Source organism: Crinia signifera, chromosome 3 (assembly GCF_055691185.1).
Source record: "Crinia signifera chromosome 3, ASM5569118v1, whole genome shotgun sequence".
In the NCBI taxonomy this organism is placed as follows: Eukaryota; Metazoa; Chordata; class Amphibia; order Anura; family Myobatrachidae; genus Crinia; species Crinia signifera.
Genome location: NC_139219.1, coordinates 27,345,687 through 27,417,775, shown reverse-complemented (window position 1 = coordinate 27,417,775; position 72,089 = coordinate 27,345,687). Strand labels below are relative to the sequence as shown.

Genomic DNA, 72,089 nt, shown 5'->3' with positions numbered 1-72,089 from the left:
AGAGAGGATCATATACGTCCATTAGAATTGGACTCAGATTCCGATTATGACCCATTTCATGATGAAACTCCCTTCCCGGGAGGTTCTATCCCTCCCGACCATGTTTTTCTCCAGGAAGGTGTTCCAGTAAAATCAGTTTTTGTCAATGATGGATGGTCCACCTGTTCCGAAGATGAAAACCATGTGTTGCCTCAGGAAAAAATTAAATTGAATTCTACAGGTTGCTATCCAAAAGCCCCTGGCTATCTTCATACTTGCCTACCCTCCCGCATTTAGCGGGAGTCTCCCGTTTTTCCAATCATTCTCCCGCCCCCCGCAAATCCCTGGGGTTCTCCCGCTTTTTTGTCCCCTTTCCAATAAAAACGTAATGCGCATGCGCGAACGCGTCATTGTGGGGGCGGGGCCTAAATGCGCGACGCCGTGACGTAATTAGGAAGGCCACCGCGGGGCTGTGTGGGTAGCGCTGGCCTGAGCGTGCAGGAGCGGCACTGGCAGCGGCAGTGGACTGAGGCATTGGCAGACAGTGAGTCGGGCAGCGGGAGCCGGGAGCACACAAGAGTGTCAGACTCGTCTCAGCTGTGTAAGGAGCAGCAGCCGCAGCAGCCAGTAAGTAAAAGCTTAAAGTTAACTGACTGTTTCTGACTGTAAGCTGCATTCCTCTCCCCCACTCACTAAGCCTGCTTCTTATCGATCACCTCTCCCCCCACCACTGGTCCCCGACTGGCTTCCGTCCCAAGACATGCTCCACTACTCCTGTCGTCATGCCCCATTAATTTTCTAGCTGCCTGCCTTCCTACAAGGGGCACTTAAAAGATATATATATATATATATATATGTATAAGTGTGTATATATATATATGTATAAGTGTGTGTATATATATATATATATATGTATACGTGTGTATGTATATGTGTGTGTGTATATATATATATATATATATATATATGCGGTGTAAGTGTATGTAGGTTGCAGTGTGTGCCACTGACAAGCTTTCATACAGCTTGTCACCTGTTTGTCATGTTCCCATGACTACTGTTATGTGAAATAATAATGAACATGGGATAGCTTACTATAGTCATTCTGTCATTTCTGCTTTTTGGGCGGGCACGGTCTAAGCCACTATATCGCTAAACTTCTCAAATCAGTAGGGCAGCTGTTGGCAAGAACATGTGGTTGACTACCGGAGCCGTCTATTTTGGTATGTTTAATAAGCATCACGGTGTGTGGCATGTGTATAATGGGCATCACGGTGTGTGGCATATGTATAATGGGCATCACGGTGTGTGGCATATGTATAATGGGCATCACGGTGTGCGGCATATGTAAAATGGGCATCAGGGTGTGTGACATATGTATAATGGGCATCACGGTGTGTGGCATATGTATAATGGGCAGCAGGGTGTGTGACATATGTATAATGGGCTTCACGGTCTGTGGCATATGTATAATGGGCATCACGGTGTGTGGCATATGTATAATGAGCATCACGGTGTGCGGCATATTTATAATGGGCATCACGGTGTGTGGCATATGTATAATGAGCATCACGGTGTGCGGCATATTTAGAATGGGCATCACGGTGTGCGGCATATATGCATAACGGCCATCACGGTGTGTGGCATATATATATAATGGGCATCATGGTGTGGCATATGTATAATGGGTATCACGGTGTGTGGCATATGTATAATGGGTATCACGGTGTGTGGCATATGTAAAATAGAGCATCACGGTGTGTGGCATATGTATAATGGGCATCAAGGTGTGTGGCATATGTATAATGGGCATCACGGTCTGTGGCATATATATATATAATGGGCATCACGGTGTTCTGCATATGTATAATGGGCATCATGGTGTGCGGCATACGTGTAATGGGCATCACAGTGTTTGGCATATGAATAATGGCCATCACGTTGTGGGACATATGTGTAATGGGCATCACGGTGTGTGGCATATGTATAATGGAGCATCACGGTGTGTGGCATATTTATAATGGGCATCACAGTGTTTGGCATATGTATAATGGCCATCACGGTGTGTGGCATATGTATAATGGGCATTGGTGTGTGACATATATATAATGGGCATCAGGGTGTGTGACATATGTATAATGGGCATCACGGTGTGTGACATATGTATAATGGGCATCAGGGTGTGTGACATATGTATAATGGGCATCACGGTGTGTGGCATATGTATAATGGGCATCACGGTGTGTGGCATATGTATAATGGCCATCACGGTGTGTGGCATATGTATAATGGGCATCAGGGTGTGTGACATATGTATAATGGGATTCACGGTCTGTGGCATATGTATAATGGGAATCCCTGTGTGTGGCATATGTATAATGGGAATCTCTGTGTGTGGCATATGTATAATGGGCATCACGGTGTGGGGCATATGTATAATGGCCATCACTGTGTGTGGCATATGTATAATGGCCATCACGGTGTGTGGTATATGTATATTGGGCATCACAGTATGCGGCATATGTATAATGAGCATCACGGTGTGCGGCATATTTATAATGGGCATCACGGTGTGTGGCGTATGTATAATGGGCATCACGGTGTGTGGCATATGTATAATGGGCATCAGGGTGTGTGGCATATGTATAATGGGCATCAGGGTGTGTGACATATGTATAATGGGATTCACGGTCTGTGGCATATGTATAATGAGCATCACGGTGTGTGGCATATTTATAATGGGCATCACGGTGTGCGGCATATGTATAATGAGCATCATGGTGTGCGGCATATTTATAATGGGCATTGGTGTGTGGCATATGTATAATGGCCATCACGGTGTGTGGCATATATGTATAATGGAGCATCACGGTGTGTGGCATATGTATAATGAGCATATGCCACATACCATGATGCCCAATATACAGTACATATGTGGCTGTCTGTGTCCCTGCTGTCACTCTCTCTGTGTTCCCACTGTCTCTCTGATGTCACTCTCCCTGTCCCTTTGTCCTTGAATTTTGTCTCATACTGTGTGGTACAATGTGTAAGGGCACTAGTACTAGATAGTATAAGGAGTCCGACTAGTGTGGTGTATAAGTGGTATGTGGTGTGGTACACTTCACATAAAGACACGCCCCTTTTCCCGTGGCCACACCCCCTTTTGCAGAGCGCGCGCGCCTTCGGCGCGCGCAGAACTAAGTCCTCTGGTTTGTTCCATACTCCAACTTTATAATTTCCTCTCTCTCTCTCTATATATATCTATATCTATATATGTATGTATGTATGTATGTATGTATATATGTAGATTGCTGTAGAAAGCGTCACTTCAGAGCTTGTGATCAAGGGGAAATTTATTGTGTCAATGCAGTTTCGGGCCTCAGCCCGTCATCAGGAGGCCCGAAACGGCGTTGACCCAATAAATGTTAACTTGATCACAAGCCCTGGAGTGACGCTTTCTACAGCAATCTACATTGGCGCACCTGAACACATGTACACTGAAGCAGGCACCCAGGCAAGCATATTGACCCCGACAGCAGAAACAGAGTGCCGGTCCACTGATCTCTATATATGTATGTATATAATGATGCGCGACGCTGCTCTCAGTGCATTTTGCGATCATCTAAAATCTCCCTCATTTTGCTTTTCAAAAGTAGGCAAGTATGCTATCTTACTAGATGCAACTTAAGCTATAGTGGAGTCCTAGCCTCAAGGGCCCGATCCTCCCGTCCCTGCCAAGTTCATCGGGTTGTTCGGAGTCCTCCCCTAAAGGGGTGGGGGTACTGTCATGAACCTGACTTGGTTCACATTTTTTCTGATGTTTCCATGCCTGTCTGTTTCTTAGCTGCTGCTGTTGCAGCTGCTCTGCATTCTCAGTGATTAAAACTCCTGTGAAGCTCCCTGAGTTCAGCACCAGTCACATGATCCAGGTAACTCAAGGCATACTTCCTGGTTCTGTCTGCTGCTGCAGACAATCAAGCAATCACCTGGAGGAAAATAAGCCAGCTTCCCAGAGTCCTCCTTGCCTTGAACAAATGTTCATTCTGCTTCCTGTGTGGTTACCCCAGAGAGTTCCAAGGCTCCTGGCTATCCAGTCTCCAGCGATACCATCTCCAAGTGTCCTGCTGCTACTTACCTGGTTCCTTTCATCTCCAGAGACTCCTGCTAATACCATCCCTGCGGTCAAGTATCAGGTGTCTCGCTGAGCACCTCTCTGGCTCTTAAGTCAGTTACCAATATCAGTGACTTTCACCATCTTGTCCTGATCCTGTCGACAGTCCCCGTCAACACCTGGGTTGGCTCACTGTTATTGTGCTCCATAGAGACTATTACATCTCAGTCGACATCCCTGACGTCCACCAGTTGCTGCATTCAAGTATTGTCGCATATACACCTGTTGCCGACATCCCGTGTTGACTATATACTAAAGTACCTCCAGAGACTCTGTTACACTTTCCTGGTTATCTACATCGTGTACTGACGACTCCCAGGTCATCACCTCCAGCTTCCAGGTAGTCCTGCAGCTCCCAGGCAGCCAACCGTCATCACCGGCTTCCAGGCTGTCTCGCAGCTTCCAGGTTGCCAACTATCACCTCCGGCTTCCAGGCCGTCCCACAGCTCCCAGGCTGTCTACTATGATCCTCGGCTCTCAGGCCATCTCCAAAGACATTCTCTCATATCTTCTGTGTCCTCACTCCCAGCCTGCGTCCAGAGGACCAGGGCAGGGGGCCGCGACCTGCTTGTCAGACGCAGCCAAGTCCATAGTTCCTTGCGGGACTCCATGGTGAATACCGCTGGCAAGTTAGACTCCGCGCCCCTGCTTCTGGTCTCCGCCAACCCTCTGGTTCGCTGTGCCCGGGTCCCCAGTGCATGTCCCATATCAAGCCTCCTATATTCTGCTACCCAGCGCCCTCCACTGGTCCACCACGGTCACATACGGGAACACAAGAAACCCGGTGATGACACACTACTGCTGTCGACATTATGTGTATAAACAGCAATACAACTGTGTTCATTATGTGTAAGAGGTACTACTACTGTTCGAATTGTGTACAAGGGACAATATTGTGTGGCGTAACAGTTATAAGGGGTACTTCTGCTTCGTATAACATGAATAAGGGACACTACCGAGTTATGTAATGTGAATAAGGGGCGCTACTATGTGTCAGAACATCAATAAGGGGCAGTAGTATGTGGTGTTATATGAATCAGGGGCACTACATGTGGTGTAATGTGAATAAGAATGTGTTTCTCTGTGGCGTCATTTGAATTGGGGTTACTATTGTGTGACTAAACCCCTTTCCATGTGAGGCCACTGTCCTTTCTATATAGTCTACATAAAAATAATAATAAAATTACACTACTAGACACTAACAGAAAGACAATGAGATCGCAAGGCCCTGCTCGCAAGCTTACAATTCAATAGGATAATAGGAATGACATGTAAGCACCACCTATAAAGGGGCGTAGACAAAACTTTATAGGCCCTATAGTAGCATCTTGTTCAGTTATGTAACATTGTAGGGCTACCAGTACACATTATGTCACACAGTACCTCTGTTGTGATTTACAGTGTCCCCAGTTCATATCATGCCACGATACAGTGCCCCAATTCATATCATGCCACGATACAGTGCCCCCATTCATATTGTGCCTCATTACAGTACCCCTGTTTTTAATATGTAACATTACAATGGCCTCCAGTTCTTTCTATACCTGTATACAATGAGCAGGTAATGTAACCAGATAATTGTAAACCCTAATTCTGTGAGAGCCCCTATGTACCACCAATGGTTAAAATATGTGTATAAATGTGACAGGGAAGGTGGCCCCTCTCAGCTCTGGGCCCATAGCAGCTGCACTCCCTGCACCTATGGTAGTTACACCCCTGTATATACCACATGTACCTGTGACAGGGAAGGTGGCCCCTCTCAGCTCCGGGCCCCATAGCAGCTGCACTCCCTGCACCTATGGTAGCTACACCCCTGTATATAACACATATAACTGTGACAGGGAAGGTGGCCCCTCTCAGCTCTGGGCCCCATAGCAGCTGCACTCCCTGCACCTATGGTAGCTATACCCCTGTATATAACACATGTAACTGTGACAGGGAAGGTGGCCCCTCTCAGCTCTGGGCCCCATAGTAGCTGCACCCCCTGCACCTATGGTAGCTACACCCCTGTATATAACACATGTAACTGTGACAGGGAAGGTGGCCCCTCTCAGCTCTGGGCCCCATAGCAGATGCACCCCCTGCACCTATGGTAGCTACACCCCTGTATATAACACATGTAACTGTGACAGGGAAGGTGGAACCTCTCAGCTCTGGGCCCCATAGTAGCTGCACCCCCTGCACCTATGGTAGCTACACTCTGTATATAACACATGTAACTGTGACAGGGAAGGTGGCCCCTCTCAGCTCTGGGCCCCATAGCAGCTGCACCCCCTGTACCTATGGCAGCTACACCCTTTATATAACCCATGTAACTGTGACAGGGAAGGTGGCCCCTCTCAGCTCTGGGCCCCATAGCAGCTGCACTCCCTGCACTTATGGTAGCTACACCCCTGTATATAACACATGTAACTGTGACAGGGTAGGTGGCCCCTCTCAGCTCTGGGCCCCATAGCAGCTGCAGCCCCTGCACCTATGTTACTGAGCTCGCCATAGGATTTAATCTCCCTCTATGGGGGTTGTGGACACCCACAAGGGAGAATAGCCACTGTCAGTCAGGATCCTGACTGCTGACCCATCATCTGGCACCCGCTAGCTACACCCCTTTATATAACACATGTGAGGCCACACCTCTTGTTACAAGGCCACACCCACTTTCCCTCGAACGCGTTTTCTGGTCAAGCCACATTGCGGTGTAAGATTACAGTGTTTATAAAATGCAGTCACACAGCAATGGTCTTAGGGGGGTTTGATGATTGAGTACATGAAGGGAATGCATGTCAGATCTGTAACTGTGCGAGACAGATTCTAACATAAAAGAACAATTTAGAGATATGATAGTGGATAAGGATTATGATTGGCTGTCTATAGTGGTGACTGCAGGAAATGCTGGAGGCCAGGGTAATGTATGAGAAAGAGAGAAGAGAGTGGGTTCAGGCTGTTTACAATCATGTTCCTGGGAAATGGGGGCAGTCGATGTGTGGATGATATGTGCTGCTGTTGGAGCAGTTCTGCAAACAGTTTTGGATATAAGTAGAAGTATAATATATAGACTATATTATATATTACACTAGCTATGTAATTTCAAGTATTTCTCTGCGTGTAACCACAGTAATTTTGAAGGCCTTCTTGGTAAACCACATTTTAGTCTTTCCTTCAGGCTAAAGGTCTATACACACTGCTCGATTTTGCCCATTGTGTATACTGACAGATGATGGGGAATATCGCTGGGCTGATATATGCTCAGTGCACACACTCACTGAGCGGTTTTCACCCGCTTTAGCCATTTTCCCCGGAGTGGATGGCTTTCCTTGGCGCCACCAAGTCTGCCTATCAAATAATGAAGGATGTCTATAAGGATCCTTATGGTACTTAATGCAGGTGGCTGCTGCGGAACTTCTAAGACCTTGAGGCATACTTCCCTACTTTGCTGCTCCCTCATTGCACTCTGTTGTGGGTAGCAAAGGTAGGCCTCCAGGGAAAGCAGGGAACCTGCCCACGTTCCCGGGGTGCTAGGAGGACCAACCGATTTTTGGGAGTTCCGGAATGTTAGGCAAGTATGCCTTAAGGGGTTGGAAATTGGGTATTGGTGGCAGTATGGGTGTGTGTGTGGGGGGGTAGGTTCAAGTTTTGCCTAGGCTGCTGAAAAGCCTTACACCGGCCCTGTCTCTGCCTGCTTACACCCTGCTATCAAGCCACCTCCCACTTGCTTACATCTCATGTAATCTGTCTGTCTCCCCTTCCTACTAGATTGTAAGCTCCTCAGAGCATGGCTGACCTGAGACCACTGGTGGAGTACAGATGCATGACTGACCTGAGACCACCAGTGGAGTACAGAGGCATGGCTGACCTGAGACCACCAGTGGAGTACAGAGGCATGGCTGACCTGAGACCACCAGTGGAGTACAGAGGCATGGCTGACCTGAGACAACCTGTGAAGTACAGAGGCATGGCTGACCTGAGACCACCAGTGAAGTACAGAGGCATGGGTGACCTGAGACCACCAGTGGAGTACAGAGGCATGGGTGACCTGAGACCACCAGTGGAGTACAGAGGCATGGCTGACCTGAGACCACCAGTGGAGTACAGAGGTATGGCTGACCTGAGACCACCAGTGGAGTACAGAGGTATGGCTGACCTGAGACCACCAGTGGAGTACAGAGGTATGGCTGACCTGAGACCACCAGTGGAGTACAGAGGCATGGCTGACCTGAGACCACCAGTGGAGTACAGTGGAGGTATGTGTGTCCTGAAACCACCATTGGATTCTGGAGCTAACAGTGGAGGTTAAAGGTGTAGGTGGCCTGAGACTACTAGTGGAGTCTATAGGTGTGAGCGGCCTGAGACCATGTGTGTGTGGCCTGAGACTGATGGTGGAGTCTGAAGTTGTGGGTGGCCTGGGACCACTGGTGGGGTACAGAGGTGTGGCTGATCTAAGACCACTAGTGGAGTCTGTAACCACAGCTGACCTGAGACCACCAGTGGAGTACAGAGGCATGGGGGTGACCTGAGACCACTGGTGGATTCTGGAAGCGTGTGTCACCTAAAATTACCGGTGGATTCTGGAGACATGGGTGGCCTGAGACCAACAGTGGAGGTTAAAGGTGTAGATATCCTGAGACTACCAGTGGAGTACAGAGATGTGTGTGACCTGAGACCACTGGTGGAGTACAGAGATGTGTGTGGCCTGAGACCGCTGGTGGAGTACAGAGGTGTGTGTGGCCTGAGACCACTGGTGGAGTACAGAGAGGTGTGTGGCCTGAGACCACTGGTGGAGTACAGAGAGGTGTGTGGCTGAGACCACTGGTGGAGTACAGAGAGGTGTGTGGCCTGAGACCACTGGTGGAGTACAGAGGTGTGTGTGGCCTTAGACCACTGGTGGAGTACAGAAGTATGTGTGGCCTGAGACCGCTGGTGGAGTACAGAGGTGTGGGTGACCTGAGACCGCTGGTGGAGTACAGAGGTGTGTGTGGCCTGAGACCACTGGTGGAGTACAGAGGTGTGTGTGGCCTGAGACCACTGGTGGAGTACAGAGGTGTGTGTGGCCTGAGACCACTGGTGGAGTACAGAGGTGTGTGTGGCCTGAGACCACTGGTGGAGTACAGAGGTGTGTGTGGCCTGAGACCACTGGTGGAGTACAGAGGTGTGTGTGTGTGTGACCTGAGACCACTGGTGGAGTACAGAGGTGTGTGTGTGACCTGAGACCACTGGTGGAGTACAGAGGTGTGTGTGACCTGAGACCTCTGGTGGAGTACAGAGGTGTGTGTGGCCTGAGACCACTGGTGGAGTACAGAGGTGTGTGTGACCTGAGACCACTGGTGGAGTACAGAGGTGTGTGTGGCCTGAGACCACCGGTGGAGTACAGAGGTGTGTGTGGCCTGAAACCACTGGTGGAGTACAGAGGTGTGTGTGGCCTGAGACCACTGGTGGAGTACAGAGGTGTGTGTGGCCTGAGACCACTGGTGGAGTACAGAGGTGTGTGTGTGGCCTGAGACCACTGGTGGAGTACAGAGGTGTGTGTGTGGCCTGAGACCACTGGTGGAGTACAGAGGTGTGTGTGTGGCCTGAGACCACTGGCGGAGTACAGAGGTGTGTGTGTGGCCTGAGACCACTGGTGGAGTACAGAGGTGTGTGTGTGGCCTGACACCACTGGTGGAGTACAGAGGTATGTGTTGCCTGAGACCACCGGTGGAGTACAGAGGTGTGGGTGACCTGAGACCACTGGTGGAGTACAGAGGTTTGTGTGACCTGAGACCACTTGTGGAGTACAGAGGTGTGTGTGGCCTGAGACCACTTGTGGAGTACAGAGGTGTGTGTGGCCTGAGACCACTGGTGGAGTACAGAGGTGTGGGTGACCTGAGACCACTGGTGGAGTACAGAGGTGTGGGTGACCTGAGACCACTGGTGGAGTACAGAGGTTTGTGTGACCTGAGACCACTGGTGGAGTACAGAGGTGTGGGTGACCTGAGACCACTGGTGGAGTACAGAGGTGTGTGTCGCCTGAGACCACTGGTGGAGTAGTCTGGATGCATAGGTAACCTGAGACAGTTTGGAGATGTGGATGGCTTGTATCGGTAGAGTTTGGAGGCGCGAGTGATCTGAGACCACTGCATGATGGCATTACAGATCAGGCAATGTCTGATTGTCCGACTCATTATGGCCGTAAGGTAATGGACAGAGCCACTTGTTACAGACAGTCCGTGCAATACCATAACAAGACATGCTGGTCACTTTCCCTCAGCACGCATTAGTAAAGCACAAGGCTGGTACATTGCAAGCTGCTGAGTCTGTAAATCTTGTCTCTCACACAAGTCGTGTCATGAACCAGGAGAGAATCTTACCATGCAAAGGAGGCGGAGTCATGTGCATCTCACTAACAGCATGTATCAAGGAGAAATATTCAGAGACAAATTAATTAAGCGACCTAAGGGGCGGGGCCCGGGGTGATTACATCACAATCCCTGGCTTCCCTTAAATAGCTAGTCACACAGGTTATTCAGTAATAAAGTAACTTACGGATACGCAAGGATCTACCTGCTCACAGCACGGACTCTACCTGGTTCACCTGACAGGTTTGTCTCTGTTTGTAAATCAGATCTCTCAGCTCCGCAACCCTACAAAGGGGAATATTATTATTGTATAATGTGTTTCATATAATGTGCTTTTATTCTGCAGTGTAGCACAGAGGACGGTACGTTCATGTAGTACTTAGTAGGTGTTTCGCTGTGGTGTAGGTGTAGTGTGATGGTATTTGCTGTTATGTCCATCAGGGGGACTGCAATGGAATGATGCTTTATGGTGACTCTATATAGGAGGGATATAAGTCTACTGTAAGCTGTTGTATAAGAGGCCTATCTCTGGGAGGCATTGGACTCATCTGCTGCTGGGCTCCTGTTCCCAATGGGGCACCTTTCCTACCTTGCGAGCTGCAATCAGTTCCACTTCTGTGGCTGACTCCCCCTCCTAACAACATTTGTGCAAGTGTCACCCTGTATTAGAAGCCAGGACCTGTCTTACTAGAGACAGACACCTTACTGATTGAGCTATTTTGGGGCAACTGGGAGGAACTTACGCCACTGTGTATACGAATAATTTATGTTAATGGACATAGTAAGTGCGGCTCTTGTTTTATTACTGCTGACGTCTGAATGGATAAAAGCTTTTAGTTTCAGAACCAGTAGAATACGCACCCATCAATGCTGGGGTGATAGACAGCTGTCACCTGCAGTAACTACTTTTATACAATGTGATCATAGACTTATTGCAGTGACGTCTCATGCACCATGCAAGCGATACTTGTAGCAGGAAAAATTACAGTATATTTCTGTAGATTTATGTTTGTAACTATATATAATAACACCTGGGTTTTATGTGTAATAATATAGGAGCCTCAAGCCAATGTGACATATACAGTAGGTTGTTTTGATCACAATATTTAAAACAGATTTATTACAGTGATTGGAGTAGTAACTGATTAAGTCAATGGTCAGGGAACTTTTTTACCTTTTACCCCAAAATATATTTAGATACACGATCATATAATTATAACACTGTGCCCCCCAGAAATTGATGATCTATTCTCCTAGTATGGTACACAGTCTGGCAGCAATTGTACCACACACAGCCATACATGGTAATCATCATCAATGGCTGCCAGGCTGTGTGTGGTATAGCCATTGATAATGTGATGTCCAGGTAACTATTAGTGTCAGTATTACAAGATGATATAGTGACAGTCTGTGCAATGTTTCCCCTAGACTAGAGATGGGTATTACTGTGACAGGAGCCTATAACCAGGCAAAGAAACTCATGGCCGCAGCGGCAGTACAGACTGCGCGCTGCCGAGATGGCGCAGCAACTAGTCAATTCAACTGAAGAAGCAGGCGGACTTGGAGGAAGGAAATCATGCAGGGAAGCGTGTTATACACAAGGGCACTGCACTGCGTCAGGTCCTTCTACACTACAGTACTGTAACACACACAGCCCACACTGCACTGCGTCAGGTCCTTGTACACTACCGTACTGTAACACACACAGCCTGCACTGCATTGCGTCAGGTCCTTGTACACTACCGTACTGTAACACACACAGCCTGCACTGCACTGTGTCAGGTCCTTGTACACTACAGTACTGTAACACACACAGCCGGGCATGAATATAGATATATGAAATTCCTGGGGGTAATGGATGGCTGAGACACAGGGGGTTATTTTGGTTTAATGCAGGGGGGCAGATGTAAAATGTGCAGAGAAAATTAGATTTGGGTGAGTTATTTTGTTGTATGTGCAGGGAAAATACTGACTGCTTTCTTTTTACTCTGCAATATTTCTCACTTTGGGCCTTATTTTGGTTCACTCTTTCTGACAAAATACTTCTTAGATGGACAAAACCATGTGCACTGCAGGGGGGCAGATGTAACATTTGCAGAGAGAATTAGATTTGGGTGAGTAATTTTGTTTCTGTGCAGGGAAAATACTGGCTGCTTTATTTTTTACACTTCAATATAGATCTCACTTTGAAGTAAAACCCCACCCAAATCTAACTCTCTCTGCACATTTTGCATATGCTCCCCTGCAGTGCACATGGTTTTGTCCATCTAAGAAGGATTTTGTCAGAAAGAGTGAACCAAAATAAGGCCCTTTGAGGTAAAACCCCACCCAAATCTAACTCTCTCTGCACAATTAACATCTACCCCACCTGCAGTGCACATGGTTTTGTCCATCTAAAGCCGTGTAATATGGTCGCTGGCAACCATATTGCCAGTGATGGGAGTGTGCCCTGGCGATAAATCGCCGGGTGCGCGCTCCAGTTTTTAGCCCCGTTCTAATCGCTGGTTGCAGGAGCTTGCTCCTGCGACCATCTGATTACCTCTGCGGCACCGTCGGCAGAGGTTTCTTTTCATCAGCGACTATCTCTGGTCGCCAATGAAAAGGTGTCATTGAGCGATATATCGCTCGGTGATATATCGCCTGGCAATATATCACCGGGTGATATATCGCCCCGTGTGTACGCACCTTTAGAAGGAATTTGCCAGAAGGAGTGAACCAAAATAACCCCCACAGCCGGGCATGCATACAGATTAATATGCAATCCCAACAGTGTCCTAACAGCGCAACTGTCCATTACCCACAATAATTTCATTTTTGACAAATTTGGGGGTGATTTACCCCTGTTACCTGACCACTGGATTAAGTGACTGGTTTGGGACCACTTTCCTCCAACATGAATAATCTTGGTCCATGAGCCTACCTGGTGGTAGCTTGGAGTTGGAGACCATAGGGCTGGCAGGGGTAAAGGAGCAAAAAGATTGGGATAGAAAAGGGCATTATTAAAATAGTCTCTTTAAGAATGAAGCGTATCTACAGTATCCCTCTTTTAGTTACCTGGGTGATGGGTAATGCAGGGTTGCCTACCTGACCCTCTCCTTCAGGGAGAAAATGCTCTGTTCCTCGGCTTCCCTGGTAATGTAGGATTGCCATCACCTGTGGGGAGCTAGGTAATGGATAAGAAAGGTGTCACCACAGGTGATGGCAATCATACATTACCAGGGAAGTCCAGGAACCGAGCATTTTCTCCCTGAAGGAGAGGGGCAGGTAGGCAACCATGGTAATGTAGCACGCTGAATCAATGATAACTCTCGAAATACATAGGGGAGTATTCAATGTGTTTTTTCTCCATGTGCAGCGAATCCTGTTTAGGATTCGCTGCACATTTGCAGGGTTCCGGAGGGCTGCAGCATACGCTGCCAGCCCTCCCTGTCACCCTATTCAACGCTGCAGGGGCTCGCTGCCCCTGACGGCGACTTTTAACCCGCCGCGGGGATCGGCGGCAGGCAGGGGGATGTACGCCTCCCTGCCTGCCCCAGAATTTGTGGGGGACAAGGAGGGCTCCCAAGGACACAGGCAGCAGAAACTTTCCCCCCGGGAGAGCTGGCAGGGGACAGGGGTAGGGAGCCCCTTCACTGGTCCCGCTCTTAATAAGCCGGGACTAGTGTGAAGTGAATATATGAATATTTAATAAGCAGGCTCCTGGCCCCCTGCTGGCGAATGTGAAAAAAAACCTGTAAAAAAATAAAAAAATAAAATTAAATATATATTAATGTGCTTCAAGCACATAAATAAAAATAGCATGCCTCTTCACAGCAAAAAAAATCTGATTTTTTGACACCAAAAAAAAAAAAACCCTTTATTTTAAAAGATTACCTTCCCTTTCACCTAAAAAAGATGTCGGATGCAAAACAGTGAATCAAGTCAAAAATCAGGGAGAAAGCAATTCGCCATCCTAGCATTGAATACACTCTCGGCCAATCCCAGTGAAAACCCCATTGAAATACACCAGCGAATTGCAACGAGCATGAAACGGAGAACTGGCCGGCATTCACTGTTAGCTTTCGGCGAACAGTGAACATTAATAGGGTGAATCACATTTTCAGTGAAAAAGATTCACTGCAAGGAGTGAAAACAGCCCGATTCGCCGAAAAAAATGGGGAATCGGGAGCATTGAATACTGGCCATAATATAACAGCTGCTATAATGTATCTCACAGGCCACTATACCACTTGTACATAATAAGAAAGTCAGTGTTCTGCAGCGCCATCTGCTGGCCACACTTGATACTTCGGAAGCTGATTTTTGTTCCTCATCTGATAAGGGCTCCTTTATTATCACAAATAATAATTGATAAATAGGGCCCTAAGCTTTTGTACGCCAAAACAGCTGGGGAGCTTGGCAGGGCATGCTGGGACTATTAGTTTTACAACAGACGGAGCCACAGGTTGTCTTGCTCATGCTTAGGCTAGGATAATTTACTGGCGTGAAGATGTGCAACTACAATTATGGGCGAGGACGCGGGCCTTGCCTGCTGTGTTATATTTTTAAACATCTTCACCAGGCAGCGGGCCAAGCACGGCGCACGCGATCCTATGTTGGTCATCAGAGGAGTGGAATTTAGATTAAATACAGCAGGGCAGCTTAAATAAGGTCTACTCCACCAGTTTGCATTAGCAAACGAGAGAGAGAGATTATAGGGTCAGATTCATGTTTATACATAAAGCAAAATGCTGCACTGCAGGTGGGGGAGATGTAACAGGGACTCCTGCAGACACAGGTGTGTTGATGCCTACACATCCCCCCCCCCCCCCCCATTCTAATGAGTCAATTTGCCCGAAGAGGGAGGGCACGTGTTCGGCTTGTGTTCGCTAGGATGGGAACATATGCAGCCTAGCGAACAGGCCTGAATCAGGCCCAAGGTTTGTTCCAAAGTTTTTGCCACTTTGGGGGCATGGCCAGTGGCTCTGTAAGCTGCTGGCCATGCCCCCAGCCGCTTCTGTCTCCGGGAATAGATGCTGTGCGCATGCCCAAGTGTGGACACTGACAACAACAAAAATTTGAAGAAATCATGTCAACGTTTTTATGTGCCATCCTTTTCCGCGTTGACCTTTTGCTTGTGTCGACGCTTTTCAAGTGTCTATCTTGTGCATGTCGCTGGTCATCCTTTTTTTTTGACTGATTGGCCTGTCGGCCAATCAAAACATGAGGGCGGGGCTTCTTGGGTGTCAGGGGCGGAGCTACAGTGTCCTGGCCACTTGGGGAAAAAAGAAAAAAAAATACTATTTGTTTATGCTTAGAGGGAAACCATCTGGTACTCCACCATCGGTGGCAAAACGATTCTACATCGACCATAATCCATCAATGATTTCGAATCATCGATGGTCGATGGCCATCTCTAGGTGTAACACGCTGCTTGTGACTTCTCCTGTAGGATACTAATACATTTGAGTTTTTGACAAATGTGTCAGAAGAGGCAGCTCATGACAGTGGCTTAACTACTGTAAGGCAGCCCCAGCAGCCGCTTGGGGGAGCAAGTGGCAGCAGGGTCTGTGTGGGCGCCGGCACCCGCTTGACGCACTGACATGCTGCTGCACCGGAGCCGAGTCAGCCATGACTGAGACGACAAATCCCCCCCCACTGATTCAATTGACTGTACACAGAGCCGGCTATTGGCTACTGTGTACAGGATGGGAGTGATGGGGCGGCTTGGGACGCCACAAACTTTTTGGCAGGGGGGAGCAAAATTTATAGTTACGCCACTGGCTCATGAAGACAGGAACAGTGAGGTCACGAGGAGAGACAGCTGGGGTAGTGCACTATTTGGGAAATCCAGCAGCCGGGGTGCAATCAGAAAGTTTGAGGAGAATGTCAGAGAGATGAGAGTGGAGGAAGTAACAGACGGGGACAGGGCGACACGTGAGAACCTTCCATATACAGCAATTTGGGACTTTTTACTAGTTATATATATACTTGGCAGTCATTTCTAGAGCGCACACACTGCATTCATTCACATCAGGCTAGATGGCTCTTGGCTGGGCAACTACTAACCGCAGCAGCATGCTGCATCGTTATGTATTCAAAATCTAGAAAGCAGCAAGTTATAGGCACTTGTTTGGTCTTGCTGGGACTTGTAGTACGACAGCAGTCAGTGAGCCAGGCTTATGTTGTGGGGATCAGCCACTGTTCCGTCCATTCCGTGGCGCTTTGTTCTATGTGTTGAAAGAGCAGTTTTTGCGCTGGGCCAAACAGAGCAGTTTTCAGTCTATGATATTCTCATATATATTATCCAGTGGGAGGCTGCAGATCAAAGGGTCATTCTGAATAAAGGAGGAGTCTGCTCAGTAAATATGCAGTGGCGGATCCAGAGGTGGGGCCACAGCGCAGTCCAAAATTCAAATTGGGAAGCAATATCAACTGCACCTCCCAAGTGACTCTTTGGTTGGTGGGGCTCCTCTTTTTTGAATTTTGGACTGCGCTGCATAGGGATGGGTCATGCAGACCCTCTCCGGTCGCTGTATTAGTACATGACACATTATAAAGCACACCCTAGTCAGGGCCATCTTAACATTAGCCCAGGCCCCTGTGCAAAATAGTTCACTGGGTCCCCCTCTCCCCATCCATGCAGGCAGCGGCAGCTGGGAGCTTGTAGTGGTATTTGCCGGGCAGCGGGCGGTAAGCTCTGCTGAATTTGAAAAGACTGGCCAGATGCTGATTGGGTGAATTCTCTCAGCCAATCAGCATCCGGCCAGTCTTTTCAAATTCAGCAGCGCTTCCTTCCCGCCGCCCGGCAAATAGCGCAGCACTACAAGCTTCCAGCCACCGCTGCCCGCAGTCGCAGCTTCTGCAGCTCCCCGGGGCAGTGCTGTCTTCCCCATTGTGGCAGGCGGCGGGCCGTAGAATCCTTGGGCCCCTGGGCAACTGCCCATTTACCACAATGGGAAAGACAGCACTGGTCCTAGTAATCTGATTGTCTGTTATTCCCCATGTGATATAAAGGGCAAATCACCACTAGTGTATTATCGGTATCTTTTTCAGCGATTTTCAGGTATTTTTTATACAATGAAACCAGAAAATACTTAGCACCAACGTACCTGCCTCATTGTACAGGTGTGCGCCTGCGTTTTCCATAGAATAATAATAAGGGGAACAAGGACCTTGCCACAGTGTGTCACAGATCAGACTCAGAGATTACAGATGAGCGGTTGGTTACATTGAAGATAGAACTTATGCAGACTTTGGGGATCCGAGGGGACTGACTAGTCCTGAGTCGGGTCTTCCTTCGAGTTTGGAAGTCAGGGGCAGATTTATTAAGCTTGGTGAAGTGCTAAAGTCTGGGTTTTTATCACCGGGCAATCACCTCCTAACTGTGAAGTTACAGGCTTGGTGAGTTGGTTTGAAAAATGAGAGGTAGGAGCTGATTGGTCTGTGATAAAAACCAGACACTTTATCACTTCACCGAGCTTACATCTGTCCCATGGTGAGGTGGGTAAATGTGACTGTAAATGATTGATATTGATGCTCATAATACTACAGGGACAGAGATAGGCCGCCCACGTTATGATTTTCTATTGATTTACTAAAGAAAACCAGAACCAAACCCAAAACACGACAATGATTTAGAAGCTACCCCAAAGCCAGCGATTGCTGGTATCATCCTGTACTGAGGAGGCTGTGCATCATTCCCGGCGGCACACGTGTGACAGGCAGCCGCCTCCTGCACGTGACCAGCCCTGATTTTTGGGAATACGTGGAAGAGTGAGTAAGGTGTTTACATTCTGCTGGAAGGTGTCTGAGAGATGACTCAGTGAGTACGACTCCTGTCCTCAGAATTCCTGACAGGACAAACTCGTTAGGAGAGTCATTCTCGTTCTGCACAGTACTACTTCTACTGTGCTTTATACACTTATGGATTATGTACAGCTCCACCATGTCCATGATTTATATATATAGCTGCGCAGTACCACTGATTTATACACAGCTGCACCATGTCATCGCTTTATATATAGCTGCGCAATACCACTTACTTATACAGCTGCAAAATACTGTACAGTTGCTTTATGTACAGTTGCACTGTATGAACTACTTTATGTAATGTTGCACAGTACCACTGCTTATATACAGCTGCACAGTAACACTGCTTATATACAGCTGCACAGCACCACTGTTTATATACAGTTGCACAGTACCACTGCTTATATACAGCTGCACAGTAGCACTGCTTATATACAGCTGCACAGCACCACTGTTTATATACAGTTGCACAGTACCACTGATTATATACAGCTGCACAGTACCACTGCTTATATACAGCTGCACAGTACCACTGCTTATATACAGCTGCACAGTACCACTGCTTATATACAGCTGCACAGTACCACTGCTTATATACAGCTGCACAGTACCACTGATTAAATACAGCTGCACAGTACCACTGTTTATATACAGATGCACAGTACCACTGCTTATATACAGCTGCACAGTACCACTGCTTATATACAGCTGCACAGTACCACTGCTTATATACAGCTGCACAGTACCACTGATTAAATACAGCTGCACAGTACCACAGTTTATATACAGATGCACAGTACCACTGCTTATATACAGCTGCACAGTACCACTGATTAAATACAGCTGCACAGTACCACTGTTTATATACAGATGCACAGTACTATTGTTTATACACAGATGCACAGTACCACTGCTTATACACAGATGCACAGTACCACTGTTTATATACAGATGCACAGTATCACTGCTTATATACAGATGCACAGTACCACTGTTTATATACAGATGCACAGTATCACTGATGAAATACAGCCGCACAGTACCATTGCTTATATACAGCCGCACAGTACCACTGCTTATATACAGCTGCACAGTACCACTGATTAAATACAGCTGCACAGTACCACTGATTATATACAGCTGCACAGTACCACTGCTTATATACAGTTGCACAGTATCACTGCTTATATACAGCTGCACAGTACCGCTGCTTATATACAGCTGCACAGTACCGCTGCTTATATACAGCTGCACAGTACCACTGATTAAATACAGCTGCACAGTACCACTGATTATATACAGCTGCACAGTACCACTGCTTATATACAGATGCACAGTACCACTGCTTATATACAGTTGCACAGTATCACTGCTTATATACAGATGCACAGTACCACTGTTTATATACAGCTGCACAGTACCACTGCTTATATACAGATGCACAGTATCACTGCTTATATACAGATGCACAGTACCACTGTTTATATACAGATGCACAGTATCACTGATTAAATACAGCCGCACAGTACCATTGCTTATATACAGCCGCACAGTACCACTGCTTATATACAGCTGCACAGTACCACTGCTTATATACAGCTGCACAGTACCACTGCTTATATACAGCTGCACAGTACCACTGATTATATACAGATGCACAGTACCACTGCTTATATACAGATGCACAGTACCACTGTTTATATACAGATGCACAGTATCACTGATGAAATACAGCCGCACAGTACCATTGCTTATATACAGCCGCACAGTACCACTGCTTATATATAGATGCACAGTGCCACTGCTTATATACAGAATTACAGATATACAGTATTGCTGCTTTTTATTTTGGTGCAATGTATCACTGCTCGATGTTCATATGCACAGTCCCTGTGCACTACTCCTTAGTAGCACCACTACTTCATGTACAGATGCACAGTATCACGTCTCCTGTCTCATCCCATGAGTGTAGCCCTTCAGCATCTGCATGTTAATATGCACAGTACCACTGCTGTGCTCATTACAGAGTATTCAATCCCATTCCATTTGCAGTGCGCTCTGTGCATGATATTAGTCAATATGTATCAGTCATCCAGGGATGGCTCTACAATTAGGCACCTGCCTAGGGGCTCAAATCTGGGGGGGTCCCCGCGCTATGCTGTGAGCTGATGTGTACGCAAAGTGTAATGTGCATTCATTCCATTTGTACTTGCAGGAGAGACCTGAGAATATACAAAAGCAAGCAGCCATATTGGAGGAATCTGCTCGGAGTCTCGGGGAAAAGATCGGCCGGAATACCTGTCAAGCAGTTGGAATCTTGCGCTGATTGGCGCCGCCGGGTGAAGCTACCCGTTTAGCGGCTCACACTTTGCCTCCTGTGAACACGCCTCACCCTCCAACCCAAAATGCCTCGACTTTCCTTAATCTCCAGGACGAGGAAGCCATCGCAGATCCTGCGTACAGGGACGTTCAGGAAGCCTCGGCGCCTGGGAAGTCAGGATTATCAGACCTTGCTGGACAGGTCCCTGAAGAACAAGCAGCTGTTTGTGGATAGCGCCTTCCCAGCCGAACTCAGCTCCATCGGATGCGGAAACCTCCTGCGGAAATTACCGCCTTGCGTGGAGTGGAAGAGGCCGCAGGTAAATCCACGAGTAACATTCTATTTGACATATCGTACCTTAGATTTGCTCATATCAAATACATAATGAGCTCCTAACTGTCATTTTTCAAACAGAGGGATCTATGTACTAAGCTTTGGGGGAGAGATAAAGTGGGAAAAGATAAAATACCAACCAATCAGCCCCTGGCATTATTCAGTTTGTAATGTGGCAGTTAGGAGCTGATTGGCTGGTACTTTTGCCCTGCCCACTTTATCTCCCTCCCAAAGGTTAGTACATAGACCTCACTGTCTGAAAAATTTTAGGTTCTCATTGGTCGGTACTTTATCTCTCCCTACTTTATCTCTCTCCAAGCTTTGATACCCCCCATAAGCCACAATGAACCACCTGTTCTGTACTGTACTATACTAAGATCATAGATGGGGATGCCGGTGTTGATAATACAGACGCCGGCATCCCGGTTGTTGTCTGGAGACCAGCAAAGGAATCCTGACATCAATGAGGATACCGGAACCTGAATCCCGTCTGCCAGAATGTGGAACGTAAGTATGCCAGGGCAGGATAGGGTCAGGCTGGGGAAGGGAGGGTGTTAGGTTTAGGCACTAGGAGGGGTTAGGTGTAGGCTGGGGGAGATGTTAAGGTTAGGCACTTAGAAAAAGGTTTAGAATGCAGGGCAGGGGAATCGGTACATCTGTCAGACCAGACTTAGGTCTACAGTCATTAGGTCGACCCCGGAAGGTCGACTGGCCCCAAGGTCGACAGGGTTAAAGGTCGACATGGGCCAAGGTCGACGTGGGTTTAGGTCGACAGTCATTGGGTCGACATGAGTTTTTCACTGTTTTTTTACCCGAATGTCGACACAGTCGACATGGACACAGTTGGAGTTAAACCGCAGCCCCTCGCATCGCTCGCGAAGCTTCGGGCACGCTATTTTATTCTCCCACCGCGCCCTAGTGGATGGTAGGGCATGAAATACCGCCTGTCGGCACATGTCGACTCAAAAAACAGTGAAAAACTCATGTCGACCTAATGACTGTCGACCTAAACCCATGTCGACCTTGGCCCATGTCGACCTTAAGTCATGTCAACCTTGACCCATGTCGACCTTTAGCCCTGTCGACCTTGGGGCCAGTCGACCTTTCCGGGGTCGACCTAATGACTGTCGACCTAAGTGTGGTCTGACAGATGACCGTTTCCCGATTCGGGTACTTACAGGGTAAATTTGCTAAGATGGGAGTTATTAAAGATTGGATGTTGCCCATAGTAACCAATCAGAAAGGGGGGGGGGTTAGGGTTAAGTTGAAGGGCGGGGAATTTACATCAAGGCAGTGGGGTACGCGGGTTCCTGACATATCAGGCCGAGAAATTCTCCCAAATCGGATGCCTTTAATGTCCCACCCGACTTGGACCCCCCTCCTGGCGGCAGGGACCAGGAGTCGCCTGCGATACATCACATGTCAAAGCACCGCATGCGCAGTAGTGTATGGACACCTTTAGGGTCAGGCTGTGTGATTGGAGAGTTAGGGGGGGGGGGGGGGGGGGGGAGCGCAGGGTAAAGGCCCCCATACACTACGCGATTTGGGCCCAATTTCACCCGATTCTGGAGGATCGGGCTGAGAAATCGGGTGAAATTGACCAAATCGCGTAGGGTATGACATCCAATCTGATCCGATGCGCGGTTCCGTGCGCATCGGATCAGATCTGGATGTCGGACGGTCTGCACATAAGATAACTCTTATGTGTAGCCGGCATTGAGCTGATCTGGGGGAGTGGGGACCGGAGAGCAGGGTCCGGTCCGTGGGTGATGCAGAGGGGGTAGTCAGCTAGCGGCATGAGAGGTTGCGGGGAGCGGGGTCCAGTCCAGCTGCAGACGGGGTAGTGGGCTAGCGGGTGGACTGGAGAGGTAGCGGCAAGCGGGGAGCAGGGAGCGCATGGCTGCCCAGTCTTTTGAATAGGATGTTTCCTATTCTCCCGCTCGCCACTACCCGGACTCTGTTATGCGCTGTGCGCTCCCCGCTTGCCGCTACCTCTCCAGTCCACCCGCTAGCCCATTACCCATCCTGCAGCTGGACTGGACCCCGCTCCCCGCCACCTCTACTGCCCCTAGCTACCCCCTCTGCATCACCCACGGACCGGACCCTGCTCTCCGGTCTCTGGTCCCCACTCCCCCAGACGGACCCTGACGCCCCCCCGCCTGCAAGCTCCCCCCCAGACCCTGCTCTCCTGCAGCTCCCCTGGATTTACATGTGATAAATCGATCCGGTTTATCACATGTAAAAAATGGCACATCAAGTGCCAAACTTATCAGGAGCTGCCGGGGGAGCTCAGGGGTAGTCGGGGCCGACATTAGGCCGACCTGTCCTTAGGACAAGTCGGCGTAGTGTATGGGGGCCTTAGGCTGTGAGGAGGGAGAGTTAGAGGGGGTTTGCAGGAGGGTTAGGCTTTAAGGAGGGAGTATTATGGGAGGCTGGAGGATGGTAAGGGTTAGGCTGTGAGTAGGGAGAGTTGGGGGGCTGGGGGAGGGTAAGTGTAAGGCTGTGAGGAAGGAGTATTAGGGGGGCTGGAGGAGGGTAAGGGTTAGCCTGTGAGGAGGGAGAGTTAGGGGGTAAGGGGGGAGAGTATGGGTTAGGCTGTGAGGAAGGAGTATTAGAGGGGGCTGGAGGAGGTTAAGGGTTAGGCTGTGAGGAGGGAGAGTTAGGGGGTAAGGGGGGAGAGTATGGGTTAGGCTGTGAGGAAGGAGTATTAGAGGGGGCTGGAGGAGGTTAAGGGTTAGGCTGTGAGGAGGGAGAGTTGGGGGGGGGGGGCTGGGGGAGGTAAGGGTTAGGCTGTGAGGAGGGAGAGTTGGGGGGGGCTGGGGGAGGTAAGGGTTGGGCTGTGAGGAGGGGGAGTAAGGGGGGAGGGTGTGGGGTAGGCTTTGAGGAGGAAGTATTAGGGGGCTGGAGGAGGGTAAGGGTTACGCTGTGAAGAGGGAGAGTTGGGGGGCTGGGGGAGGGTAAAGGTTAGGCTGCGAGGAGTTAGAGTTGGTGGGCTGGGGGAGGGTAAGGGTTACGCTGTGAAGAGGGAGAGTTAGAGACGCTGAGGGAGGGTAAAGGTTAGGCTGCGAGGAGTTGGAGTTGGGGGGCTGGGGGAGGGTATGGGTTAGGCTGTGAGGAGGAAGTATTAGGTGGGCTGGAGGAGGGTAAGGGTTATGCTGTGAAGAGGGAGTGTTGGGGAGGGTAAGGGTTAGGCTATGAAGAGGGAGAGTTGGGGAGGGTAAGGGTTAGGCTATGAAGAGGGAGGGAGTTGGGGGGGCTGGGGGAGGGTAAAGGTTAGGCTGCGAGGAGTTAGAGTTGGTGGGCTGGGGGAGGGTATGGGTTAGGCTGTGAGGAGGGAGAGTTAGGGGTCAGGTGGGAGGGTACATATACTTTCCTGGCCCCTGCCAGGATTTCCTCCTGCAGTATGTAGGCATCTGTATTCTGAACACTGGCACCCCAACTGACCCCAAACATATTTTTAAAAATCCGTACCCACTTCGCTTTATGGCAGCGGTGTAGACGCCAATGACATCACACATAGTTCCAGTACCGTCGCTGTGATCGCTGAGTTATAAAGTAAGTTCCCAGCTCTGCAATCTGATTATTTTCCCCTCTCTATATTTAGATATTGTATAAAGCTAAATGTTCTTGCAGGATTCGGCTTTAGTGATCCGCGGGGAATAACTAAACAGGGATGACTGCGCTGTATTTAATATTTACCGCTCTCATTTCTTCTTCTCCGCACCTCTCTCTACTTAATTAAGGCTCAGGACTCTCAGTAATTATTGCAGCAAACATTCATAAAGCCAGAATGTAAAACTGTGTTGATATCTACATATCCCTGGGACAAAACAAAAGTAACACGACGCAAAGATAATTAAAGAAAAACAAAGTATTGCATTATATATAATATATATTATTGTCTTGTCCTCACAGGAGCTGGTGAAGAATCCCCAGTTTTTTGCAGAAGATGCCAGCCGCTTCGATTTGCACCAGGGACTAACAGGTACTAGGGGCGACTCTATGGGAATAAACCCCCCTCCTCCTGCAATAACACACCCACACATAGATAAACTAAAAACCTGTTTCTAACATTTCCACGTTGAACTGTAGACCTTGTCGCCCTAATCCTGTCGACCATATGGGGCCGACCTGTTGACTGTGCACTTACTGAAGATCTACAGTATACGGCACCCTTTAGTCATGTTTCACTGCAATAATGTCCAAACGTATTGATGGAGGAGAGAGTTGGCAGCATTTAGACCTGGCGGCATGCCTAGTACCGGTGATGCAGCTCAAGTCCTCCGCTCAATTTGGTGCAGCCACTAGGAGGCGTTTGTGCATCAGTCAGATACAATTAATGAATGAATTGATACATTTACTTTCTCCCTCTACCAGAGAATTGCTGGTTCCTGGCCGCTCTTGCCTCAGTCACCTTCCACAAGGACTTGCTGGCCAACGTCGTCCCTTGTAACCAGAGCTTTGACGTTAACTACGCGGGAATCTTCCATTTTCGAGTAAGTTTAAATTACTTGTCGCCTAAGATATTCACCTCTGTTGTTAATTCATATAGCGCCACCACTTTACGCTGAGCTGTACATAGATATACAGTAAGTCATTTGTATTAGTGCACCACTGAAGTTTGCAGTCTAACCGGAGCACCTGGACAAACACCATGCAAACTCCGCACAGATAGGGCTTAAACGCAAGACCTCAGCTACTGATATTTAATCATTGTTACAATGTGTGCCTTATTACCTGCTGCCGATGGCTTTGCGGTTCCCTATTGCTAACACCTTCACAACCCACCTTTCATGTTGTTTTTTGGCCTCATTTGTAGCGTTTTTAACAGCGAGCGACTTTTGTGTCCCTGCGGACTCCACCGACCGTGGGAGATTGTTATCATTTCCATGTAAAATGCTGGTTTATGTAACTAACAATTCCCTCTCGCCTCCCCTGGCGCAAATCCCTTGTCGCACAGTAATGTTAATATTTATTTACTGCTCGTCATTAGAGAGCTGATTGCTAGACTCCAGTCTGTATCAGCTAATAGAACGTTCCAGACTGGCTGCAAATTGTAATCACTGTTCATTATGAGGGCCCTGCATCCCTCTAATGGTCTGTTATGGGGGAGTCGTGTTCTTTACAAGCTCTGCTGCAGGTATTCCCAGCTCTAGTTATAGAATATCACATTAAAATAAAATGACTGTTTACATCTCATAGGCAGGGAAGGTGCCGGTAGCAGCAGATTAAGAGAACTCATGGCGGTGATAATGCAGTTGAATCATGAGAACGTGTGAAAGTTTTTTATTGGGTGAAATATTGTTTGTATTTTATGGAGGATGCGCTGCATTGCTACATTAGTTACAGGTGACATTTTGTAGATGAAAAGGGTGTATGATTGTCAATGGGGTTTTGCTTGTTTCGTTGGTATGAAGAGTGCTTAGAGAGTAAGATGTACAGATGGGGGTGGTTAAGTTGTTTGCGGGATGGTTGGGAAAGGGCGTTTTGGGGTTTGAGGGGTGGGCGTGGAGTTGGCGTGGGTAAGGGACGGAGTGTGGGCATACTGTGGATGGGGGTGAGTTTGGTGTGCCTTGGATGGGAGAGGGTTGGGTGGGCGAGGGTGCTTGGGGGTGGTAAGTGTGGGGATACTGGGGGGTGGGGGAGTAACACATGTTTGGGTGCTTTGGGGTGGTTTGGTACAGGGGTGCACGGGGTGCAGTGGCAAACGCAGGATTTTCAGAAGGGGGTTTCCAGAGGGGCGGAGCAAAGCACGGAGATGGACACTTAGGTGACCCAGTATATGCCAGGTCAGTTAAAGTATTATAGATAGACCAAATGTATATAAATAATAATAATAATGAAAAAAATATATATATACATACAGGGGCGTCATCAGCAGTGTAGACCCCTGGGCATAGCAATGTATTAGGGCCCCTACTGATCCTCCAGCGGTAGGGGTGGGGGAAGCTTTGATGTCCCGCGGGTGGTAGGGGGTATTATATCAACCGCTCAGCATGTAGGGCCCGGATCAGTAATTTCCACTAATTACCCCTTTACTGCACAGATGGTGGGAGATGGGGTGGGAGAAGGGGGGATTGGGCTGAATGAAGGGGCCCTGATACATAACTTCCAGGGTGGTAGAGGATGTTTAATATGCAGAGGAGGGGTGTATAGTGGAGTGGGCTTATTATTCATAATTATCTGGTGGGAGGACAGCTTGCTTGACTGCAGATATTTTCAGTTCCCAGAAATAGATTTCTTAGATTTTAATGGAATTAAAAACTAGAGAATCCCACCTACCGAATGATACTGGGGACTAGGGGATGAGAGTTCAGGAGGCAGAGCAATCTGCCAATGAGAATATAAAACTACATACCAGGTGTGTGGAGCTGGAGCAGTAACCAGCTGTTGGAAGGCTGATATCTCTGGTTCTGGGAAAAGTAGAGACAAGCTTCTAGTGTCCATCAAAGGGGGAGAGTCCCAGCTTTTGAAATATACCCTCAGAAAAACTCTAAGCCAGACAGAACCTGAAAGATCTGACTGGGAAGAGCAATTAACAGGCTTGGATGGGGACCACTGATTTGAAGTCAGATATCTCCGGTTCCCAAGGGCCAATTTTTAAAATTCTTATACCCATGGAAAGAGGGGACCCTCAGCTTTATGCCTCGGGCCATTAGACTCCTGGGGGGGTTTCTGGGTACTCAGAAACCCCCCCCTGCGTGCGCTACTGGGGTGAGTTAAGGACAGTTGCGGTGCTGCTGTGGGTGTGGGCAGTGTGGGTGCATTGGTGGTGTGGGTGGGGGAGGGATGGGTGCGTGGTTGCTGGAGTTTTTAACTGCAGCAGGTTCAGAGTTAGAACAGTAACGGGGTCCCCAGTGTATCACCTACCTCTCATGGCACTTAGGGCCTTATTCTGGTTTGTGCGGTCGGATCCGAATATGCGGACAGGACCGAGCGTCCTGAGCCCCGCCTTCCGTACGGATCGCTCACTGCGTCCGAATGCGGTAAGCCGCTGACCGCACAGAACACGAGTGGATTTCTCATGTATACACCTCCTCCATCTCTGGGAACCTCCCCATCATTCCATGGTCGCATACCATCGAATGCAGGACCGAGTGGTCAGGCAGCAGGGATCTGGGAGGACAGCTGACATCCGGCAATGTCATATGTCTGCCCCCTACATGTGCGTCATGGCCGCATTACCATACGTACGCCCAGCGTTTTCATGGGAACGCCCATGAAACGCGGGGTGTACATATATGGTAATGAGCCCAAACAGCCCTTCACGCCCCTCTCCTCCCCGTTCGTAGTGTACACAATTCATGCGGTATTTGGCCGTACGTCCCGTTCGCACATGCGCAGATATGCCTCTGCACATGCGCAAACACAAAACATCGGCGGACCGACCGCACGCGGACAGAACCGCACCAACCAGAATAAGGCCCTTAGTCCAGCAGGACAGGGGGCAGCGCTGCTCTGGGTGTCTGGTGTTGTGTCCCTTCCCTCCCGCAGCACCAGCGGCGGCTGTAGTATTAGCGCCGAAAGGGAGCGGCTCCTCCCACTGACATCAGCGGCAGCATATGGGGGTGTGACCGCGACCTGGATCCACGCCCCTTATAAAGCACGGCCACACGCTGTGAGGTTACGGAGCTCTGTGCGGCTACAATGGGCAGGAGGACAGGAGCGTGGGTGCGAGTCACAGGTTACGGGTGGAAAGCAACAGAGGAACACATTGGGGGGGGGGGGGGGGTCAGAGGTAGAGATGGCATGGGAGCAGAGGCAAAGGTCTCCTCATTAAACAGATAGAGGTGATATGGGCCCGTATGGTGAAAATACCAAAGATATAGACTGCCCGGTATATAGTACAGTGACCCGAGGCACGTATGGCAAAGTGGACAAAGTCATAGAATGGGCAGAAGCAGGGGAACAAATGGGGTGGGCAGGGGCACACTTGGAGTGGGCAGGAGTAGGGGCACACATGGGTTGGGCAAGGGCACACATGGGGTGGGCAGGAGCAAGGGCACACATATGGTGGGCAGGGGCACATATGGGGTGGGCAGGGGCACATATGTGGTGGGCAGGGGCACATATGAGGTAGGTAGAAGCAGTGGCACAGCTGGGATATCCTTCTAACTCTAGACTCTAGGTTCCGCCTCACAGGCTGACATCTGCCTGTGAGAAGCAGGGTACATGCTGCTGCAATATGCAGCAGTGGGGCACCTGTGTCAGGCATTGCCACTCTCACTACACTTGCCTCTGAGGGGAGAGAAGACCGGCCAGGGGGATCGGGCTGCAGTGCTTTCTCCTGCACTGCTGTAATTTGCTGCTGTCTGTCCGCTGTCTGTGCTCCCACTGTGACTGTGGGGGTTATTCTAGTTCATTCTTTCTGACAAATTCCTTCTTAGATGGGCAAAACCATGTGCACTGCAGGTGGGGCAGATGTAACTTGTGCAGAGAGAATTAGATTTGGGTGGGGTTTTACTTCAAAGTGAGATCTATATTGCAGTGTAAAATAATGCAGCCAGTATTTTCCCTGCACAGAAACAAATCTAATTCTCTCTACACATGTTATATCTGCCCCACCTGCAGTGCACATGGTTTTGTCCATCGAAGGAATTTGTCAGAAAGAATGAACTAGAATAAGGGCCTGTGTGTGTATAACTCCGCCCATGACTCCACCCAGCGTTATACACACAGTCAGAGTGTCTGTGGGATATATATATATATATATATATACATACATACAATGGAATGCTTTGAATATAAAGAACAATTGCCATACAACCAAGAACAAATAAGAGTAAACCCACTATGTTTGTATAATGTCACCTATGTTATTCCCGACAGTTCTGGCGCTTTGGCGAATGGGTTGACGTGGTGGTAGATGACCGCCTGCCAGTGGATAAAGATGGAAAGCTGCTGTTTGTATCCTCTACGAGGAAGAATTTATTTTGGGGTGCTCTCCTGGAGAAAGCCTACGCCAAGTGAGTCTGTCCGGCAATATTTTATTTCATATTGACCTGTATCGATAAATGACTTACCAGAATTTTATGAAGCCGGTGACAAGCGCAAGACAGTGAGACTTAGGGGGTTATTCGTAGCAGAGCGGAGGACAAGGAAGGTGACGTAGAGCTGAGACGTATAGTATTTTGCAGTGCGGTCCACCAGAATTCCGGGGAGCCCTCCCAACTACTCTGCACCTCAACACCTCCTTCCCTCCTCCTTGTCCTCCTTTGCTGTTCCTTGCAAAGTCATAACTAGGGTCTTGGAGGTAGATTTACTAAGGCAGAGAGAGAGAGAGAGAGAGAGAGAGAGAGAGAGGTGAAAAGAGCTAAAGTACACGCAATCCACTCCTAACTGCCACCGTACATGCTGTGTTTGAAAAAAGATGACAGTTATGAGCAGACTGGCTGGTACATTATCTCTCTTCAAGGCAAATAAAATTGAAAAGAGTGAAATCTGGAAAGCAAAAAAGTATATGAAACACGTTTACAGTACACCATAGAATAGATGCTTTATAATGTACTGTACCAAAATATGGCGTTATTCTGTACTTTCCCACAAGAGGGCGGTGGTGTGCTGTCTTACTCCACTTCTGTTCTGGATGAAGAACTTTAAGTTTGAACCTATAAAGAGTTAAGTGCTCGTTATACAAGGATCTTCCAGCCACTCCCGGGTGGTGCTGTGTGGCACAGCCGGGGCATGTCTGCCTGGCACCTAGTCCTGGTTTCTTTTCTGAGCGTTGCCCATTATTTATACATTACTGCCGGTATTAATACTGTGGTATATTTTAATGAGGCGTCTGCCTCACACATCTGTTATTGTAACGTGTAAACTTAAGCGCAGAGAATAAATCAACCTCTAAGGAGAATGAAAGAAATTAATATTAATTACGTTAACGTTCTATCGATCCTCGCAATAACCGATGAGAAGGGTTTTAACAGCCGCCTCCGTGCACGTTGTTGTTGTATGAAATGTTTGTAACCTGCCAAATTATAATATAATAATAATAATGTAATTTATTTAGCACTTTTCTTCCCCTAGGACTCAAAGTGCTTAATATTTACATAAAAAGGAGACAAAATAAGCTAAATAGAAAAGTGTGCTAAGCATTTGGGATGTATTTTCTAGGCACTACAAGGACATTGGTGAAACGCGTGGGTACCGGGGATAGTGTTGATCTGATTTTGCAGGATAACAGAGTGGAGGCGTCTGATGCAGCTACTTCCAGTCAGAGTCAGAGCTGTATGGCTAAATGCTCAGCCCCCAGATGAATTATGGGAGGTTCTAGGTGCTGCTAATAGTCCATCATCTACAGATCATTACTAACTGTCACATTTCCCAGACCACCTAGCTGGTGCACAGGTGTAGTTATTACTAACTGTCACATTTCCAAGACCACCGAGCTGGTGCACAGGTGCAGTCATTACAAACTGTCACATTTCCCAGACCACCTAGCTGGTGCACAGGTGCAGTCATTACAAACTGTCACATTTCTCAGACCACCGAGCTGGTACACAGGTGCAGTCATTACTAACTGTCACATTTCCCAGAACTCCTAGGTGGTGCACAGGTGTAGTCATTACAAACTGTCACATTTCTCAGACCACCTAGCTGGTGCACAGATGTAGTCATTACTAACTGTCACATTTCCCAGAACTCCTAGGTGATACACAGGTGTCATCATTACTAACTAAAACATTTCCCTGACCACCTAGCTGGTGCACAGGTGTAGTCATTGCTAACGGAAACATTTCCCAGACCACCTAGCTGGTGCGCAGGTGTAGTCATTGCTAACGGAAACATTTCCCAGACCCCCTAGCTGATGCACAGGTGTAGTCATTACTAACTGTCACATTTCCCAGACCACCTAGCTGGTGCACAGGTGTAGTCATTACTGCAAGTTCATATTTTCAAACATGTGCTGTATTTATCTCTGACCGACACATTCTACAGATCCGCAGGTGGCCTGGAAAACATTTACTGCTGATAGATCCTGAGGACCGATGTGGCCACCCCTGGTGTAGAGTGACCCCTAGTGGCTGCATGTAGCTATAATGTTTTCCTCTCATATCTTGACAGGCTCTGTGGCTCCTATGAAGACCTACAGATTGGTCAAGTTTCAGAGGCTTTGGTGGATTTCACCGGCGGCGTCAACATGACCATCAAGCTGGATCGTTCCCACCCTGACCTGTGGCAGACTATGCTGCGAGCGGCCTACAGCGGGTCTCTCATGGGCTGTCAGACTAATTCAGGGGTAAGAACCCTTCAGTATTTACAATGGTTGTTATTCCCTGTCCTTTCCAATGCTTCTGTACTCATTGTGTGCTGATAATAGGACAGAGAGGCGGCCTTGTTATGGATGGAGATCCACCATGCTCCACCACAGATCCACTGCGTTCGCCTGAACACGCAGCATTGAGAAAACATTGAGACCGTCACGCCGCGCATGGAACACCCGAGCAGTCTTACGATGGGCAGAATGCTCACCCCGAACTAACCTTCTGCGGCCAGTGTGTCTGGCTCCGCAAACGCAGTGGCTGGCTTCAACATGCCCCAAAAGTGGCATGGACATCCCCCATTATTACAGCCCTTACCACCCTCGAAATACCTGCAGCCCGTCATCCAGACTCGGCTAACACTCCACATGCGCACTATGGCGCCAACACACCATTTGTCATTTACAACCAAATCGGGACAGCGTCCACCTGTGCCTGTGGCCTGATAGCACGTCATGTGTACACACATATACACTGGGCTTGCATGGGGCACATACAAACTCCACACATATTGGACCTGTGTCAGGAATTGAACTCGGAGGGCCTATGTACTTAAGGTGGCCATACACACGCAGATTTATCTTCAGATCTGTCTGGTTGGAACAAAAACCTGGTTATGGATGAGAGCAAATGACAGTTGACCATTTGCTTGGAAATGCTGGAAAACTGCCAAACTGTCACTCATCCATAACCATGTTTTTGTTCCAACCAGCCAGATCTGAAGATAAATCTTACTAGTGTATGGGAACCTTAAGCCTTGGAGAGTGATAAAGTACCAGCGAATTGGCTTCTAACTGTCATTTTCAAAGAAAATCTGCAACATGACAGTTAGGTGCCGGTTAGCTGGGAGGAGGGAGGGGGCTGCCCAGTCCTAGGGATGGCCATCGGCCATTGATGATTCAAAATCATCAATGGTTTAAAACCAATGTAGAATATTTTTGTCATCAATGGGTGGGGAATAGTTGGTTCTCCATCGATGGCACAACGTAACCAAATCGTTTTTTTTTTTCTCCCTAAGATGCAGGGACACGGAGCAGAGCTCCGCACCTGGCACCCGTAAAGCCCCACCCCCAGGATCTGATTGGCCTATGTGCCAGTCAATCAAAGAAAATAGATGACCATTGATAGTCAGAAACATCGGTGGTCATGTATTATGCTGCCATCGATGACTGTTAGCAGTCATGGTGATAGCATCCCTACCCAGTTGCTAGGAGAGCGTTGGGCACGACTCCGAACCCCCCCCCCCCCCCAAAAAAAAACCAGGGGTCATGGCACTAGGCCACACCCCTTTACTCAAGGCACCCACTCTTCCCTTAGTCCCACCTCCTTTTAAGAGGCGCGGCAGGTCCCGATTTGAAGAGTAGTAATGCTGGGAGGTATTCTTTATCTCTCCCCAATTTATCTCTCACCAATGCTTAGTACATTTCGCCCATGTGAACTTAAATCATCCTTATTGAGGGACAACATTTGCTTTAATAAAATTAAAATGTATTATTAACTTGCTATATTCATGTGTTGAGCATTTTCTGACTTTCTGCCATTTGATACCCATTTCCATATTGTCCAAATAAGCTCAAGCGCCGTGTGTGGGCATGCTGGTATTTGTAGTTAAAAAAAACACTGACTGGCTTGTTGCTGACCGTACGAGGCTGAGGCTTGCCAGTGATTTACTATTGCTGATTGCAATGTTACAAAGCCGCAGAGCCCAGCGCCATTGTGTATTTACAGCGTCTTTTATCCCTGACCTGTTTTGTGACTCCGCTGTGTTCTCTCTGTTTAGCCTGAAAGGGTTCTGAAGAATGGATTAGTGGCAGGACACGCGTACACCGTGACGGGAATCAGACAGGTAAAATCCACAATTATAAACCCTCACGGGGAATTCTATTCTCTTCTATAAAGTCGCTTTCTCTGTTTGCATTCAATAAGTGAGTAAATGCTCCCACCCCTTCCCTCCAGGTGACCTGCAAATCTGGAACAGAGAATTTAGTCAGGCTGAGAAACCCGTGGGGAAAGATTGAATGGAAAGGAAATTGGAGTGACAGGTAAGTTAGACTTAAAAAGAAATATTTCAGTTCATGGTAATATACTGCCCTCTAGTGGGAATGTGCGGCATTACAGCAAGACGACACAAGCTTTGGTTTAACCCAGTGGTTCCCAAATGTTTTTCAATCACAGCACCCTAGAGTATCATATTTATTTCACGGCACCACAAGGTCAAAAGTTTCTTATTCAGAAATTCTGAAAAAAATATTATATGAAAACTGTGTCTATATGTCACGCGGTACACTCATTGACACACAGGGCTGCCACTAGAAATTGAGGGGCCTGGGACTGGTTTCTAAGACCGCCTCCCCCACTCGCATCCCGACCCTGCTGGTCACTGGGGGGGAGCAGAGCAAAGCGCAGGGTGAAGCGAAGTACTGTGAAGCCCCCCCCTTCCACTGTGCCGTTATAGTACAGTCTTCTCCTCCACCTCCGGACACTGGTGGCCATTTAAAATATGGCGCCGACTTGTGAGCCAATCGGAGCTCACGGGCCCAGCAGCCAATCAGAACGGCTGCCAGTATGCAAGCTGATTTGTACACAGATGGTGCTGCATTTTAAATGGCCGCCATTTTAAATGGGCTGTAGAAGCGCTCCGGGAGCAGTTGGCTTCAGCAGGGGCCGCTCAGCATGTTGCCATTTACAGGATCATGAATCACGTCGCTGGTAATTGTGATATATGTATCTGCTCTAGCGATGTGCCACTATGTTACATAGCTCCCTCTGTGTATTATCGGATGCTCTTCTAGAGCAGTCATATGTGGTGTTAGATGGGAATTAGTGCCGTGCGCGCAGTACGTCTGCCTGCGATTGCTCCTGTAATCCAGGAGAGATGAGTCTGCATCAGCATCTCAGATCCTGCAAACCGACCACGGTTAGAAAGTAATTTGATACAAGGATCAATCCCTTACACCTGTCTACGCTGTCATTTATATGATGTTTCTGGGTGTCATGGCCGCCCCTCCATTCATTTACTTTGTGACTTTTTGCCAGCTCCTCCAAATGGGACCAGCTCTGCCTGAAAGAGAGACTATTGCTGCGGAAGACTCGGGAAGATGGAGAATTCTGGTAATAATAAGAACGCCTCTGGGGACGGAATATATGCGGTGCTTTGATCGGCGCGTTTCGCAGCCAGCCAGATGCAAATAATGCACTAAAGTGTATGGAGGCTTCGGAACTAATAGCTGCGCCTCTCAGTAATGATTGCAGAGGTCCAAAGCTGCGATAGGAACAATAGTTTTTATTTATGTGTAATATAAACAAAATATACACACAGATATATGTAGTGGCATAACTATAAGTATTGTACCCCCCCCCCCCCAAACACACACACAAACACCTCTTCCAAAGAAAGATTTGGGATCCCCTTCCCCTGCTCCTCATTCCTGACCCCCCCTTATGTTACCTTCTCTTTGTCAGGGGGATTTTTCAGGCCTCTGGCCACAGCCGAGTTCTTTTCATGTCCCTCCCAAAATGGCCGCCACACTCCTCTATCATCCACAATAATTGGCCCTTATGAGGCGTGGCCATTTTTAAAGTGAGCAGGCATGAAGAAGTCACAGACAAATATATTGTCTCCGGTCTGCGAACCTGGCAGTGGTAACAGTAGACACCGCAGACCACCAGCATCTCCAAGTCACTGCACGGTCTGCTTTTATTATGTCACTGGATATATGTTGTAAATACCAATAACCAAACTGAATTTTCCCACGATCCATAGCGGGAGAGGTGTCAAGCCTTCTGAAGAGTTGACAAGAGGGCAACCAATCTGATCTATCATTTTATAGGATGTACTTGATAAATGCTAGCTCGAAGTTGACTGGTTCTCTACTTGCCCACTTCTGCACCCTATAAAAGGCTTGATACATCTCCACCATAAATGCTGACTATCAGTATATACCACAAGCAGCAGTTATAATGTAGGTGGGCAGTAGATAATCTCTGCCACCTAGTGGCCGGGCATAGTACAACGCTTTCACTCATGGAACCAATTATACATAATTAATTTACCTCCTCTGAGGTCTGCAAATGAACAAAATGGCCACCTCCTGTCAGTAATTCTAAGAAGGGGGGGAAGGGGCAGGGTTTACAAATCGTGGAGAGCGAGAAGTACCAGCCAGCTCCTAATTGGCACGTTGCAGGCCATTTAGAAAAATGGCAGTTGGGGGCAGTTTGCTGGTCCTTTATCTCTCTCCACTTTATCCCTCTCCAAGGCTTAGTACATCTGCCCTGTCATAGAAACCATGGCAGAAATACAGATTAGGATTCGCCCATTACTATGAGTGGAATGACCTCTTTATATCACATTGCTGCAGGATGTCTATTGAAGACTTTGAGGCCCATTTTGTGGAGCTGGTTATCTGTAAGCTGACGCCGGATCTCCTGAGCCATGAGAAGGGCAAGAAGTGGACGTTGTCCATGCAGACGGGGAAGTGGGTGGCTGGGGACAGCGCTGGCGGAAGGATGACTTATACAGGTAAGCAGAGCCGGCAACTGTTATCTCTGGGGAAGCCACCTGCAAACCATGTCTCCCCACCTCCATTTCTAGCAGGGGTACTGGGCAGCTGAGCCGTTGGGCCGCCATCTGAGGGAGGAAGGTTGGGGGGGGGGGCTCAGTGTCAGTATAACTAGGTGGGGTGGGGGTGTTTTTTGGGGCCCCTCAGATCTGCAGGGCCCGGGATGACGGTCCTCCTTGACCCCACCCCCTCTCGCCGGGCCTGCGGTAAGTGCACTCTCTATATCCATAGCACAAGGCCATATGGTGATCTAGGGTGTGACTTGGTCCTGGGTTCCTAGACCGGGAATGGGGTTGCTGGTGGAAATGTGCAATCCAATAAATCAGGGGTTCTGAAAGTCTGCCCTAAGGACCCTCACACAGTTCACATTTTCCAAGTCACCCGCAGGTGCACTATCTATAATACCCCATTCACACCAGCCTAAATTCCCGGGTTGAGTCCAGGAACAACCCGGTACTAGCGCTGGTGTAAAAGGTTCCCGGGACAAAATGACGGGACAGCCGGTGGATGATGATGACGCAGCTCTCCGGCGGCAGTGAGGACCCTGGAGAGCTGCGTCATCTTCATCCGCGGCCTGTCCCGTCATTTGCGCAGCCGCCTGTGTGGATCCCTGGCCTGCACGGAGGACCAGCAACCGGGGTGAGTATTCTCCCCACCTCTGCTGCCATCCCGCCGCCTGCCCGCCGACTGCCCACCTCCTCCCCACCTCCTGCCGGCCTCCTTCCCGCCCCCTTCTCACACCAGAATTTGCAGGGACATTTCTGGTGTGAATGGGTCCAAACCCGGGAATGTCCCTGCTTGTCCCGGGAACTGAATTTCCGGGTTTGTCCCTGCATTTCTGGTGTGAATGGGGTATAAGGCTTGGGAACTCCCCAATTAGATTATGGGTGGGAGAAGGGAGTGGTGTGGTGGTGGGGGTTTCTTATGACCTGTTTTAGAAAGGTACTCCTCCCATAGTGGTATCATAGACTCTGGGACCCTATAGACTGTGCCCATGTCTGATTAGGAAATGGTGGCACTGGTTCATGCCCTGTGCGACACCTGAATCCTGTGCGGTCTCACCAGCTGTGTGATACCTGACATCATTCTAACTTATTGTATTGTTATTTGTAGAGTCCTACTGGAAAAATCCCCAGTACCGGCTGAAGATCTTGAAAGTAGACAACATAGACAAACACAGTAATTCCTGCAATGTCCTGGTGTCGCTGCTTCAAAAACAGAATCACAAGCACCGGAATCAGTCCCCACCGCTGTACATTGGAATGTCCGTCTTTAAGGTATGCCCATGAGGGCCGTCCTATCTATAAATACTGCAGATGGTTCAGTGATAGTAAGATAGCTGCACTATCACATACCTAACAGCAGAGGCTCCCATGTGATTATATACTAACTGGTAAGATACCTGCACTATCACATACCTACCAGCAGAGGCACCCATGTGATTATATACTAACTGGTAAGATAGCTGCACTATCACATACCTACCAGCAGAGGCGCCCATGTGATTATATACTAACTGGTAAGATACCTCCACTATCACATACCTAACAGCAGAGGCTTTCATGTGATTATATACTAACTGGTAAGATACCTGCACTATCACATACCTACCAGCAGAGGCTACCATGTGATTATATACTAACTGGTAAGATACCTCCACTATCACATACCTACCAGCAGAGACTCCCATGTGATTATATACTAACTGGTAAGATAGCTGCACTATCACATACCTACCAGCAGAGGCACCCATGTGATTATATACTAACTGGTAAGATAGCTGCACTATCACATACCTACCAGCAGAGGCGCCCATGTGATTATATACTAACTGGTAAGATACCTGCACTATCACATACCTACCAGGAGAGGCGCCCATGTGATTATATACTAACTGGTAAGATACCTGCACAATGACATACCTACCAGCAGAGGCTCCCATGTGATTATATACTAACTGGTAAGATAGCTGCACTATCACATACCTACCAGCAGAGGCTCCCATGTGATTATATACTAACTGGTAAGATACCTGCACTTTCACATACCTACCAGCAGAGGCTCCCATGTGATTATATACTAACTGGTAAGATAGCTGCACTATCACATACCTACCAGCAGAGGCGCCCATGTGATTATATACTAACTGGTAAGATAGCTGCACTATCACATACCTACCAGCAGAGGCTCCCATGTGATTATATACTAACTCGTAAGATACCTGCACTTTCACATACCTACCAGCAGAGGCGCCCATGTGATTATATACTAACTGGTAAGATACCTGGACTATCACATACCTACCAGCAGAGGCTCCCATGTGATTATATACTAACTGGTAAGATAGCTGCACTATCACATACCTACCAGCAGAGGCTCCCATGTGATTATATACTAACTGGTAAGATACCTCCACTATCACATACCTACCAGCAGAGGCTACCATGTGATTATATACTAACTGGTAAGATAGCTGCACTATCACATACCTACCAGCAGAGACTCCCATGTCATTATATACTAACTGGTAAGATACCTCCACTATCACATACCTAACAGCAGAGGCTCCCATGTGATTCTATACTAACTGGTAAGATACTTGCACTATCACATACCCACCAGCAGAGGCGTCCATGTGATAATATACTAACTAGTAAGATACCTGCACTATCACATACCTACCAGCAGAGGCGCCCATGTGATTATATACTAACTGGTAAGATACCTCCACTATCACATACCTAACAGCAGAGGTGCCCATGTGATTATATACTAACTGGAAAGATACCTGCACTATCACATACCTACCAGCAGAGGTGCCCATGTGATTATATACGAACTGGTAAGATACCTCCACTATCACATACCTACCAGCAGAGGCGCCCATGTGATTATATACTAACTGGTAAGATACCTGCACAATCACATACCTACCAGCAGAGGTGCCCATGTGATTATATACTAACTGGTAAGATACCTGGACTATCACATACCTACCAGCAGAGGTGCCCATGTGATAATATACTAACTGGTAAGATACCTGCACTATCACATACCTACCAGCAGAGGCGTCCATGTGATAATATACTAACTGGTAAGATACCTGCACTATCACATACCTACCAGCAGAGGTTCCCATGTGCTTATATAATAACTGGTAAGATACTGTACCTGCACTATACCTGCACTATACCTGCATACCTACCAGCAGAGGCGTCCATGTGATAATATACTAACTGGTAAGATACCTGGACTATCACATACCTACCAGCAGAGGTGCCCATGTGATTATATACTAACTGGTAAGATACCTGGACTATCACATACCTACCAGCAGAGGTTCCCATGTGATTATATAATAACTGGTAAGATACCTGCACCATCACATTTATCACATCACATAGCAGAGGTGCTAGAGAGACTTTAGAGAAAGAAATGTGTTAAGGTGCCCATACACGGTGCAATGATCACACCCGTTATGGGCTGGATCGCATCGCAACGAGGGTAGTCCAAAACATACGTGCAGCTTTTTGTACTATTTTACTATGTACTATTTTACTATGTACTTTTGCTAACACCCCCTTTTCTGTTATCTTGTAGGTACCTCTTGAGGTGAGTACTATACATGCCTCATTGTTTGTCATGTGATACACAGTAGCGTCAGGATCTCACTCAGATCAGTTTGCCGACCGCCATCGAGGCTGTAAATTCCACCTCTTATCCTTTGCGCGCCGAGCCCATATTAAACATAGCTGTGTTAGCTGAGCACTTGCAATAATGTCAAAATCAATAACACAATGAATTTGTAATGCCAAAAAAATAAAAATAAAAACTCCTACCTTTCAGCAGATGTGATACAGAAAATACGCCTGGACTGGGTGGGAAAGTTCACCTTTAACGGTTCTTTGCTGAGCACATTTTTAAAGCCTTGCCGTAATTTAATAATAATAATTATTATTATCCGTAATTGCACGCTTGGCCAAAAGCAGAATGATGGGGGCAGCGCGGGGCTGATGAATGCCGCTGGGCCGGCACAATAGAAATCACTGGGTACTGGGAGGTCAAATGCAGGTTTTATTGAACGGGAAGATTAATGCTGAAGGTTGTACAGCCGAAGCCGTTCACAGGCTTTGAAGGATCATAAATCCAGATATTGACTGCAACGTGCAGCCCTGTCCTCATTTATTTTACAAGCCAGAGGCACAGATACAAAACTAAATATAGCCCAATAAATTGGTGGCTTTTTACAGTCACAATTTGCTGGTGTTTTTCCGTTCAACCTTTTTTTTTTTTAAATTGGCTGAACTGCAATGTGAGGTGAACCAATCGTTAGGGCGCATCTATCATGGAAGCAGCCATTTTGTTGCAGCCATTGCTTCACCAGGAAGTAGTGACATCAATGAGGCAGCCATTTTACTGTGGCGATCAAAACAAATCTCAAAAGTAGGACCGTTGGGTGTCCAAGGTGTTGTTCCACTGATACCGACTACAGCTAGGGCACCAAATATTAAGTTTTATCCCTATTAATGATTCAGGGGCATTCAGTGGCATGAATTCAATGCCCTTTGCAGACATTTATAATATGCATGTATTTGTAATCCACCACAAGAGATCATCTCCCCATTTAGTTGCCAGCAATGAAGGGTAGATTAACGCAAGATTTATTGCACTATCTATCTCTCCAGTACCAGGGAGTTGGAAGTAAGTTACCTCAGGCCTTCTTCATCAACAACCGTCCAGTCAACAACAAGTGCGTCTTCATCAACGAGCGCGAGGTGACGCAAGATTACCTCCTGCTTCCCGGGTCCTACGTCATTGTCCCTTCCACCGCAGATCCAGACGAAGAGTGCGAGTTCATACTTCGGGTTTTCTCCAGAAAGCATCTTCTAGAGTAAGTACCATGGTTAGGCCAGCAAAATGTGACGCTACCAATTGTTAGTGATCTAGTTTGCTTACGTCATGGATAGGGAACCTTTGGCCCTCCAGCTGTATTTGAACTACACATCCCAGCATGCCCTGCTACATATTTGCTATTTGGCCTTTCTAAAACTGTTGCAGGGCAGGCTCGGATGGGCCGAAGGTTCCCCAGCTTCAACAACAGCAGGGGGGGCCGAAGGTTCCCCATCTATGGATTATGTACACACACACTTATACACTAGGGTTCATTTTGTCAGGAGCCAACTGACCTACAGTGCCAGTATATTTTTGTAGTGTGGGAGGAAACCGGAGTACCCAGTGGAAACCCACCCAATATACAAACTCTGCACAGTTAGGGCCATGGTGGGAATCAAACCCATGAACTCAGTGCTGTGAGGCAGCAACGCTAACCATACACCGTCTGTACATTCACCTGAGGTTTTCCTAATGCAGTGTTTCCTCCAGGTGCCCTGACCGTACAGGTTTTAAGTATATCTCGAATGGTTGCTATGGGCAACCTCACAGATTTCGGATCGTTAACCCTCAGGGCAGTACTTTCCTCAGGTGTAGAATGGACATTGCGGGTTCTAATGAATGAATATCTGGTTGGTCCCTGTAAGAAGGGTTCTACACAGGTAAATAGGCAACAGGCACGGGGCCCGATTCAGGTCTGCTTGCTAGGCTGCATTTACACATCCACTCGCAAGCGCCCGCACAGAGAATCCTTCGATGGCTACTTACAGCAAATTATATTTCCTCTGTTCGCAGCCGGAAAGTAGCCCAGGACTTACTTTTCAGCCGCCCGGTCTTCTGTGAATTGGGGGCAGGCGCTGACGTCATGTGACGCCAGCCTCCCGCCACAAGCAGGCAGGAGAACACCTGCGTACCCTGGGGCCCGCCCCAGCATTTCTGTGGGCGCGCCGAGTGTCCACCCTGGAATGCCCCCCTGCCTGTCAATCACGCAGTGAGCGCCCTGGCGATTGAACATTTTGCCGATGGGGTCCGCACATGTGCCTTCGCTCCTATGCGCATGCCCAGACCAAATTCGCTGCTCAGTACACAGGTCTGAATTGCCCCCACAGTGCAAACAGGTGCATACAACACGTTTTGGGATGTGGGTGTATATTTCAGTCTTAGGAACGTAAGATGGGGTGCAATGTGGGAGTGTATGCTGATATGATCCTGTGGAGCAGATGTACGAAGCCTTGGAGAATGCTAAAGTCTAGAGAGATAAACTACCAACCACTCAGCTCCTGTCATTATTCAAACACAGCCTGTAACATGGCAGTTAGGGGCCGTTGGTTGGTACTCTAGCTCTCTTCAAGGCTTAGTACATCTGCCCTGTAATGTGTTTTACATCCAGCAAGATAACACCTAATTGTTTCATTGCAGGGAGCAAGGGAAGAACCCAAATATTCTGTGCTGCAAGGTAAGCAAGCTCAAGGGGGGACACTTATGGTATAATGCATCTGACAGGCCTATTCTGTGATCAGGGCCTGGACGCAGCTCCTCCGGAACCCCTTCATCCTTTGTGCTCAGGTTCTAGCCAGATGTACTAAGCTTGAAAAAGTGATACAATGGAGAGTCCTAAACCACCAGCCAATCAGCTCCCAACTGTCACAGCACAGGCGGTGTTGGGAAATGGCAGTTAGGGGCTGCTAAGTTGGTGGATTATCACTCTCCATTTTATCACTTTTCAAGGCATAGTACATCTCGTCCTCTGTTCTCCCCTCCCCCCAGATTAATATTTACAAAAACAAAATGTGTTTACACGACAAGCCGTGCTCCCCCATTACCCCGTATCGCAACTACCGATGTAATTACCAATTTAACGAGGTTCTTCCATGTCAGAGATAACAGATGTTGTGTAGCGAGCGCTGTGCCCCTCATCACAATACATTCACTTGTCAAGGCTGAGGGAGGGAGACAGTTCTGTCAGCGGAAAATAGAGTCTCAAACTCATTCCCTTAATCCTGTTTGACAGGGATTCCCAGCGACTTCATACCTGTAGCGCCGTCAGCGGCAGTCACACAGATGAAGGGTAGAACTTACTGCCCCTTTTACGGAACACGTGCTTTTCCGCCAAGTCATATATATCATCAGGAAGATGAATTTGGTTATGGCAAAGCTCCGAGCTGGATGCAGTTGTACAAAGGGATCAGCTGTGCATTGTGCTTCAAAGATACACAAAGAATGAAGTGGAGAGAGATAACACACTAGCCAATTAGCTCCTAACTGCCATGTTACAGTCTGTGGTGCAGATTTATTAAGCTTGGTGAAGTGATAAAGTGGTTGGTACTTTATCACCGGCCAATCAGCCCATAACTGTCATTTTTTTTACACCCAGCCTGTCACTTCACAGTTAAGAGCTGATTGACCATGACAAAGTACCAGCCACTTTATCAGGTCACTTTATCACTTCACCGTGCTTAATAAATCTGATTTGAAACAACTGACAGTTGGGAGCTGATTCGCTGGTATCTCTCTCTGCTTCATCTCTCTCCCAGGGCTTAGGTAGACCCCACAGTTAGGTGAGAGGGTCGTTCGGGTTGTTGACTGACTACTTGTATCCCCAGGGTTGTGGTTTTATCTCTCTCATGCGCAGCGAATAATAAGTATTTTTTTATTCCCAACAGAAAATTGCTGACAAACAGGATGATCTGGAAATTTGGAGATATTTTGAAAAGGTGAGAGAACGGTCTCTGAAAACCGGCACCGTAACCCCGCGGGTGCCTGGCGGTGACGCAGTGACCTTTAAGGCAATTTCAGAAAGGTCACATGGCCTCATTATTGGGCCTTGGAGAGTGATAAAGTATACAGAGATGAAGTATCAGCCAATCAGCTGCTACGTGCCGTATTACAGAGCGTGTTTGAAAACATGACAGGATAAGAGTAGTTGGTAGTTTATCCCTCTCCGAGGCTTAGTACATATGCCCCTATATGTGCTATTCGGGGGGAACATAACCATATGGAGTGCATATGTCAGGCATATTAGCGCACAAGCTGGTCGTAGGTATTTTAAGCCCCATGTGGCCTTCTGGCGAAACGCGCTGAGTTTCCAGGCAAAGAGCAAGAACACCAGAATTAATTCTGTTTATTTCCCGTCAACAGCACCCAGAAATCAGTGTCTCCCAGTTGCAGATGCTGCTCAATAAAGGGATGTGGACAAGTAAGTGATAAGACAAATTATATAAAATAATGCATCAGCGTTAAATCACTGGGGGCCAGATGCACTAAGCTTCAAAAGTGATAAAATGGAGAGTGATAAACAGCCAGCCAATCAGCTCCTGCCTGCCATGTCACAGGCTGTGTTTGAAAAATGTCAGTCAGGAGCTGATTGGTTGGTTGTTTATCACTCTCAATTTTAACACTTTTGAAGCTTAGCGCATCTGGCCCAGAGCGGGATGTACCAATCACATATGTACTGACATATACAATGAGTAACACAAAGGGCAGCTCTCCCGAAAAGAGCTGCCCTTTGCGATCCCCGCGGCTGCCTGGACATCCTCATCTCTAACGGGGAAGTCCAACTGTGCATGCGCAGAGATGCTGGCAGCCGCAGAGCATGCTGGGAGGGATCTGTGTCGGATCCCTCACACAGCAATGATGCAAAGAGAAGCCCTGCAGTTTTTCCGGGGACTGGGCTTGCCGTCATTAAAGCCCACCCCCCATTCCTGTAAATGCTGTGATATTCGTGGCTTTTTGGGAGGGGGTGGTACTAAATGCTGCAATTTGCATCATTTTAGCCCCACCCACTCCTGAGAGCCCTGAATGCTGGTATTTGACCGGCAGAGGGTGGGAGTGCAGGGGCATATAGGGGGGCCCCAGCTAAATGTGGGAGGCTTGCCCATCCTTCTGGAGGGGCCAGGAGGGGGACACGATATTTGGGACCCTCCCGGCCATTCCAGGAGGGTACTGGTTTATGCATTCTTTGATATTGTAAATAAATATCCCATTTACTGTCCCTTGCGGCAGATTCCTCTCTCCCTGTAGCAGCTTGAGTCTCTATAACACCCTGTCTTTACCCTGTCTTGGTATAAAACCGCCGCTGTATTCCTGCGTGGCGAGTAGACACGAACCACAAATAAATTTATCATCGCACTTTATTAAGTTGTAGTTACTCTAATTGATCTCACTTTGTTGCAATTCAATAATTGCTAATTATCTTGATTTATGAACAAACGCTAGCCCTCGTGCTCTGGTACGGCTGTTAATCATCGCGTAACACGCTCAATGAAATCCCTCGCTGGCGGCCGCTGAGTGCGCTTGTTGCCATCTGATTTGTTTCGCTTGCCTCTGAACTGTACGGAACCTCTGCATTTACACGCTGTCTGTATTATATCCTAGGTGCGAGGCTGGCCACCGTCAAGTTCAGCCTGGATGCCTGCAAAGTCATTATGGCTCAGTTGGATGTATCCTTTCTGGGGTTTCTGCAGAAAACACTTTGATTTGTGAACTCCTCCGAACGCCCCCAGGGCCCTCTCCAGCCATTACACTGAATCAGGAACACTTTTATTTTCAGTGAATTACACGCAGCATTTCATTAGGAGCGCGCTTTCGCTGAGTCTGTGCTTTCAGTAAATCCATCTCTCGCTGGAAAGCATTTAATCAGTATTTTTGGTTTCTTTACGCCCAGTAAATGGGTCCAGCGATTGCAGAAGCTGCAGAAACACAGGTGTCCTGATGGCAGGTAGACAATGTCAACATTTATAGGGCCGGCACGGTCAGCAGTCAACACAAGCTTGTGTCTGCATTTTTCCAGTGTCGACCTTGTGCAATTAAAAAAAAACATTACCCTACTTTATTACACAGGGGGTATTAAATCTGGGGTTCTAACTGTCTGTCAGTCGGAATCCTGAGCCGTTTTTGTTAAGCTTGAATGTAGCGCAACAGTCGGATTTCAATGTTCCGTCTGTCGGATTTTGGAAAGTGGGCGTGTTGGTAACAACAGCTGTGGATTGTGAATTCGACAATCCGCGGCCCTTTCCAACAAAACAGATCTGACTTGTTTTAAAGTTTTGTCAGAATCCGCCTTCAATGCTGTCAGAATCGTCCGAAATTGAATACCCCCCCCCCCCCAAGTCTCCAAAAAGTTTAAATGAGACTGGTTTATGTACTCAGGGCAGATACGGCATATGACATCCCAACAGTCAATAGGTCGACATGGTCTAGTTTGACAAAAGGTCGACACAAGCAAAATTTTGACATGGAAATGGTAGACACAGGAGATGTAGATTTCCCAGCGATCATTAGAAGCAGGATGCGGCATTGAATTGCACCATTGCAGCCCCTAAATGCCACAACATGTGCAATCTTGCAGTGATGGGTGGGGACACAATGTTCACATCTCACAGCGAAACGCGTCAGTAAACCCTGCCCACTTCTCCGCAGCGGTGGATGGGACTTTTGAGAGTCTCTCCGGAATCCATGAGAGCAGGCAAGTGTGACTGTCCCCTGTGGCCAGGTGGGCACACTGCGTGCTGATGGAGGCACAAATAAATCTCTGATTAATAGTTAAAAGAAGAAATATTATAGTGACTTAACTGGGAATAACCGAGTAGAATCAATCATAGTTATATCATGAGAAATATACTGTATACTGTATCATTTCTCATCTAAACTGGGTGGAATACGCCCCCATTTGGTGAATGAATGAAACTGATCGCTGTGTAGTTCTACGCCTTAACTCACATTATAGGTAAACGCTTCTGGGACACTGAACATGATCGAGTTTTCCGGTCTCTGGCAGCGAGTAATCTCTTACCAGGTAAGTGATAGTAATCAGCGATCAGATCCCCGGACGTGTACGTCCTAGACCTTCAGAAGGGCCGGACATTGGGCCAGATTCAGTAAAGAAAGTCATTTTGTGTGTGGAACAAACCATGTTGCCAGGGGTCGGATTGGGACTTGGCGGCGGCGGTATGTAATATGGCGGGGGGGGGGGGGTATTGGTGGTGGCGGCGGCTATATGTAATGCGCTGGGGGGGGCTCACCTGCTGCTTCTTTCTGCTGGCCGGGCGGGAGGGGGAACAGGAGCTGGGAGCCCCTTGAAGGCAATGTGAGGTGCTGCAGCAGCCCTCCCGTGGCCATTTTGGATTTGGACAAAGTGCTGCGGCCGCTGCTCGCGGCCCAGCCAGCCCAGGGGGGAGCGCGGCCGGCCCATTTTTAATGCGTTTTGCGCCGGCCCACCGGGAAATGGTCCGGTTTCCCGGTGGGCCAATCCGCCCCTGCATGTTGCTATGCCAAGGGAGCAAATACACTTATATTGTTTCTGTGCAGGGTAAATAATTTCTGCTTTTGCATGTAGCCCACAGGTTTATTTTTACACTGCAATTTAGATTTCAATTTGATCACACCCTACCCAAATCTACTGTAACTTTCTCTGCACGTTACATCTACCCCACCTGCAGTGCAGCATGGGTTTTCCCAGTTGTGTGCTTTTTTTTTGCTTCGCTGACAAAGCTGAATGAGGCCCATTAAGGCCCTTATTCTGGTTCACTCACAAATGCAAATTCCTTCTGAAATGGACAAAACCATGTGCACTGCACGGGGGCCGATGTAAAGTGTGCAGAGAGAATTACATTTGGGTGAGTTATTTTGTTTCTGTGCAGGGAAAATACTGGCTGCTTTATTTTTACACTGCAATATAGAGCTCACTTTGAAGTAAAACCCCACCCAAATCTAACTCTCTGCGAGTGAACCAGAATAAGGGCCTAAGCGTATTAATAAGTTAAAACAATTTGCATAAAATTGCACACAGCCGTGTCTATTGGAAACAAAGAGACCCTTACAGTATCTCTAATAGCCGCAGGTATCACAGTGTCACAGCTAATGTATAGAGAACCAGCAGGAAGGAGCTGGGGGCCCCGCAGGTCTGACACACAGACCCATTGCACCCGTGTAATATCTATATAATGGCTTATATGTGCCCTTGCACAGCGCGCAACGATTGAAAGGTCGTCTCCAGCTAATCTTCCCGCATGCATTGAATAATGTTCTGTTTGCTCAGACCGAAAATTGAGATTTATTATGTGATTCGCTGGGCGCGCGGACTAAAACAATTCTATTTTTAAGCCGTGAAAGGGGAAAAAAATGGGACTTTAACCTTGTAATCACATTGTTTCCATAGGAGATCTTCCAGAGGCGAGACAATGATAAATCGGGGTATCTGAAGCTGAATGACCTGCAGGCTGCAGTACAGGAGAAAGGTAACATATTCACCAGGGGAGAGGGAGTGGAGCAGGAATACGGGGCTGTTGGTGCTTTGTCTGCAGTCACACAAAGGAGAGTGTTCCCCCATGAGGCGCAATATCTGCAAATTGGTGACAGCAAGGGGTCCGGATAATAGTGTCTAGATAAATAGTCAGTAGGTTGACACATGGAAAAGGTTGACAAGTTTTTCGTGATTTTTTTCCCTTTTATCGGATGAAATACACGGTATACTGTAGCTGTCGTGCCATTGGTTCTGCCAGGGCCGCCAATAGGGGAGTGCTGTGGGTGGCCAATTAAAATGCGGCTTGTGTACCATTAGCCAATCAGAGCGGCTGCCACTAGCTCTGATTGGCTCACCCGCTGGTGCCCCTTTGCTTCGGGACCTGCCTGCTGGGGATGAGGGACTTGGAGCAGGAGTTGGGCGGTAAGTGAAGGGAGGGGAGATGAGGGGGGGAGGGGAGATGGGCGGGGGGCCTGGACGGGCCCGGACTGGAAATCAGTCCCGGACCCCGAAATTCCTAGTGGCAGCCCTGGGTTCTGTCCGCCCAATAGAACCGGCACACGATCACTCAGCCTTGTCCAGCTTAGACCAGTGATAGGAGATAGATACTGTAGAAAATGCCGACGTTATTTCACTGTATGTTTATTTTCCCTTCTTTTCCATTGAACGCCCCCTAGGCATCACACTGAGCCCTCAGTTCTACAACTTGTTGGCGCTGCGATATGGCAACTCCTCTCTGAAAATCAATTTTGAGAATTTTGTGTGCCTCATGCTGAGGATGGAGATCAACGGGGGTACGTTCTAGCACCAAAAACACCATTATATCAGACGTTTTCTCTACCCCGGGCTGTAATAACATCGGGGCCTGATTAAAGGTCCCAGGTGCCCTAGGCTAATACACATGTAGCTCCCCGTGTAATGCTGCTATACACACGTGTATGGGCGCTCAGGGACTCGCCATCATACTGCCCATGTGCATGTAGGATCTAATGCTTATGGCATTTGAAGGAGGCTTTGGCTTTAGGCCGCCCAGCTGGCACTGTAGCACAATGTACATAAAGTAATGGTTCTATCAGTAAGTTACATTGGCGCAGTCACCTGGCAGTCACCTTAAGAAGAAGCATGAAATAAATTAAATCTCCCACAAGATGGCTGCCTCCATACTTTCATGAGGGAGAGTACTGCCCAACCATCCTCATTTACAGTAACCTTTAACATCAACTCAGAATTAGTTCTATATATGATACATAATACAGTAATGATGTTTATTTTCATGAAAATTAGATGCTATTTTGAGGTAAACTATTTATTTATGCTATTTCGTGTCATTTACGGACCTGGCCATTTTTCAGAAACACAATTGCCAAATTCTAGCTATGAAATCCGGGTGGCACCTTGGACGATTGATATGGCGTCACGTAGTCGGTTACGGTAACGCCTCAGAACGATACAGGCCAGTGTTAGAGGCCTCATAGAGGGGGGGAAGGAGTCAATTGGGAGCAGTGTTTTGCTGCCCCCTGTTGTTTGCAGTCCTGCATTGCCCACTAATGCAAGCTGTGCTCCTCCTCCCTCTAGCAGTGCCTCCTAGGCTGCGCCACACAATGTCCCTGCCACCGGCTCCACGTTCGTCTGGTCCTGGCTCGACTCGTCCCTTCCCCATGTTGTGCCATCGTCACCGCCGGCCAGCGGGACAGGTAGGACGTGGGGAAGGGACATTTATGTGTGATTAGGTGCATAGAAAAAATGCAGAGCTTGGCGCTCGCACACTTTGCCTAGGTGGTGTGTATTGTGTACGCTCAGTCCATGTGGTTGACATGTGTGCGGGCTATAGAACATGTGTAGGCAGGACATGTGATGACTATACGTCTTGTCAATGCAACCAAGCTGGAAGAATGGGGCTCAATTACACTGCAGAAAGGGGTTGGGGGGTTTTCATTTTGCACAAGTGCATCCTTCTGTACTTCCCAGAAAGCAGCCATCTTGGCCAGTAAACCAATCCCCTAATATTGGGTGCACATGGAGATGACTCTTTCAAATACTTCAATAAGTGGGGCTGAGATTAAAATATAGGGGACCATTTATGAATGAGTTTTAAATCGCTAAAATGCGTTGATAAACAGGGCCGTATAATTTAATCTCAAATCTGATAAATAGTGCTCCGGCCAATCAGCTCCCAGCTGCCATGTGTTTGAAAAAGGACTGTTGGGAGCTGATTTGTTGGAGCACCAGTGTTCATATCCAATGAGTTTTAAATAGCTAAAATCACTGTACCTAATATCACTGCTGACCCCCAGTACAGAAATGTCACTCCAGGGGTACCAACAATGTATAGGCCCATATAGAATTATCCAAAGGTAACCCAGCATCAGAAATTTCCAGGATTGCAATGGAGAACCCGACGATGTTGGTGGTGGGGAGGTGCGGGGTAGAGGGTGGAAACTCAACACACCGCGGCCTTCATGGCTAAATGAATTGAGCCCATATAGTTATATATCAGTGTATGTAATTTCACTCATTTCTATCTCTACTCCTTTCCAGAGGTGTTCAAGAACTTAAGTCAAGATGGAAAAGGAATTTATCTGAACGAGGCCGAGGTAGGTGCAGCCTACACGGTGTCCTGCGCTAGATGACGATGCTTATTCTCAGCCTGCTCTTGTGCAAGACTTCTAGCACACCCCAGAGGGCCCGGTCCTGCTGCGGTCATGTGGTGCCAGTCACAGAATCACCATGTCACATGGGCACTCTGCAAGGGAGATGCATCAAGATTCAGAGGGACATAAAGTGCTGACTAAATCAACCAATCACCATCTCGCTTTCATTTCAAACAGTATGGTAGATAAATGACAGTTAGAAGCTGGTTGGTTGATTTGGGAATTTTCTCCCCTGTATCTCTCTTCATGGCATGATACATCTGCCCCTGGGCATTGAGCACTCAGAGAAGATAGTTCATGGGTTATCGTACTTTTCCGGCAATATTATAATTTCCGCTGATAGAATAATTAATTGTAGTCATTTGCTCTGTAATAACTTAGACAAATATCCCATTTTAAATCAACTAAACGGTATCCTGACATAATTAACGCTGCGACAAATGCCGGCTTGGGCGCCCGGGGCACCTGGATCCCAGGGACTGTCTGTGTTTTACATTTGAATATGAGTCTAAAGTGTAATGTATTATGGTTATTACCGTCCGCGGGATTCATATACTGCAATTAGCGAATGCAAATACATTATTGCTCCTTGGCTTTAAGAATGATTAAGTGACGGGTCAATCAGAAGAGCTCTCTGTGGGGGAGGACGGAGCAGGTCACGAGGGGTCTGTGTCTGCCAGGGATACAGATAACATTTCACTAACATCCTTCTGCAATTGCCGTGGGCATCTTTAAAAGGTTTTAAAATCCCCTAGCAACTCTTCTTCCATCATATTTTGGCTTCGATGAGTTACAATTTATCATCCTTATAAAGTGTACTTTATAATTGGGGAAGTCCCCCGTTCTTGCTCTTCTGTTATCCAGTGGTTTAGAGGGTGTAAATCAGGGATGGCCAAACCGTCCTCCAGAGTTACCCACAGTTCATGTTTTCAAGGCCACCTGTGGTTTGTGTCATTTAGGAAAGAATGCACTACATGTTTGAATATGTGACAATTAGTAATGACTGCACCTGTGCACCAGCTAGGTGGTCTGGGAAATGTGACAGTAATGACCACACCTGTGCACCAGCTAGGTGGTCTGGGAAATGTGACAGTAATGACTACAGATGTGCACCAGCTAGGTCAGTGGTAGCCAACCCTAGCCCTCGAGAGCTACCAACAGTTCACATTTTCCAGACAACCTAGCTGCTGCACAGCTGCACTCATTAATCACTGATATATTTTAAAAGATACACAGATGGAGCTAATTAGCTCACTTGTGATTCTGTGAGGAGACCTGCAAAACATGCACTGTTGGTAGCTCTCGAGGACTAGGGTTGGCTACCCCAGAGCTAGGTGGTCTGAAAGACATGAAAGTTAGTAATGACTACACCTGTGCACCAGCTAGCCGATGTGAGAAATGTGACAGTTAGAAATTACTACACCTATACTCCAGCTAGGCGGTCTGGGAAATGACAGTTAGGACTACACCTGTGCTCCAGTTAGTTGGTCTTGGAAATGTGACAGTTAGTAATGACTGTCCTGTGCACCAACTAGGTGGTCTGGGAAATGTGAGCGTTAGTAATGACTGCACCTGTGCACCAGCTAGGTGGTCTGGTAAATGTGACAGTAATGACTGCACCTGTGCACCAGCTAGGTGGTCTGAGAAATGGGACAGTTAAGGTGCGTACACACGGGGCAATATGATCGCTGGCAATATATTGCTAGCAATATATTGCTCAGCAATCATATTGCCCCGTGTCCCGTTTTCATCTGCGACCAGAGATGGTCGCAGATGAAAATTTAAACACTGCTGGGTGAAGAGGCAGGGGATGTCGCTGGTCGGAGGAGCATGTTCCTCCGACCAGCGACCATTCAGGGGCTGAAAACGGGAGCGCGCACCCAGCGATTTATCGCTGGTGCACACTCCAATCACTGGCAATATGGTCGCTCAGCGACCATATTCCCAGCAATTTCAGCCCCTATCGCCCCCGTGTGTACACAGCATTAGAAATGACTACAGCTGTGCACCAGCTTGGTGGTCTGGTAACGTGACAGTTAGTAATGACTACACCTGTGCGCAGCAGCTAGGCGGTCTGGAAATTGTGGACTGTTGGTAGATCTTGAGGACCGGTTTGGCTGCCCCTGGTGTAAACTCAAAATGCCTGATACTCAGGAAAGTCTGATGTTCACAGATGCTGATTGTGTAATGTCTGTCTGCAGCTTCCATCACCCTAATACTGACTTTCATCTTTACAGTGGATGATGATGACTGTTTACTCCTGAGGACAGGATAATGATGACCTCATATTCCTTAGGACTAAGAAACAATTTGCTGCTCTTTTCTGCTGATTCTACTGCCACCATCTGCTGTCTTCACCCCCAAGCTTTTTTAAATGACTATTATGACTCTACCTTGAAAACCATTTGTGCCTGATTCAGAGGCGGGCGCTGCAGGAGCGCTTAATACGCCTCTGCGGGTATCAGCCCTCCCCTGGCATACTAGCGTGTGCCTGAGTGTACAAGCACTGAGATGTCCACATTCTGCATCTTGGGTGCTGGTGAATGTAGACACGCCCCCACTGGCTCACCAGGTGTCTCACCACTGACACTTGCAGGTGTCATATCAGGTGCGTGGCCACTGTGCCACGTTTATCGCTCTGACACCAATTTCTGATACCGTTTAAGCCGATGTCAATAGCACCTTTCGTGCGTGATCATCCCGGTCAACTACGTGAATAATGGCATTTCGTGCGGTTTGCACCCGACTCCGAATCATGCCCCTTTGTGTTCCGGTCCGAAGACATTTCTGAAACCGTCATTATTTTTTGTATTTTTTTTTTTTTTAATCGACCTATTTATTTATTTATTAATTGTTTTGTGGATTTATGAACTTATTTGGACTCATCTGTGATCGAGAGGCCGTCAGAGGTAATCAGAAGGTGAGGAAATTGTTCATTATCGTCCAGTTACATCCAGTATTGAAATATCACTGTATATGTCAGGGTACGAGCAGGGAGACGGAATGTGGCCCATGACTTGGAAAGCTGCAGTATGTTTTCTTGCCTGCAGGTGTCGCTCCCTCTATGGCTTTTTAATGAGTTACCAGCCGTTACCCAAATGCTTACCAAAGATAGAAAGGGTACTAGTCAAAGCATAGATGGTTAATAGGTCGACCCCATGGGGGATACAAAACGTTGACAGATGAAAGGTCGGTAAGACAATGGTCGACACACAAATGTAAGACAATGGTCGACAAACAAATTGTTGACATGTTTTTTTGGGGGGAGGGGGATTTTTAAAAGTTCTGTTTAAAAAATAGTGGTCTTTTCTTGTGTCGATCATTTTCATGTCAACCTTTTAACCCTGTTGAATTTTGTACCTGTGGAACTTAGACACAGTCAACCTTTTTGCATGTCGACAATATGGATTCGCCTATTTTTGTAGACCTTATTACACACATAGATGGGCATCCGTACCTTCAGGCTATAGGGGGGTGCCCCATGTATTTAAAACTTAGGGAGAGTCAAAAATCGTATACGTGGATTTGGGTAAGGGAATGATGACATTGGATCTGTGCTTGCAGTGTACGGATTGCTTAAAATACGTAACCTTTTTGTGGAAGCTTTGTACAGTGCTAGAAACTCCGAATTACACCTTCATTCCTTAAAGTATGCATTGCAATCAATGTTTCACAAAGTTGTCTTCAATAACGATCATCTTCACACCAAGGGCCTGATTTATCAACACATTTTATTATACACAACGGGTTTTAAAACCCATTGCCTTTGATTCAGTGAAAAATGACAGTTGGAAGCTGATTGGCTGGCGCACCGTGTATCACACGCATTTATCTGTTGCTATAGAATAGTTGTGCTAATAACAGATGCCTTTGCTTATCTCTACCCAGCCGGGCAGTGCTGCCTGTTCTGTATGCACAGTCTCCCTACCTGCGCCGCGCGTGATCACATTACCGCCGCACCGGCTGCAAGCTGCGGCTGATCTCTGTGTCACGGTGATAAAATCTGAGTTACTGTAGTGTTGTATCAGTTTTATTACAGGGGATTCAAAGCTCTTCCCTGTTCTGCAGAGATGAGCGCCGTAGATCATTCCGTTACTGTCAGGGCGCTGTTCTGCACGGAGAGAACCGAGGGATGCAATTACATTTAAATTGAAGCGTCATTAACTGTGTATTACTCCTTTCTGTAAGGAATATCGTCGGAGAACATTCATTTAATGAGATATTTACATTTATTGCAGGGGACCGGTAGCCGGGAAGCTGCAGCGTTTTTTTCTTTATCCAATTTAACATTTGCTCAGGTTCTAGGCTCATTAATGCGTTGAAGGTGTAATACCGGTTGTGTGTATATATGGGGTGCTCTGGATTTCTATGGACGCTTATCTTTCATACGCAGGACTTTTTTTGTTTTTGCTTAATTATTTTTAACGCTCGAAGAGAGATGAAATTGTGAGAGATAAAAATACCAAGAAATCGGCTTCTGTCGTTTTTCAAGAACAGCCTGTAACATGTAAGACAGAATCTGGTTAGAACTTTATAGCTCACAATTTTATCTCTCTCCAGACTTTGATAAATACCATAGTGTTGTTTGAGCCTGTCTCTATAAGCCAGAAGGAAGCTTCAGTCATTGTGTCCCCCTTCCCTCTGCCCGCAACCAGCTGTGACCATCGCTGCATGATTGTATGCAAGGACGCCAACAGAGACGGTGGCGGCTGTCAGTGGGCACAGGCTGGGAGGTGGCCAAGCAATGCCACCAATATGGTATGTGGCATCTTCACAAAGGCCTATGGCTATGGGCCGGATTCAGGTTGGTTTGCAAAAGCAAACTCCTTCTTTAAGGGACAAAACCATGCTGCACTGCAGGTGGGGCAAATGTAACAGGTGCAGAGAGAGTTACATTTGGGAGGGGTGTGTTCAAACTGAAATCTATTGCAGTGTAAAAATAAAGCAGCCAGTATTTACACTGCACAGAAACAATAACTCCCCCAAATGTAATTTTCTCTGCACCTGTTACATCTGCCCCACCTGCAAGGCAGCATGGTTTTGTTAAAAGAAGAAGCTTGCTTTTGCAAACCAACCAGAATAACCCCCTATATTCATTGAGATCCCCCCAGTGAGTGTATGCAGCCTAGCGACCCGGTCTGAATCAGTCCTTTAATTTAGATACAAACACAATTATAAATCACGTAGCCAGAAGAGTCATCGGGATGAATAAAACCACAATGGCGTCATTTAGCATACACAGCAGTACGTGCGCAGGCCAAACCCCCACATTTGTCAGCTCTTATGTCCTTCTGTGCTGTACTTAGCGGGACGGCTCTTTTCTTATATTACAAATTTAATTCTTTGTCTTCTGCAGAAAAAAAAGACACAACACTGTGCGTAGAAGCGTGGAGTCGATGTCCTGAATCTACCAGTCAGCTTCATAAGTGGAGAATCGCACAAGATGAACATGACTTGGGCCCTGTGACACGTGTAGCGACTCTGGCATTACATATATATATGCAGTATAAATAAATACAAACATACCTCTATTCAGAAAGACGTATGCAGTAATTGTATGCAAACAGAACAATATACTATACTTGCTGACTTTGTGGAGGGGAGGACGGCAAAGAACGTCCCTTTTAGTTTCTTCATGGCCTGTCCACTGATTTTTGGTGATGTGATACAAGTCATTACAGGCAAACACCCTTGAACAGGATTATTATACCTTATGGCAGGGCCAAACGGGTCCTTCGAATCTACCAACAGGTCACATTTCCCAGACCACCTAGCTGGTGCACAGGTGCAGTCATTACTAACTGTCACATTTCCCAGACCACCTAGCTGGTGCACAGGTGCAGTCATTACTAACTGTCACATTTCCCAGACCACCTAGCTGGTGCACAGGTGAAGTCCTTACTAACTGTCACATTTCCCAGGCCACCTAGCTGGTGCACAGGTGCAGTCATTACTAACTGTCACATTTCTCAGACCACCTAGCTGCAGCACAGGTGCAGTCATCACTAACTACCATATTTTCAAACTTGTTCTGCATTCACGGATACATTGTACAGATCCACAGGTGGCCTGGAAAACATGGACTGTTGTTAGATCTCGAGGACTGTTTGGCCAGCCCTACAGGCACTGTATACATATAAGGAGTAGTGTTTAAGGGTGATAATCAGGTCATCAAATTTTTGTGGAACTTGTCTAAGGGCCAGATGAAAAGTGATTAAATGGAGATTGATAAGCCACCAGCCATTCAGCCCCAACTGCCATTATGCAGGCTGTATGAACAAAAATGACAGTTAGGGGGCCGATTGGCTGGGGGTTTACCACTCTCCATTTTATCACTTTTCAATGCTTAGTACACCTCGCCCTAAACTCTAGACTAGCGATGTGCAAATATCCCCGTGTCTTGGCCAACATAAACTGTAAGATCAACGGGCAAGGAAATTGTAAGTGAAACATTCTGCGCAACATTGTGCGCTATCTAAAAAAATGTACTGTATGTGCTGAAAATTGTGAAATGTTTACAAAAAGCAAATTATGTTTTATATAAGTACAATATGTAGAATACCAATATACAGAGAGTAAAAAACAAACTGTAGAAATACAATGTACGTAAATAAGTTTTTCAGGTTAAACATTTCACCTCTGCACTCTCAGATCTGCAACCAGCCAATTACAGTAGATGGGAGGAGCTGCTGACGCTGGACGTCCCAGACTGCTCTGCTTCACATTACTGCTGATTCTGTTGCAGACTGTTTATTTTTTAATTTTTTTTTACATCTTTTATGTATTCCCATTTATTATGTTGTATTTATCATATGTATGGTTTATATTTTCTATTTGTGCTTTTATTGGATTGTAAATGTGTCCCGCTAATTGCTCTGTTTTAATAAAACTATTCACACTTGCACAATAAGTTTCACCAGCTCACACCCGCCTCATTTATTGTGCTTGAGAAACTGGGAGAATTTTCTGTATGTGGCAAAATAAATGCACAGCATAGTATAATCTTATTTTAATATAAGTGAATGAATTACACAGGCTAATAAACTTTTATTTCATTGTAATATAACTGGAGGCAAGGGAAGGGTTACGTGTTACAGACATCGGTTTGGGAAGGGGTGGGGATGAAAATTCTAATTATATGATGTTAATATTGGAGACTCGCAGATAAAAAAAAAAGTATGAATACAGTGATTGGTACACAGTTTACAAGGGCTGTCTTTGGCCAATCAGAGTGGCCTATACAAATACAATATATGCAAGCATTCGGTATTATAAAACTGGTGCCAGATTAAGTCTTTGGGTGCCCAGGTGGAAGGTGTGTTTAGATTATGTTCCCAACATGCTCAGCAGGGGCGTAACTAGAACTTTGTGGGCCCCATAGCAAAATTTATAATGGGGCCCCAATAACTCAGGTCTCTACCAGTGCACGCTGTTTGTGGCCACCATTAGTCTGAACAGTAAAAATGTGCCCCTCTAATAGATATTTTAAAAATAAAGAATGCACACATTTAATAGGATGCGAATTTTGGTCCCTTTCCAAAATCGCACCTTATTGCACTTTTCAAAATCACTTCCCCCCCCCCCCAGAATGCGCAAATTTATTGGAATGCAAAATCTGGGCAGAATGGTGCGATAAGGTGCGATAATGTGTGATTTTTAGTCATGAAAATGTGCCAATTTGAGAAAATGTGAGATTTTGTGTTCAAAAAATGGGAAAAAAATGTCGTGAGATCCCCCCCTCCTGAGCATAACCAGCCCCGGCCTCATTGAGCTGGACCTGGTTCCAAAAATACGGGGGACAAAAAATCTGGAGGCCCCCCCTGTATTTTGAAACCAGCACTGAGCTCCACAGCCCATGGTGTCATGCCACAGCCGGGGGACACTTTTTATATAAGGTCCCCCGGCCATACCACGAGCAACGTGGCTGGTCAACCTTGGATGGATCTCAATGATCTGTTCATGGTTCTGGCAAATTCTGGCAAAAAACATCTGGATGTGAGTTCCGGCATTACAAAAAATCGAACCTTCGGAATATGCAAATTCGTGGCAAAATCTGTGGTTTTTGAAACTTTTCGCATCTCATTAAATATGCGATTTCGGAAAAACATGTGATTTCGGCCACTTTTGCCAAACAAATCTGCAAAAAAACAGTTTTCGCATCTCATTAAAAGTCACCCATTATATTAAAAGGTGGGTGGCCTCACTTCAAAGGGTAATGCCCCTCACACATTATGCGACACACTGCAAAGCCCCTTACACATTATGTGACACACTGCAAAGCCCCTTACACATTATGCGACATACCGCAAAGCCCCTTACACAATATGCAACACACCGCAAAGCCCCTTACACATTATGCGACACACCGCAAAGCACCTTAGACATTATGCAACACACCACAAAGCCCCTTACACATTATGCGACACACTGCAAAGCCCCTTACACATTATGCGACACACTGCAAAGCCCCTTACACATTTTGCGACACACTGCAAAGCCCCTTACACATTATGCGACATACCGCAAAGCCCCTTACACATTATGCAACACACCGCAAAGCCCCTTACACATTATGCGACACACCGCAAAGCACCTTAGACATTATGCAACACACCACAAAGCCCCTTACACATTATGCAACACACTGCAAAGCCCATTACACAATATGCGACACACCCCGAAGCCTATTACACATGATGGGACACACCGCAAAGCCCATTATTTATTTATTTATGTGTAACATCGCAAAGCCCATTACACATTATGTAATTGTAAAACCCCACCGGCACTAGGTATGCATAACTGAAGTCACTGTGTATAGTGCATCACTCACACAGAGGCTATCTCCTAAAACGGCAATAAACAGTTTATTGAACATATAGCAGGGATATAGCGGGGATAACTTATGAAAACTCTCGTCCAGCACAAAGTATAACGGTTGCATTAGATCACGTATCACGCCAACGCCTCCAGCACATTCCTCGTATCGGTTAAATCAGTTACATCAAGGCACCTCCTCCAGCACATGACTTAATTGCAGCGGAATAAATATGGCGAACAGCAGTTCATACCAGGGTATCCTGGGACCAGTAGTGCTACACATCACTGTCTTCATACATAACAAGGACTCTTGTCAATGGGGGGCTACTTCAACCACTCACCCAGATACATCCTCTCCTGAGACTCCCACCTGGCACTCTTCTAGGGCACCTCTAGAGGTGGGCATCACCCTCTCACTGGACTCTGTGTACTGCTGCTCTCACACTGCGATCTCTCTCTCTGTGTCAGGCATACCTCCCAACTTTGAAGCTCCCGGAGGCGGGACACAGCTGATGCGCGCCGCAGGCGTGTTGTGGGGGCATGGCCTATATCGCAGCTCTTTCGCGAGACCACGCCCCCATTTTGACGCTATGGGGGCATGACCCAGAGGCTCTGTGAGCCTCTAGCCATGCGCACAGCGTTTATTCCCCGCTGCCTAGCAGCCGACATGGGGGACTCCCAACAGCCCCCCCTCACCGCGGGACACTGCCGGCCGCGGGAGGGACAGCAGGACAGGCCCTGATAATCAGGACTGTCCCGCTGAAACCGGGACTGTTGGGAGGTATGGTGTCAGGTGCCTTGCTGGGGGGCTACATTCTCCTCATATTTCTCTGCAGAAAAGCACCCACATGTGCTGCTGCTCTCTCCATAGAAGGGGTGCAACTCATGACTGCTGTTTCCAAAGCTGGGGACCATGGAAATGACAGCTAGCCATTCCATGGCCCCAGCCAAGATGCATCCTTCTCCTAGCTTTTTCTCCTAATTTGTCCTGAATCTGCTACTTTCTGACTTACACTTCCTGTCTTCCCCACTGCAGGAGGCTTGCATGTGATCACTGCCTGATCTCCAAACTTCTCCCAATCAGTGCACAGGAAATAGCCCTAGCTATGCATGATAAAACGAAATGGTATTAACTCTTGCAGTACCAGGGTATTACATAACAATTACAAACTTATCAACGTTCTTTCTTCTGTCCCACGCTGCTCCTCAGGCACCGCGGCTCCTGTCTGTGTCACAGGTGTGGGAGTACGAGAGGCCTGTGCGCCATCATCTTACACTCCTGAACTGCAAGAGACCGCTGCTACTTCCGCCCCTAGTACTGTCTCTGCTCTGAGTCAAGCAGCGCTGCGGCATTTTGAATTTGCCGCCCTCCTGAAGTAAATCACAGCTAACAGACTGGCAGCCAATCAGGAGCAACTGCCGATCTGTGAGCAGTGATTAGTTTAGGGACAGCGGCAGATTTAAAATGCGGCTGTGCTGTCTCTACAAGTTTGTCACCAGTGGAGAGCCGGGGGTGGTGGGGGGGGGGGGGGGGGGGATGGTGGTTGCCGGGGACCACAGTGGGTGTAGGTGGCAGGGAGAGTATCGGCGGAAGCCGGCGGGAGGTGGCGGCCGCGGTGAGAGGCTGTGCCTTTCTGGACACAGCAACCACCATACTTCACTGGCAGGATTCCTCACTTAAAAAATAATAAAATACCTAAGCACGGTGCAGGGGAGTGCTCGCTGTCCCTCGGGCCCCCCCAGCCCCTGGGCCCCATAGCAGCTGCACCCCCTGCACCCTCGGTAGTTCCGCCACTGATCATAACTTAAGAAGGAAGTTCAGGTAAAGAGGATTTTATCCAGGGTTGCCGACCCTCCCGGAATTTCCGGGAGTCTCCCGAAAATCGGGTACCCCCTCCCGGCCCCCGGAAGGGTGGGCAACCCTCCCGGATTCAGGGGGGACCCCCGGATCGCGGCATTAAAATGCCGCAATCCTCGGGTCTCAGAGGAGGGGGCGGAGCTAAAACTGCACAATCGCGTCATTTTAGCCCCGCCCCCTCCATGGAGATCCCTAAATTCGCTGCTTTTACTAGTATGGGGGCGGGGCTTAGTGATGTCACTATAAGCCCCGCCCCCTGAACGGCTGCTGAAACTCTCCTCTCCGGGCTTCTCCCGGAGAGGAGAATGTTAAAGTCGGCAACCCTGATTTTATCCCTCCAGGAATGGGTCATGTTGCAATATATGGATTGTCTATATTACATTTAAAGCTTTAAACCAATGGCATACACATACTTGCCTACTTTTGAAAACTACTCTCAGGGAGATTATAGTTGGTAATAGAATTTTGCAAAGCGCCCCATTGAGGGGGCGTGTCATGCTTCCCCAAAAGGGTGTGTCTAGTTCCATATATGGGCCCTTATTCTGGTTGGTGCGGCGGAGCCGCATATGCGGCTCCGACCGCACCAGACGAATCCCCGCCTACAAGACGGATCGGCACGGCCGTCCGTACACGGACGGCTGCCGATCCGCATGAAAATGGTGGGGCGTACGCCTCCACCATGGTGGGAGCTGCCCCCTGCATTCGATGGTCGATGACCATCGAAGGCAGGGCCGCACGCCCCCCCCGCTCACGCAAGCTTAGAGCACACGGACAATCGTCCGTGTGAAAGCTTGTATTGGGGCGGTCAGCTGACATCCGGCGATGTCAGCTTTCCGCCCCCATCACTGGCGTCATCGCCTCATTACCATGCGTACGCCCCGCGTTTGCATGGGAACGCCCATGAAACGCAGGGCGTATACATAGGGTAATGAGGCTATTAAGCCCCTCACGCCCCTATACGCCCCCTTTGCGGCGTCTAAATTTTTTGTTCGGAGAATTCCCCTGCACATGCGCAGAGTGACCTCTGCGCATGTGCAGAGTGTAAACATCGGCGGTACGGCCGCACGCGGGCCGTACCGCCCAGATCAAAATAAGGGCCTTGGAGAGATTGTGAAGAGACTGTGGACGTGGCACCTAGAAGCGTGGGGGTGTACTGCTACATCTGAGAGGAGTCTTGTAAAATGACTTATATACAAATGTAGATGAGTTCCAAAGCCGTTAGTAAGAGCTACTATACTTGGTAAAGTGCTGGGAAATGGTGCTTATTACTCATTGTAAATGTATCTGTCTCTCATTCCTTATTTCCCCAAAAATCTAACAGTGTAATGTGGGCTAGGTGACATGAGGGAGATTGCTAGACTACTGAGGGAGAGAGGGAGATTGCTGCTATGTCAGGGAGTCTCCTGCAGAATGCAGGAGGGGAGGCAACTATGCTTTAAAAACACATTTTAAAGAAAGTTAAACATCCACGCCTCCGCACCCCTTGTTTCTATCTTTGTTACTTTTTTTTTTTTTTTTAGAAAAGGACTCATTCCAAGTAAGCATCCACCTACAGCAGGGGTCGGGAACCAATGGCTCGCGAGCCAGGTGTGGCTCTTTTGATGATTGCATATGGCTCGCAGACTGCCTGATTTTTTATCCCCTTTCTATGAGGATACGCGGCTGACATCGGGGGAATGGATTGAGCCGTCAGCGCGGCGGCGGGGGGGGGGGGGGGATGTGGGTGGAAGAGCTGATACGCCGCAGTGTGTACTGTAGGCTCTTCCAGCTACATCCCACACCCGCCGTGCTGACAGGCTGCCCGCCGCGCTGATAGGCTCCCCACCTCTGCTGACACGTGGGGAATCACTGCGCGCCACACGGGTGCTGGAGGCTTTTGGACACTGACGGTGAGTGTAACTTACAGCAGTAAGTTTGTGCTGGGGCATTCTGTGCACTTCTATTATACTGCTGGGGGCATTATGTGTGGTATACTGCTGGGGGCATTATGTGTGGTATACTGCTGGGGGCATTATGTGTGGTATACTGCTGGGGGCATCATGTGTGGTATACTGCTGGGGGCATTATGTGTGGTATATTGCTGGGGGCATTCTGTGCACTTCTATTATACTGCTGGGGGCATTATGTGTGTGTTATACTGCTGGGGGCATTATCTGTGGTATACTGCTGGGGGCATTATGTGTGTGTTATACTGCTGGGGGCATTATGTGTGGTATACTGCTGGGGGCATTATGTGTGGTATACTGCTGGGGGCATTATGTGGGGTATACTGCTGGGGGCATTATGTGTGGTATACTGCTGGGGGCATTATGTGGGGTATACTGCTGGAGGCATTATGTGTGTTATACTGCTGGGGGCATTATGTGTGGTATACTGCTGGGGGCATTCTGTGCACTTCTATTATACTGCTGGGGGCATTATGTGTGTGTTATACTGCTGGGGGCATTATGTGTGGTATACTGCTGGGGGCATTATGTGGGGTATACTGCTGGGGGCATTATGTGTGTTATACTGCTCGCATTAATGGTGAGTATTATAACAACATTATTTAAAAGAATAAATTCAGAGGCGTTTTATACTGACATTTAGTTGAATTCACTTTTAAAATATATTATATGGCTCTCACTGAAATAAATTTCCAAATATTTTGCTTTCATGGCTCTCTTAGTCAAAAAGGTTCCTGACCCCTGACCTACAGTATAAAACAGCTCGTACACAAACAGATCAAATAAATGTTTAATATATGATGAAGTCTGGCTAATCACCAGCGACTGATTAAACGCGTAGGATGCATCTATATAATCTGAAACTTCCTCTGTAACAAACATGGCTCCCTGAATCCGTAATACACTTCACCTGCAGCGGGAAACACGCTCTGTTCTCTGTCTGGTTTGCAGAGATTACATTTGAAGAATATCATTAAAATCTTCCTCACTTTCAATGTATTTGTTCTATTTTGTCACATTCTAAATTTGTTGATTTGGCATTTTCTGTTTGTATTATACGCTCAGCACGTAGTATCAGAGGATGCACTGTCTGCGCACATTATAATGATTTCCAGATGTCTCGCGCTATAGAGATGATTCTCAGAATGCAAAACTGAATAACACCAAACACTATTCATAGTTAACAAAAGTTTAGCAATGCATTCAGGGGGCTTATGTGCAACTGCTGCGAAATCATCACAGTGACTCTCCTTAATGATCCCACACTGACAGCGGTGGAAACAATCTGGATGATAAGTCTTTTATCTGTATTATATTTTTTTTTTACTGCTTTTGCCATGTATATTGTGATAAAAGCACTGGTGAAGTGATAAATGTTTGGCCCATGTTTTTAAACTATGCCATTTAAAGCCCCAGGAATATGTATTTTTCTGAAAAACACATTTTATTAGAATTTGGGCTTTTAGTAAAAGCCGGATATAGGATCCTGATGGTATGGATGGAGAGAGAAGGAGGGCTTCATCCATGATGCCCATTTGGGGGTTTAATTCTCCAGTCTGAGAACAGGCTTATACCTCTTTTACACCAAAAATCCCGGATCCAACCCGGCATTTGGAAGAAGGATCCAAGCCGGGTCGGATCCGGGATATACTCCATTTACACTGCGGTACCCACCCGCAGTGTTGACGGAGGTGGCACTTGGAGATTAGATCATCTGCCGGATGCACCGATCGCCGTGCTGGGGGCAGCCCAGCACCAAGGTAAGCTGCTGGGCTACCCCTAGCCCCGTGCACCCCCCCAGCTGTCGTCCGGGAGGTGAATGGATGCCGCACACAGGCATCCATTCACCTCCTCCGCTGCCCCCGCTGCTGTCTGCAGAGTATAGCAGACAGCAGCGGGGGCTGTGTGTGCCCCCCCCCCCCAACCTGTGGATGCTGCGGTCCGCAGGTTGTACGTCCCCCAATGATGTAAATGGGAGCCGGCTTATCCGACCTGGCGTACCCATTTACACCGCCCTCTACTCAGGTCCTAGCCGTGTTCTACCCAGGGGGTAGAAGTCCAGTGTAAAGGGACACGGCGGTGTAAAAGGGGTATAACTAGCACCTGCACCTGTATGAGATTGATATTTGTTAGAGAATTTGCTGAGGGTCTGACTAACACTGCCAGGAGCCTACCTTTCCACATCCAGTATATGCACATTTTAATAGGAAACATATGGATGTGCACAGCAACATGGTGGAACTAGCAAGGGTTTGAGATTAGCACCTTCTGATAGGAGGAGTTGGGTAGACCAAGGGATATAATTAGAAGAAAAGCAGAAGTCAGTCGCACAGGGCAGTAACGTTTTGGGTATAATTTCAAAGGACCCTCCCAAGTACAAGTGTGATTTACAATTATTTCGTATAGGTAATGAGGGTGTGCTACCACAGGCATGGAATTTTACAAGACTAGAAAGACAGAAGGAATGCCTTTTATTGGTGCACCTAAGAATGAATTAAACTCATAATACATAACTTTTAATTGATATACAAATAAAATTTTCTGCGAAATAAAACCAGGACATACAACAATCACACAAATAAAAAAGGGGAGGACGTTCCCCTGACTCAGTGTGACCCCCTTATCACCACAACCCCTGTCTCTGAGTTTTTGTGTGTGTTTTGTACCGTAGGCAAAAATAAAGGAGTGGGTATTCTCCTGTTATAAAGCAGTATGGCAGCGAGGTCTCTTATAACAAATAGTCTCTCACGTACTGGGAGATCATCGGTAGATATGGGTGACGCACGCACCTATTGAGGACAATCCTCTGATAGTGCTGCCGTCAACCCAGGTAGCCGCTACCGCTTTTAAACACTTGAGGGCTGGTGAACCAAATGCGAGGTGTGCAGGCTTGCACTTGCCTCGTTCACCCAGCTCACTCCTGTAACGCTGAGTCTGGCGCCAGACTAGCGTGTCGGTCGCCGGATGGACCGCTCACAGGATTTGCGCAACAGTACAGTTCAAAATTTCAACATTATATGTGGGGAGGGGAAGAGGGGGTTTTAAAACACACTGAGTGTGTTAAGACGGTCAGCGTACGCTTCGCAGTGAACGCTTCCTCAGGACCCTGAAGCGTTCACTGCGAAGCGTACGCTGACCGTCTTAACACACTCAGTGTGTTTTAAAACCCCCTCTTCCCCTCCCCACATATAATGTTGAAATTTTGAACTGTACTGTTGCGCAAATCCTGTGAGCGGTCCATCCGGCGACCGACACGCTAGTCTGGCGCCAGACTCAGCGTTAAAGGAGTGAGCTGGGTGAACGAGGCAAGTGCAAGCCTGCACACCTCGCATTTGGTTCACCAGCCCTCAAGTGTTTAAAAGCGGCAGCGGCTACCTGGGTTGACGGCAGCACTATCAGAGGATTGTCCTCAATAGGTGCGTGCGTCACCCATATCTACCGATGATCTCCCAGTACGTGAGAGACTATTTGTTATAAGAGACCTCGCTGCCATACTGCTTTATAACAGGAGAATACCCACTCCTTTATTTTTGCCTACGGTACAAAACACACACAAAAACTCAGAGACAGGGGTTGTGGTGATAAGGGGGTCACACTGAGTCAGGGGAACGTCCTCCCCTTTTTTATTTGTGTGATTGTTGTATGTCCTGGTTTTATTTCGCAGAAAATTTTATTTGTATATCAATTAAAAGTTATGTATTATGAGTTTAATTCATTCTTAGGTGCACCAATAAAAGGCATTCCTTCTGTCTTTCTAGTCTAGACCAAGGGATATCTTGCTAAATTCAAGCTGGGAGCAAGAACAACCATTGTCCTAATTTCTAAAATTCAATATTTGGACAGAGTGCATTTACAGTGCAGCTCCCAGGTTTGTGTCCTTGCCACAAAATGCCATCAGTGGAGGGCGTTTGGTGGTCCAGTAATTGAAAGCCTTCTTACTATATATTCCATGAGACAGTTTTAAGTTTGTTTGTTTTTTTAAATATCCTGAGCATAACTGAGCTACACTCAAACAGAGGAATAGAGAATGTTCAATGTTGTCCCTTAATTGTCACTTATTATGGAAAGATACAGTATTGGGGACACTTTGCCAAGGGTTGGGGTACACCTCTAGAACTCGTTTAAGCTGGGTACACACTATATGATTATAGCCAATGATATGAATGGTAACACAATTATCGTGCATATCTTATAGTGTGTACAATTCCCCATTCACCTCAACATGCAGTCAAACCTCACATTATTGTCAGCAACTGCATGTTTGGCAGGGTCCAAGTGACATCACTGAATGATGTAATTAACAATATCACAAAGTACTGTATATAAGCGCTAGGTCGTTCGTTTGGCGACTCTGCTGATATCGTTAACAATATCGGCAGCCCACATATTGTATAGTGTGTATCCAGCTTTACGGTTTGCACCAGATGTACATGAAAATATTATTTGGGTGGATTATTTTTACCCATGTGCGCATTATGTTTAGTGTTTTATATAGCAATTGCTGCTGTAAGGTCATCTCACGTGTATCCTAGCCCCTGGAAACATTTCTGTATGTATATTTATGATTAGGCTTTGTGGGATATAATATAGAAAGAAGGACTTATGCAAAAAATGTAGTGAAAGGTATATGCATCACTCCAAGGACTGAAATAAACAGTGGGGAGTGTGTGCATCGTCGGGGAAGGGGAACAAACACTGAACCCATGGCCGTTCCACCACTCTCCCCTGGACAGGAGGTCAGTGAGATGTCATTTGTCCACATACCGTATTGTAAAACAGCCAAAGTGCCGGTATACACAAACCTCTGTGTGCCCATAGCCTGGACAGGGGGATAACATGGCAAATGGAACTTCTTACACATCACAATTACACAAAATCCATTTTTTTATGTTAAAGTACATTTAAATTGGTTGTTGGTTTCTCATTTAAAGTACTATTACACCCACTCCACAAAGGAGAGAAGATAAAGTACTAAATGGCTCTATAAAGATGTCTGGAATAATAGATAAAGAACTGGCCTCCTCCTGATACAGGAGCAGTGTGTAATATGCAGCCATTGTATCATACTGCATGGTGAGTGGAGATTCTCCCGCTGATAAGAACATCAGACACTTCTCATTCGGAGTCGCACAATGGAAACCAAAGTATAATGCTGGTGAGCACTTCAAACCAAGATGCTCTCGGAGACTCCACAGACCTGTTCACACTTCATTACCTTTTATACAGTTGTTTTGTTAACTCTGTCAGTGCCATTTGCTCCTCATTCTGTAGCAGTATATCAGGAGATGAGTGATGTGTCACTGAGGACAGGGCTGCATGTGAGGGGCAGTGACATGATGTGAGGAGGGGAATGGAGGCAGCAGGAAGCCACAGACTGAGAGTAATATAGTGCGAGGAGCCGGGCCCCCAGAAGCACAGAGTATATCAGGGGATGAATGATGTGTCAGTGAGGACAGGGCTGCATGTGACAGAGGCAGTGACATGATGTGAGGAGGTGAATGGAGGCAACAGGAAGCCACAGACTGAGAGTTATATAGTGTGAGGTGCAGGGTCCCCCCCAGCAGCACATAGTATATCAGGAGATGAGTGATGTGTTACTGAGGACAGGGCTGCATGTGACAGGGGCAGTGACATGATGTGAGTAGGGGAATGGAGGCAGCAGGAAGCCACAGACTGAGGGTTATATAGTGGGAGGATCAGGGTCCCCAAGCAGCTCAGAGAATATCAGAATATGAGTGATGTGTCAGTGAGGACAGGGCTGCATGTGACAGGGGCAGTGACATGATGTGATGAGAATGGAGGCAGGAGGAAGCCACAGACTGAGAGTTATATAGTGGGAGGAGCAGGGTCACCAGCAGCACAGAGTATATCAGGAGATGAGTGACGTGTCAGTGAGGACAGGGCTGCATGTGACAGGGGCAGTGACATGATGTGAGGAGGGGAATGGAGGCAGAAGGAAGCCACAGACTGAGAGTTATATAGTGGGAGGAGCAGGGCCCCCAGCAGCACAGAGTATATCAGGAGATGAGTGATGTGTCAGTGAGGACAGGGCTGCATGTGACGGGGCAGTGACATGATGTGAGGAGGGGAATGGAGGCAGCAGGAAGCCACAGACTGAGAGTTATATAGTGAAAGGAGCAGGTTCCCCAGCAGCACAGAGTATATCCGGAGATGAGTGATGTGTCAGTGAGGACAGGGCTGCATGTGACCGGGGCAGTGACATGATGTGAGGAGGGGAATGGAGGCAGCAGGAAGCCACAGACTGAGAGTTATATAGTGAAAGGAGCAGGGTCCCCAGCAGCACAGAGTATATCAGGAGATGAGTGTGTCAGTGAAGTCAGGGCTGTATGTTACAGGGGCAGTGACATGATGTTGACTTTTTTCGTGTCACATTTTGACCTTGTTGGCATAATGAATGCCGGCATTGTGAACGTGTCTATATTTTGACTGTCTTCCAATAGTTTTTGGTATTTTGACCATTGGTAAATTGACTGCGTCCCATTGAAGATAGATAAATAAATAGATAATAGATTGATTAGAGTTCGATCGATTGATAGATGGTAGATAGGTTGATTGATAGATCAACAGTTATAGTGGGTACACACGGTGCGATTTTGGTTGCAATTCGCTCCCGATTCGATTGGGATCAAATCGAATGGTACGCAAAATGCATTTGATTTGACTATATACAGTAGTACAGCTCTGAACTATACAGTCTTGCCTGACTATTTGATTTACACTACACGGGAGCGTGCACCGGGCTCAAATCTGCATCTAATGTAGAAAAACCATTCGATTCCCATTCAAATTTGTATTCGATTTTGCATTAGATTTGCACTATATAGTCTTGGCTGCCAAGACTATGTTTCTATTCGATTTACACTGCACGGGAGCGCACATTGAGATCCAATCTGCATCGAATGTAGAAAAACCATTCGATGCCCATTCGATTTTGCTTCTATAGGCAAACTCTAATTAGATAAATAGATATGAGATAGATGATAGATGGATATATAGATAGATAGATAGATAGATAGATGATAGATAGATAGATAGATAGATAGATAGATAGATATGAGACAGATAATTAGATATATATTAGATAGATAGATAGATAGATAGATAGATAGATGATAGATAGATATAAAATAGATGATAGATAGATAGATATGAGATAGATATGAGATAGATATGAGATAGATATGATATATATAATTAGATAGATATTAGATAGTTAGATAGATAGATATAAGATAGATGATAGATAGATAAATAGATAGATAGATATGAGATAGATGATAGATATTAAATAGATGATAGATAGATAGATAGATAGATAGATAGGTATGAGATAGATGATAGATAGATAGATAGATAGATAGATATGAGATAGATGATAGATAGATAGATAGATAGATAGATAGATAGATAGGAGATAGATGATAGATAGATAGATAGATAGATAGATAGATAGATAGATAGATAGATGCATAGTTAGTTAGATAGATAGATAGATATGAGATAGATAGATATGAGATATATAATTAGATAGATATTAGATAGTTAGACAGATAGATAGATATGAGATAGATGATAGATAGATAGATAGATAGATAGATAGATAGGTATGAGATAGATGATAGATAGATAGATATGAGATAGATGATAGATAGATAGATAGATAGATAGATAGATAGATAGATAGATAGATAGATGATATATAGATAAATAGATAGATAGATATGAGATAGATGATAGATAGATAGATAGATAGATAGATAGATAGATAGATAGATAGATATGAGATAGATACATAGTTAGTTAGATAGATATGAGATAGATAGAGTGATATGAGATAGATACATAGTTAGATAGATAGATATATAGATATATATGAGATAGATACATAGTTAGATAGATAGATATATAGATAGATATGAGATA

General features: G+C 47.1%; 1 protein-coding gene across 1 annotated transcript; it reads left to right on the top strand.

Moving 5' to 3' along the window:
* Positions 1 to 18,116: 18,116 nt before the first annotated feature.
* Positions 18,117 to 54,441, top strand: CAPN14 (calpain 14). The gene is made up of 22 exons (XM_083175511.1): positions 18,117 to 18,231; positions 20,483 to 20,906; positions 24,836 to 24,905; positions 25,298 to 25,416; positions 29,750 to 29,886; positions 31,985 to 32,159; positions 33,962 to 34,027; positions 34,138 to 34,223; positions 35,218 to 35,292; positions 36,540 to 36,700; positions 37,854 to 38,017; positions 40,341 to 40,352; positions 41,426 to 41,631; positions 43,050 to 43,086; positions 44,294 to 44,344; positions 44,769 to 44,826; positions 46,005 to 46,069; positions 47,356 to 47,424; positions 48,787 to 48,865; positions 49,548 to 49,664; positions 51,409 to 51,464; positions 53,759 to 54,441. The coding sequence occupies exons 2-22, from the start codon at positions 20,673 to 20,675 to the stop codon at positions 53,783 to 53,785; spliced, it is 2,064 nt and encodes a 687-aa protein (XP_083031637.1). The 5' UTR covers positions 18,117 to 18,231; positions 20,483 to 20,672; the 3' UTR covers positions 53,786 to 54,441.
* The last annotated feature ends 17,648 nt before the right edge of the window (positions 54,442 to 72,089 follow it).

Coding starts and splice junctions, on each gene's coding strand:
- CAPN14 (XM_083175511.1), top strand. CDS start 20,673: ATGCCTCGACTTTCCTTAATCTCCAGGACGAGGAAGCCATCGCAGATC. Junction 34,028..34,137: donor CCGTGACGGGAATCAGACAG/GTAAAATCCACA, acceptor CCTTCCCTCCAG/GTGACCTGCAAATCTGGAAC. Junction 43,087..44,293: donor CAAATATTCTGTGCTGCAAG/GTAAGCAAGCTC, acceptor TATTCCCAACAG/AAAATTGCTGACAAACAGGA.